The 71,940-nt window shown below is 44.9% G+C and overlaps 1 protein-coding gene across 1 annotated transcript; it reads right to left on the bottom strand.

Annotated features, from left to right (window-relative positions):
* Positions 1–24,721: 24,721 nt before the first annotated feature.
* TMEM154 (transmembrane protein 154) lies at positions 24,722–69,923 on the bottom strand. Its single transcript, XM_037496646.2, has 7 exons — positions 69,709–69,923; positions 47,810–48,067; positions 47,680–47,718; positions 43,043–43,070; positions 41,801–41,886; positions 39,386–39,443; positions 24,722–29,114 (listed from the first exon to the last, which is right to left on the bottom strand). The coding sequence occupies exons 1-7, from the start codon at positions 69,764–69,766 to the stop codon at positions 29,099–29,101; spliced, it is 543 nt and encodes a 180-aa protein (XP_037352543.1). The 5' UTR covers positions 69,767–69,923; the 3' UTR covers positions 24,722–29,098.
* Positions 69,924–71,940: the final 2,017 nt, after the last annotated feature.

Genomic DNA, 71,940 nt, shown 5'->3' with positions numbered 1-71,940 from the left:
CACAGAGGTGGCGAGGACATTTCTTGGGATTCCAGGAGCTTCTGGAAAACCTCTAGTTCTCAGAGAAGGCAGGGAAGCAGCTGCAGAGCAGCTCTGCTGACAGCCCCCAGCTCCCTGGCCCTGTCCCAGCGCTCCGCCTCTGCGTGTCGGTTAGCGCCTGCTACGCTGCGCTTAATGAGGACAAACAAATGTGCTCATCTCATTGAGTTCAAGTGTGAATGATGCGATCATTCTGTTACTGCTTAGCAGTCCTTTCTCTGCAAAGATCTAGGGCAGATGCTGCAGTGCTTAAGACATAGACTCCAGAGAGCAGAGGCGGGCTAGCAGGAAAGCCCTCAAGGTGGGAGCCACAGGCTCATTCTGTCCATGAATCAACGGTGATTAATTAACTTTCCTCTTCCAGGGCACTTCTTGTCCAGCCATTACTGTTATTTCATCCAGATATTGTTTGGAAGTCTGTCCGTCTAACCTATCCCTAATAAGATCAGGGACAGAAATCCTAAACCACCTGAGAAATTTTGAAGGGCTCATTCAAGTTGGTAATATCTCTTTTTCTGAGAGTATAAATCCCCAACTTCTTCTGCATGGATCACTTTGTATTTGCAGAGAGCCCACAAAGCGTCATTGTTTTTGAAAGCACTGCAGCTTGAAAATGAATCTGTGTCCTTTCCTTCACAGCCGGAGCTATCAAGACCTTTTCTGAGGGTTCCAAGCAGACAGATGGAATAATTGGACATGAAGTAATAGTAACATACAATTACACTCTGTGTGTTTAAGTTAATAAAGAAATGATTCTTTGGTTGCAACACTTTCCTTTGTGCTAACTGAACTTTTACTACCTGACATGGTGGCTCCCCAACATTTCCAGACTCCGGTCACACGTATAAAATGCACAGGTCATCTCGGCTCCCTTTCTGGCCTCGTCTGATAGCATTTTGATGACTTCAAGTATGACATATATATAGGCTATAAAAGGAAAAAAACTAAGTTTTTGCCCAATATTGATTTTAAAAACCTCCATTTCTCTCTATGTGAATAGTTACATTACATTTAGAGCCAAAAACAACCAGAGTATTATGTTCTGCATCTCCAGGCATCTTCAGAGACGCTTGCTTGCGTCTTTTGGACACTTGGCCAAGCTTTTTATGCACACACTTCATTTCTCTCTAGAAATAATGCCCTACTAATCATTAAGAAATCTGAATTCTCTCACTCTGGCTTGAGATCAGGGAGCTCTGTCAGAGTTTGGAAAATTGCAAGGAAAGCGAGCTGCTTGGTTATGAAAGACATTATTAATAGGAGAGGGTAATCCTTCTGCTTTCTGTTAAGGTGACTATCTTCTGGCTCTCACTGCAACCTTATGTCAGCAGGCTGGGGCAAGAAGAGGCAGCAGGTAACCATCTTCTTGGCTGAATGCAGCCAAGTGTAAAAACCTTCCTTCCGAAGATATTGTACTAACAATAACTGCTGTTAGAGTGGCTTCACTTCCAGTAGTGTTTCAAATGCAATTGCATTGATGTGGAGCATTTTTCAACACACAGATGTGCAGTCTCCTCCCAAGATCTACCAAACGGGAGTCTTTTAGGATGTGACCCAAGCAGTATGTTGCAAAGGTAGAATAGGTTTTCTGCTGGTGCCCACATTAACGTGTTAAGAATGACTTCTCTCAATGATTCTATCTGGTTATCTAGCTGCTTTTTTTTTTTTTAATTTAAAGCACTCTTGTAACTTTTTGTAATATTTCAATGATCATAAAATTAATTTCCCTTCTTAAAATATCCAAATTTCAGAAGATGATGTGGGGTGGAGCTGACAGGAAATGATACTTGCAGGAAGGAAGATGGGGTGAAAAATTGGGGTGTCACCAAATTTCAGTTTGAGGGAAGCTGTCTATGTGGGTTAAACACTCTTACCATTCGTTGGCTTGATGCAATGACTGGGTGTCAGGCAGTAGCAGACGGGTGCTTTGGTGCCACCATATACCAACCTGGCCCTCGACATGAATAAGCAGGCACAAATACATGCACCCACCTGGCATTGCTAATGAGCAGGGTGCTGCCCTTCAGTGCAGGGCACAAGGGCAAGCAGTGGTTAAACACGAGATAAAAGGCAGGAAAGATGGTACCAAAGTTCAAGATCATATATTTTGTAGTTTCTTGTGTCTATGAAGCCATTTTACACAAAGCACACTTTCTCTTGAGTAGAACGACACCATTTCAAAATGCAAAACATGAAAGAAGAACAAATCACGATAGGTTAGCTCTGGCCTGGGCTATGGCTTTCTATGTGCAGAAGCCTGTCGCTTGTAGCTTGTAAAATCAGCCACTGTGACGGTTCACGCAGAGGCTCTGCTGATTGTACAAATACATGGCAATGCAGCCGCCTCTCCAAGGGCAGGCTCCAGCCTGACATTTGCACAGCCAGCAGAAATAGTTTCTTGCTGGAGATAGAATTTCGTCATTTAGCAATATTCCATCAAAGGAAGCTGCACCCTCAGCCACACATAGTATCTATTTTAGGGCAAGTGGCTGCCCTACCTCTGGCTGCTTCCCTTCAAATTAACAGGTGGTCAGCAGGTAATCTATGCCTTTTATACATGATGGCAAGGAACATTCTATAGGCCTCTATATCAGAAAGAATTATCATGTGAGGCAAACATGATGTTTCAAAAAATAATGTGTTAGTTTTTTATTATCAGAGTAAATAATATTCAATACAGAAATGCTGAAAAATACAAAAGCTCGAAAAAGAAAAAAAATCATTCTCAATCCAATCATTCAGAAATAACCAGTCACATTTTGGTGTATTTTGCAGTCTCTTACATAGCTGACATTGGATCGTCTATTCCTTTTTGTAGTCTGCTCTCTCAATATTACACCTTGCATGCCAGTGAATTTGTTGCTCTTTTTTTGTGAAAATAAATAATGTTTCAGTGAATCTCCTTGTATGTATTTCAGTCTACATTTATGTTTCTTCTAGATTCCTGGAAGTGGAATTTCTAGACCAAAAGACATAAATGAACATCAAGGAATTTAAGCAAAGATTTTCTAGGCTAATTGGAAAACATTCTGCTGTGTTCATTGGTCGTGTTCAGCTCTTTCAGAGTGAGGAACACGTACCTGGTGTCAGCTTTTCTCACTCCAGCCTTCTCTAGACTTTGTCCTGTGATGGGTTTGACAGATGACTGTGTGACAGGACTCACACTGCCCAGCTTCCTTCCATTCCTACAGGTCTCCCTCTTCTTTTTGCACACTGTTTTGTGCCTGCACAACTGATCTCTATGAACTTCATGGTGCCCTTGTTCTGGGCATCCCAACTGGGCTCAAGCAATGAGAGACACTGGCCTAAGGTTGGAGCGTGGAAGGGCAAAACACCAGGGATCTGTCTCTCCCAGAATGTCCCCTGAAGAAATGTTGTGGGATGACTGTATTCTATTTTGGTTTTGTTTTCTTATCTGCATTTTTAAAAAATGATGGTACAGTATTCTTTTGCAATCATCCCAGGCTGGGTAGGTACACAGTTAGTTCAGGCAGCTTAAAAGAGAAGCTTGGAGTCCTTGGCATCATCCCCACAGGTTATTTAACAGCATGCAGGGGAAACAGTCAGTGGGGAGATAGCAACTTGAATCCCCTGCAAATCTCTACAAACTCTTTCCTCTGGGCTTCCTCTCACAGCTGTGGCTCCTCCTCTCAGCCATTCTCCGCCACACTATGCCACTCTTCACTGCACGCTGTCCTCTGTGTGACACTGCCCTTATGGTCTCAGTCTCTTGGCTCAGGTGTGCACTCCTACGCATGCCCACACCTTACTCCAGCTGTCCACTCGCAGGTACCTGAGCCCATGTTGCCAAGTGCTTTGTGCATTCCATGCGGCAGGTGATAGCCACAGAGGCCAGCAGCATAAAAGCCTGAGTATCCTCATTTACCCCACAAATATACATACCATTTACCCTTCAAACCACTTTGAGCTGTACAGCACAGTGGTGTCCCATACATATTCAACGTTGTGCAATTACCACTACTAACCCATTTCCAGAACTTTTTCATCATCCCCAACAGCAATTCCATGCCCATTAAACAATAACGCTTCATGACCCCTCTCCCGAGGCCCTGGTAACTTCTATTCTACTTTCTATGTCTACGAATTTGCCTGTTCAGGGTACAAATTATTAAAGAACATGTAATATCTGTCCTTTTGTGTCTGGCTTATTTCCCTTAGCAAAATATCTCAAGGTGCATCCGTGTTGTAGCATGTGTCTGAATTTTATTCCTTTTTGACATTTATGTACACCGCACACCCATTCAACTGTGGCTGGGCATTTGGTTTGCTTCCACCTTTTAGCTGTTGTGAATAATGAATATCGGTGTGTGATGCCTTTATCCTTTAGCAAAGCACAAATCCTGTCAGGTGGCCCTTCCCATGTACACCCCCTGTCGCAATAACTGTGCCCTCTCTTTGACCCTTTAGGCTTAAGGTGCTCATGGCTCCCAACTGCTGCTGGTCTTGGGGTACCACACCATCTCTTGTGGGTTTACCTACACTCTACCCATGCCTACATAATTCTCCTTTTTCAACTTTTTTTGAAATGATTCGGTTTGAGTGTGCCATCTACTTTCTGCCGGGAATCTAAATTTCACAGAACTACTTTGGGCTTGAAACAACTGAACAAATCGCAAAGAATACCTGGGTTTTTGGCTGATACATCCCACCAGTAGGTACTGACAATTTTATGGAAATTTAAGATAGTACAGATGCTCATTCCATGTCAGTTGGCTCAAAATATCTAGCGCTAAACCCTGGAAAATCTTTATTTTAAAGAAGTTTCCCAAACAGTCTTAGGCCCAAGGTCTAACCTGTGCCCTTGGCATTGGAACTCTTGTTTGCATTCCTGAGCCAAACCTTAGTTATCAGCCTGCTTTAAGAAACCAGGCCAGGGCCTCCCCGGTGGCGCAGTGGTTGAGCGCTGGGTTGCGAAGCCGCCCGCAGCCTCTGCAGCGCTGGTTCGATCCCCGGCTGCTCCCCGGCCACCGGAGGAGGGTCCCACATGGCGCGCAGACCTCTCCTGCCGCCCGCTGCTCCCCTCAGCAGTGTACTTCGGTCCTTCTGCCTGCTCTGCTCCCCGCTCTGGCTCTGGTGAATTCTCTCACCCTCCCGCGCTTCTGACTGTACCCAGTGCTTGTATAAATAATAAATAAGTAAATCTTAAAAAAAAAAAAAAAAGTTGGCCTGGTTTCTTTTTTTTTTTAAGATTTATTTTTATTTATTTATGTATTTATACAAGCACTGGGTACAGTCAGAAGCGCAGGAGGGTGAGAGAATTCACCAGAGCCAGAGCGGGGAGCAGAGCAGGCAGAAGGACCGAAGTACACTGCTGAGGGGAGCAGCGGGCGGCAGGAGAGGTCTGCGCGCCATGTGGGATCCTCCTCCGGTGGCCGGGGAGCAGCCGGGGATCGAACCGGCGCTTTAGAGGCTGCTGGCAGCTTCGCAACCCAGCGCTCAACCGCTGCGCCACCGGGGAGGCCCCAGGCCAACATTTTTTAAACTAAATTAGCCAAAGAATATTGAAATGAAGGTATTTGCAATATCAATCACATTTCATTCACATATATTTTCTAAATGAACTTTGTTTCATATTGAGTTGCCTTCCAAATGATCAAGGAAGAAAGGAGAGAAACCATTTTCCTACCCACCAATTGTCTTCTAAACAGCCAACATTTTGTTCATTTTTCTCCAGTCACTGTCTCATTGCACCCTTACCTTTTAGTTCCAGTTTCTGGAGTAGCAGTAAAAAGTTAAACTGAGAAGTTACCAGTACACAACCTTCATATTTCTGTAGTTGCTTAATTAACAATTCTTCTTGTAGTGTATTTCCTGAGGTCTACAAATCCAGTTGTCTCTAAGGGTGATGTCAAAACCACACTAGACACACCATGATTTCATTACCAGTCCCTCTTGGCAAAAAAATGGCTGCAAATTTAAATGCTGTACAGCGATAAATGGGGAGCTGAAAGCCAAGATAAGTAAACAGACTTTCTCTGCCTCAATATTTTGCCAAAGGCAGCAATGAATTCAGAGTATTAAATAAGTTATTCTTGCTTATTACCTCATTTTTATTCACAATCCTGTAGGTGGTAGTTTGGGGCAATTCATTTAACTTCCCTGATCTTCAATTTTTCCATCTGCGAAAGAGAGAGAGAAAATATTTTGCTATGCTCAAAGGCATCTAAGATCTCATCCAATTAAAAATTCTTTGGTTCATGAGTTCCATATTACACATGAGGAAATGAGGTGCAGAAGAGTTTAAGTGACAATTCTGAGTTCAAACCACTATCTAATAGTAGGATTAAACTTCAAGAAATCCAGGCCTCCTGGTTCTTAGTTCAGCAGAGAGGCCACACAAAGTCATTTAAAAGGGTAAAATAAGTTTAATTAGCAATAAAGCAAACAAAACAAAGAGAGAGAAAGCAAACAAACGAGAACCAATACTGCAAATACTAGACTTGCCTCTTCCCTGGTAAGATGAAGCAGAGTGTGGCTGGTGTGGTTAATGTAAAAAGTCAGCCCTGAGGTTTTAAAAAAAATTGCCACAAAAAAAAGTGAAATATCTCCAACCTTCAGTGAGCTGGATGGGACCTAAATGCAAAGGAGGTGTGAACAACAAAGAAGAGGACTTGGCCTGGTTCACTTGTGTGGCACTGGCCTCAGGTCACCCCCTAGAAATATAACCTGGGACTGCTCACAGCAGGGGTTACTTAGAGGCCAGGCAGGAACATGTTGCAGGGCCAAAAAGTCTCCCATCTGGGGTTTGATGAATTTTTCCAGACTTATCCACAAACCTCTTTTTCCCACTCATCTTTAAGAAAAGAAATTAAATTATGATGTTTCCTTCCTGGTCCTTAACTCAAAATCCAATAGGCTTCATTTTCTAAGAATCTTTCTAGATTCTGCTGGAGGTGGCCCTTTAGTGACTCTGTAAACCCTTGGTAAACTGAAATCTTAATGTTAATATTTCAACATAATATTTGGGGATATCTTGTTTTTCTTTTGAAGAAGTTGGCCCTAAATCCCTGTCATAATCACTATAGCAAGTGGATATTTTGAACTAGAGGTGGTTTAAAAGCATAACTTCATTTTCAATACTTGCATTAATTAAAAAAATCAGAAATAGGTTTCTACTGGGGGAAAAAAAACTTCTTTCTCAAAGGTTGTGGTTTAAGAAACTATACTGAAGGTAGTTCCCAACACAAAAACCATGCTTTCACTTCTGCAGTACAGGCAGCATTTGGCCAACCTGAAGTGTCACTAAGTTTGAAATGATTTTCTCACACATTAGCTCTGAGTACACTTACTAGTTATAGGCACAAGAAGAAATCAGAAGCCAGTGCCTGCAAAACCCTAACTTTTTTTGCAGTACGGAGCAGATAAAACACATGATGGAATATTACTTGGCAATCAAAAAGATAAACTCGTGCCATTTGTGGCAACATATATGGAGTTGAAAGGGATTATGCTAAGTGAAATAAGTCAGAAAGAGAAAGACAAATATACGGGGTCACCTATTGTGGAATGTAGAGAAACCATACAAAGGGTCAAATAAAGACAAGCTTAAAATGGACACTTGAAAACAAAATATAGAATTGAAGCATGAAGAAGAGGAGGCCGAGGGGGAGGGTGAGAACAAAGTGGGGAGGGCACACAGCAGACTGTGGAGGAGGGCTGGGTGATCTGGTGGTGGGTGCACTACAGTAAATACACCTGAAGAAGGGAACCTAGATTTCCAAAATACCAACAACAGGGAAGCCACTCAGCACAGCTTTCTGGAAGCCAGGTGTTCACTTCCAATCCAGTGTCATTGTCAGTTGTCATTGTCAATGCCATTGTCATTTCTTTTTCTAAGTGTTTTGGCCTTATTGGATAGCCCTGAGTCCACAGTGGCTGTATCACCTTCCCATCGCTGTGAATAAAAAACAGGTGTTCCTCACAGGCCTCAGTAAAGGCAGTTCCTTTGTTCTTATTCACTTTTTTTTTAACAGATGTCTTTTTGATGACAGCCAAGAGTAAATGGTTAATAGAGGCAAGAATGTAGGGCCTCCCTTAAGGTGCAAGAGGTTAAGCACCATACTATGAAGCAATCTGCAGCCTCTGCAGCATGAGTTCAATCCCTGGCCGGCCAGGGAGCTACCCACATGGCGCAGCAGACCTCTCCTGTCTCACCCGCTGCTCCCCTCAGCAGTGTATTTTGGTCAATCTGCCCATTCTGTTCCCCACTCTGTCTCTGGTGAATCCTCTCACCCCCCGCAACTCTGGCCTGTACCCCAGCTCTTGTATGCCTAAATAAATAAATCTTTAAAAAAAATAGAGGCAAGAATGCATCTGGTTGACAGATGGCATGAGTCCTCTCGTGGACACTGACCCTCTGTGTAGAGTTGATGGGAGGGATACTCCCTCCTTCTGCTCCTGGATCTGCAGGTCTCAGGGTTTAAAACTAGTTTATAATGTTGCATTAGGGTGTGTGGGGTTCCAGTCAGAGCATATCCCAGTGCGGGGACAGAGGAATTTTCAGCTTGGTGTGTGCACGTCCCAGGGACAGAATGGGAGTATCAGTACAATCGCGCCCAGCTCAGCAAGACGAGGTGGGCAGACAGAAGCCACCCTTCCTCTCAAGACCTCCCCCTGCCCAGGGCCAGGATTCAGACGTAAACTTTCAGCCTGAGGAAGGGAGTAATATGGCCTCTGCGTGGAGACAGCCTGGGAGCCTCTGATGTTGCGTTTTGTCTTGGCTTGCTTTCAGCGCGCCTGTGGTTGGGTGAGCAACCAGGGGGAGGGTTTCAAATCTTTGTCTGCATCTGTGAGTAGGAGCTTCAGTCTCCAGGGGGCAAGTCCCAAAGGGATGAGGAGCACCAGAAGCAGAAGATGGCTTCTGGGTGCCAGCCCTTGGGGTGCTTTTCGTCTGTTGCCAATTTTGGGGGCAATTTGGCTCTCTGGTGACATACAGGACTCTCACGCCAGACTTGGTGGGTTTATCACTCAGTCTGTCTCTCCCAGGCTGTTGACCCTGCGCAGGGACACATCTCTGGGGACTCAGCAAGGGGGATATTGTCTGGGAAACATTCACACCTGTGGAAGGGAGATAGCACTTTGGGGGTGAGGATAAAATGAGTTCATGTAGTGACATGTAAATGCTACGTAAGTGTTAGCTTTTGTTTTAAGATGAAGGTGGATTTCCTTGCGAGAGACTTTGGGTTGCTGGTGAAATGGGTGAGCAGCTGTGTGGAACCAGACCAAGGAGAAAAGGAAGGATGGAAAGAAGATCAGAGAAAAAGACAGTGTGGCTGTTGCTTGACAGTGGCTATGCGAAGGTCAAAATGGGCGTCCTGCACTGTCACCAGCAGGGCAAATTGTGGTGGTGCCCTTGATTCTGCCCAACGACGAAGTGGGCAGGGGTGAGGTTTTAGCTTGAACTGTAGCCTGCTTGAACTAAACAGAGAAGATAACTTTTCCCTTTGCTACAAAAAGGAACCCAGGAGAGGTCATATTTGAGGGAAGGAAACGTCTGTTCCCAGCACAGAAACAATTAGTGGGACATTTTGTCCAGTACATCTGAGGAAATATCTCTTTCCAGTAATGCCATATAAATCCTTTTAAGATCCTTGAGGCATCCCAGCAGAGGCTGCCCTGGAGAAAGAACATCCACACCGCCAGCAGGGTAGGTTGGACTGTGGCCTCGGAGCATGTCCACATCCTCACTAGGTCCCCTGGTACCGGGGAATGTGACCTTACTTGGAACAAGGGTCTTGCGGATGTAACTAAGTTAAGGCTCTCAAAGGGGATTATCTTGACTAACCACAGAGGCACTAACTCCAAAGTCAAGTGACCTTAGAAGAAAGGGAGAAGACACAGACCACAGAGAGAAGCCGTGTGAAGATGGAGGCAGAGATCAGAGGGATGCAGTCACAAGCCAAGGGAGGCCCCTGAAATTGCCAGCAGCCCCTGAAAGCTGGGAGAGAGGCCTGGGATGGGTTCTCCCTCACAGTCTCCAGGAGCTGGCCTTAATTTTGGACTTTCAGGCTCCAGAATCATGCCAGGGTAATTGTTTAGTTTTATGTCACTCAGTGAGTGGTAACGTGTCCCGGCAGCCCTAAGGGAGGAGCACAGTGGTGACCAGCAGACCTTTGGCGTCACAGGAAGACGCCAGACTAGGGCCTCAGAGACTCCCTGCAGGAGGATGGGTTCTCATGAGCTACTCTGTGACGGGCCTCTGTGTAGCGTCTGTGCTTATGGTAACTGTGTTGTAAAATATAGTGTTTTCGGTTTGTGGCAGGAGGATTGTTGGAATCCACTCCCTTTGTTACCATCACTCAGTCCTGAGTGTAAGAGCCCTGCAGATTTTGTGCATATGGCTGTCTGGCTGGGGAGGCCTATCTCACTCTCCCAGGCTGAGCAGGTTGGCCAGGTGTTCAGCCCCAGGAGGGGGTGTGCCCTAGACTGGGCCCCCTGCAGAGCCCCTACTCTTGGAAGGTTCTCTCCCACAGGATGGGCTCTTCTTGAGGAAGGAGCACCCTGTCCCTCCATGCTGTCATTTGGGTCATGATCTAAGCAACCCTCTCCCCGACCTGCCTCCCCTTCTCCAGCTCTCACCCATCCCTCAGGAATCTGACGGGCAGATTCCTTGCGTTAGAGGAGGCCCCTGGAGGGAACTGTTGTAACGTTGGTGGCAGGAGTCCTGCCTGTGCTCCCCTCTGTCTGTGGGGCTGGCAGGTGCCCAACAAACAGGCTCAGAAGTGGCTCAGTGAGCCCCTCAGAGCCTCCACGGGGGGGGGGGGGGTCTGTGACAGGAGCGGGTCCCTCTCTCAAGGCTAGGGTTCACACAATAGCAGTAAGGCTGATGCTGGAGGGAGGAGGCTGCATAAAAAAGTCTCCACGTCTGCCTGTGCTGCCTTGTCCACACCGAAGTGCTCAGCCTCTGTCGGAGAACTGCCTGGGCTTCCCAGGACACAGCTGGCCAGAGACCAGGGCCGGTCTTGGTCCTCTGCCCCTAGAAACGCCTACTTCTCTAGGGCTGGCCTGAGCTCCTGACAAGAAGGACGGCCTGTTGGTAGATGGAACCGAGGATGACATTCCAAGCCACTTTATTTTCAAATGGACAAGCAAATCAAGCCCTTCCTTCTCATCTGGCAGGGTGTCCTCACCCTGCAGCGGCACTTAGCAACGGCCCCATCCCTCCTGATTAGTGATGCCATTAGAGAACCCATCCCTCAGCAGGTGAGTCATCGGGAGCCTGACAACTGTAACCATTCCAGATGGTGAGAACATCACCCACCATAATGGCCCTTCCTGTCAGTGATTGCTGTGGATTGTTCTCGGAACTGCAGGGCACAGACACAAGCTTGTAGCCTGGAGAGATTTACAAGGTGGGGCTGTGCAGCTAGCAGCACTCTACAAGCCACGTGTGGGAAGCAAATGCTTCTCTTTACAGTCCTCTCTGACACCAGGGGCCAGAGCATAACAAGATCAACTGTGAGACAAGCCAAATGAGCCACCCAGCAAAACAACAAACCCAAGGAAGAAGCAGGCTCGCGCTGTCCCCGGGACCTGGCTGTCAGACCCGGACAGACGCACAGCCTCTGAGAAGGAAGACACAGGTACTCACTAGGCATTCCTTTCTGTGCGAAGAAAAAGAAGCCACCTGCAGTTGCTCAGGGAGAAGGCAAAAAGCCCAACCTCTTGGCATTTTGGATTTGCAGGGAAAGATAAGCTACATTTTTTTTTTTATAGCCCAATTTTAGAATTTGGGGAAATGACTGCATAAAGCTTGTTGAATCGCAGCAGCCCCCCACCCCCCATGCCCCACCTGAGTAGCTTTGGAGAGCTGTGGGAGTGTACTGAGCACGGCTGAATTTATCTTACCAATTTTCAAGCTTATGTTATAAAAAATAGTAACGGGCCGAGCCTCATCATCATCATGGCGAAGTGAAGTGTTCATTTCACAATGGGTTGTTTAAAGTTAATAGTAGATCAACTGAGCAACTACTAAAAAGATGATGCATTGACTTAATTCCGTGTTGTTACAGAGCCTGGCCGCTGAGTGAATATATACATGGGGAGTTGGCAGAGGCTCCTTTTGGTACTAATACTCATTTTTATGAATGGCTCATTTATTTTTTATATGTTCCTCTTTAGCCTCGCCCTCATTTTCCCCCTCTGCGTGAGTCTGGCTCCCGAGACTCTGAAGGTAGAGAGGAGGGCTAAGCGCTGCATTTTAACGGTCAGAAGGAGCGAGCTGCTGCTGAGGACAGCTCAGAGCCGTGAAAAATGGAGAGAAAAAAATTCAGAAAATGAATCAGTGCAGAAATGGGCTTCGGCAGTGGCATCAGCTGGTCCTTCACCGAGTGTGTCTACACCCCTGGTATCTGTGCAGATGTGTTTGTTTCAAATCCAGGCTGTGGCTCACCACTAGCTGCTCCTCTCCCATCCGCTCACCTTCTGCAGGAGGGAACTTTACATGCATAAGGTGTTTTGTTGTTTTCAGTTCTTCACCTGAAGAATAAACGCATACTTACATGGGCCCCCAAAATAATTAATTAAAATAAATAAGTAAACCTTCCAAAGAAAATGCACTAGCGCTTCCTCTGGAAGGTTACTGGGGTGGTGGGAAGAGGGGTTTGCTGTTGCTCCAGCTTTCCTTGCAAGTTGTAGGGGCCCCACAGGTCTGCCATCATGGCTGGGCACTTGTTGTGTTTTGTGTGTTCACCATTTCCCCCATTTTTGAATGTTTACAGTGAAGTAGGATATGGACATTGCACCCCCCTGTTGGCTTCCACTCTCCAGCCCCCTCACTGTGTCCCATCCCCTCACCACCTCCATCCCATCATCCCCAGACCAGTTATTTCTCTTTGCCTGGCTCTCCCTCTGCACAGCTTTCCGCAGAACAAAGATGCAAATGAGGACATTGGGAAGGAGAAGGTTAAGCAACCCCCTGGGACTGCAGCGCTGGCTGATGGAGAGTGGAGTCCTCACAGTCAGAGAGGCTGGCTGCCACCTGGCTAGAACGTGGCCAGCTGACTCTGCCCTGCCTGGCATCCTGGGCTCCTGCTTGCTTACTAGAGCTGGGACCCTCACCAAGTCTCAAATTCTTTGTGCCTCAGTCTCTGGAAAATGAACACAGTCACAATGTGTCTCAGAGGTTGGTTGGGAGGTTGAAATGAGTTAGGGAAGGTCAATGACTTAGAACACTGCCCTGCGCAAAGTTTTAGCTACAGTTGCTATTTTTTCCACTTCCTGTCCTGAATGACCCCTGATTTTAATCCCTCAAATATCCCCACTGCTACTGTCACCCTAAATGAGCAACAGGAAGTCCTTGTCAAGGGAAATCAAGCATCTCCACCTCTCCCTCTCGAGCCCATAATGCAGGGAGCTGGGCTTTGAATGAGACCACACCAGGGTGCTGAGAGACAGATGCTTGAACATGTAACTGATAAACCCTCTTTGGGGACTCAGAGTTGGTGCTGCCTCTCTTGTGTTGGTATCTCTCTAGCTTTGGGGCCTCATCGGGCTCTGTGCCCGGACTGCTCAAAATACCTAGGAACTTAGGGCAGACCCCACGGCAGGACTCACACATTGAAGGAGCTAAGGCATCCGCTCCTAGGGAGCAGTTAACATCTGTAGAAGGCTCTTCTGGTCCCGTTTTCCCAGCATGTGGGGTACAGTGCAGTAAAGTGGCAGGATACAACACGCAAAAGTCAGTAGCCTTCCTATACACAAACAATAAATCTGAAGAAGAAGAAATCAAAAAAACCACCCCTTTTATTATTGAAACAAAAAAAATCAAATATTTGGGAATAAATCTAACAAAAGAGGTAAAGGACCTATACAAAGAAAACTATAAAACACTGTTAAAAGAAATAGAAGAAGACACAAAGAAATGGAAAGACATCCCCTGCTCATGGATTGGAAGAATAAACATTATTAAAATGGCCATCCTACCAAAAGCAATATACAGATTCAATGCTATTCCAATCAAAATCTCAATGGCATTCTTCAAAGAAATAGAACAATTATTGATGAAATTCATATGGAATCACCAAAAACCCCGAATAGCCAAAGCTCTACTGAAAAAAAAAGAAGGAAATGGAGGCATCACACTCCCAGACTTCAAACTATACTACAAAGCCATAATCATCAAAACTGCATGGTATTGGAACAAGAACAGACATACAGACCAATGGAATCGAATAGAAAATCCAGAAATAAACCCACAGATTTATGGTCAACTAATCTTTGACAAAGGAGCAAAGACTATGCATTGGAGCAAAGAAAGTTTGTTCAATAAATGGTGCTGGGAAAACTGGGTCGCTACATGCAAAAGAATGAAGCTTGACCACTACCTCACACCATACACAAAAATCAACTCAAAATGGATTAAAGAACTAGACATAAGACCTGAAACCATAAAATACATAGAAGGAAATATAGGCGAAACACTACGGGATTTGCACATCAAAGACATCTTTACAGACACATCACCCAAAGCAGTGATAGTGAAGGCAAAGATAAACAGCTGGGACTACATCAAATTAAAGAGCTTCTGCACAGCAAAAGAGACAATAACAAAAACAAAGAGAAACCCACCAACTGGGAGAACATTTTTGCACCCAACACTAATGATAAAGGACTGATCACAAAAATCTGCAAAGAGCTGATGAGACTCAGCAACAACAAAGAAAATAATCCAGTCAAAAAATGGGCAGAAGAGCTAAAAAGAAACTTCTCTGAAGAGGAAATGCAAATGGCCAACAGACATATGAAAAAATGTTCAACATCACTTGCAATCAGGGAAATGCAAATCAAAACTACCATGAGATACCATCTCACACCAGTGAGAATGGCACATATTAAAAAAACTAGCAACAACAAATGTTGGCGAGGATGTGGAGAAAAAGGAACTCTTCTGCACTGTTGGTGGGAGTGCAAACTGGTCCAACCACTATGGAGAGCTGTGTGGAGATTTCTGGACCTACTAAACATAGAGCTTCCATATGATCCAGCAATTCCACTCCTAGGTATTTACCCAAAGGACACAGAAACATCAATTCCAAAGAACACCTGCACCCCTATGTTTATAGCAGCACTGTTTACAATAGCTAAGCTTTGGAAACAACCCAAATGCCCAAAAATAGATGACTGGATCAAGAAGATGTGGTACATATATACCATGGAATATTACTCAGCATTCAAAAAAGATAAACACATGCAATTTGCAGCAACATGGATGGCGCTGGAAGGGATCATGCTCAGCGAAATAAGCCAAAAAGAAAAAGAAAAATACCGGATGGTCTCACTCATAGCAGGAATCTAGAAAACTTAAATAAGGGACCAGGAAAATGAATATAAGAAAGTGAAAATCAAAATCAACAAAAAACTATGAACCAGAGACACTTTTTGGGGGTGGGGGGCGGGAGGGGAAGGATTGGGGTCAGAATGGGGCGTTTGCAATTGTATGGGGGAATATAAAAATAAAATTTAATATTTAAAAAAAAAAAAAAATAGCCTTGAGTGGAAGCAGACAAGAGACTATAAGAAACAATAAGACAAGGAACTGGCCTGGTGGGGGCGAGGTAGGGGGGATGTCTCCAGGGTTCCCCATCATCCAACTCCAGTGTCCATAGCACAGCAGGAAGCTTGAATTCCTGAGTTCACTGGAGGGGATTCTTCAGTGCCCCATGCCCCTCCTCTTATCTATCCCTGACCCCTTGCTGCTACCAGTTCTCTGATCACTTCGACAGGTGAAAAGACAACATTATGAAAGTGTATCGCTATTATAACCCCACAACAATTTAAAATGAGGAAACTGAAGAACAATACCACAAATGTTAGAGCCAAAAAAACAAACAAAAAAAACCCAGATGAGTTTCAATTCAGCAGAACTGCAGAAGATGAAGCAGTTCCAGGTAACAATGCTAACAACTCTCTCTCTCTCTCTCAAATGATTTGGTTTTATTCCAGTTAGTACAGAATTCGAAATAGAGCAAAAGTTGAAGAAGTGCATCCTCTGGAAGGATTCTGGATTGGGTTTATTCTGACCTCACAGCTAAGACAGAAATGACTGGGTGAGAAGAACTCAAGAGAAGATGAGCCAATGTGTGATTTTTTTTTAAACAAAAGTTTATTCTTAAATGTACAATCAGCTCCAAGACACTTGATTCTTACAATAAGCAGCAAAAGATGGCATGGCAGGGAATCCAAATGTTTAAACGGGAATGGAATTAAGGGTCACCATTGCCTCAGGAACAAAGAACAGCTTACTTTTGACCAGATTTCTTAATTCCACCTGAGGCAGGGGTGAGGGGGGCACTTTTCCCTGCAGCTTTTACTTTCAGCTCCTCTTTCTGTTTCTCCTTGAATGCATTGTCTTTCTCGCCCATTCCTGGGCCTGCTACTTGGGCTGCTGCAGGGGTTTCTTGCCACCTTCGTGGCCAGACATGGCATCTACCACCCCAACTAAGGCTTATGAAACTAGGAAAAGCAATGGAAGTTATAAAACAGCAACAGGATAAAGATGAAGAAAATATGAGGCAGCAACAATTAGAAATAATGGAACTAAGAAACATTATAACTGAATTTAAAAATACAATTATTACTTTTCGGATGACAAACAAACAGAAGCAATGAAGAGAATTAATGAGCTTGAAAATACAATGTTGGAGGACACAAATAGAACCGCGTAGGGAAAAAAAAGAATTTAAAAATGAAAATAGTGTAAGATCACTTTGGGATCATAATGCCATGAAGTTAGAAATCAACTCTAAGAAGAAAGCAGGAGGAGCTAAGATACATGAAGACTAGACAATATGCTGCTTATAGTTACTGCATTAAAGGGGAAATCCAGGCAAAAATTAAAAAAAATATCTTGACACAAATGAAGATGATGATATAAGGCATGAGGGTGGGGTGAAAAAAGAGAGAAGCAACTATAATGAGAAGTCTTATGATGCAGATATAGCTGAAAGAGACGGAGATATACAGACTAGACACAGGTGATGGGTAGACACAGAGATAGAGGGGGAAAAAAATCAAGTACTCATAATCAAAACACATCATTATGGCTCATGAGTTTGTCTCCACATTGAAAGTATCTCATATCTCAAGACCAGAATCTATGGCTGTTGTCTTCTTTATATTATCTTACAACACTTCTTATGTAAGCGCTCAAAATATGGTGCTTGTTGAATAGGGGAGGAGCTTGAGAGGAGGGCAGGGTCAGGTGTCAGGCAGGGGGGCGGCAGGTGGAGCTTGGAGAAGGGCGGGCAGAGCGTCTCCCTGGGTTGAGAGTGATCTGGAGCTCGCAGCCCGGCCTGAGCAGCCACAAGGATCTAGCAGCAAAGTCAGGGGCGGACTGTTGGGACTTTGAGTTTTGTTTTGAGATAAACGGGATTTAGATCAAGTCATTTAAAGAGGCTGAAGGTGAAAGGGAGAGCGGGCAGCGATCTGATCCTGGTTTTGGTGTCTTTCCTGTTTCTCTGGATTTCCTTCGCTGCTTCCTTTGCTCCCTATCACCTGCTTCTCTTCCTGAACTCACCCTGCACGAACCAAGGGTCATCCTTCCAAATCCCAGTGCCGATGACTTTACTCCCATTCTCAAAAGGCTCTGTTAAATGAAACCCAATTTCCCAGGCCAGAGGTCAAGCTCTCTGGCCTCCCTGCACAGCCTCATCAGCTGCCCTCCACCAGCCCTTCCAGAGCTGGGTGCCATCTGTCCAATGAGCATTTGCCAAAATGTTTTGTCCTTGGAACCCTACCCCTTGCTATCCTTCATCCATTTATTTAAACTGATTTACAGTAGAGCCCACTTGGTAGATCCTTTCTAATTTCCTGAACATTTTTCTGCTCTCCTGGGCCCAGTCATCCCTCCTCCTTTGTGTCCCCAGCCCTATATCTGCTCCCCAGGGAGAACTTGTCACTCTGCACTTGGGCCCAAGTCTTATCTCCGGAGACAGCTGGATGGGAGGATTCTGGCTTCTTTTCTGACCCAACAGGTCCTCCCTCCTGAGAGCTAGAGGCTTAGTAAATGTCGCTTAAGGAAAAATGACTACAAAAAAAAAGAAAAGAAAAAAAGAGGAATGGCAAGCGGTATCCAGGTTCAAGCACCACAATTTTTTTTTGTAGTCAATGAGAAACGCACCTCACAGGCTTATCTTAGACCACTAAGGTTCAATCCAGCTCTGCCACCTACTACCTGAGTGACCTTGTCTCTCTATGCTTCATGTTCTCATCTGTAAAATGGGGCTCAAATATACCTAACTGGGGAGTTGAGTGAATGAATTGGGACTTATTAGCATTGCCTAGAAGTAGCGCCTGTCACACAGCAAGTTTTCAGTGACCCTCATGGGTGTGTCTGCCCACTCAGCGACACTCACTAGTGAGGATGGCTTCTGCAGCCCGTGACCTGCACGATGGCACGGGCCAGATTCCTGGGCAGACACTTGCTGTGAGATGCTCAGCAGAGGCGCCTCCCCGCAACTCTGCATATTAACAAAACGAACCTGGTGTGTCCTTCCTCTTCACCCTCTTACTTCCATGGGTGCAGTTTGGGCCTCTGCACAGGGAGCCTGCAGGACAGAGACTGTAATGGCGGCAGCGTCACATACACCAGGCACTGTTAGGATGTTCACCAAAGCATGTGGCTTTCCCCAAAATCTCATGAGGCAGCTATTGCACCGGTTGGTTAGGAAACCTACAGGGGCCAGGTTAACCCAGGCGGTCTGTCTCCAGGGGTGACGGGCTTTTCCATGCTATGCCCCCCAACACCATATCTGTAATATGTGGCCCAAGTAAGCACTCAGTACATGTTTGCTGAATGAATGGGTCCAGTGGCATCTTCAGGGAAGCCTTCTTGTGTTTTCTCTGTCCAGGATTTTTTCTCCCACTGACACTTTAAATCCTCTGGCAGCATCTCCTAAGAGCTCTTCTCAGGTGTTCCCCTGGGCAGCTGGAGGAAGCGGCCCTGCGTGACCCCATTCCAGGGTCCACTTCCAGGCCTCTGCCCACTTTCTCTTTCTTAGAAAGAGATGGGTGGAGACTCCAAACCATCCCTAAAAATGGAAATTGCTTTGCTAGACTGGTAAGATTAAGAACAATTTGGGGGGGGAGGGGAGATGATTTTAATTGGACTTTATTTTTGATAATCTTTTTTATGCCATGAAAGAATGTTTGTGTTAATTTTAGAAACTGGCAATTATAGGAGTGCATCAGGAAGATAATCTTAAGTGGAGGATAATTTTATGCTTTAGTCAAAATTTCTTTAATGTTAAATGATCCTTAGATAAAAAAAAAAAAGAGAACCCAAGTGATTACACTTTATGCACTTTGAGGAAAGAGAATCTTTCAAAGGTGCCTGTTTTCCACCTTAGCTTCCCAGGACCCGAAAACTGCCTGATCCTGACAACACCTTCCATTACTGTCCTGTGTGGTAAATTGAGTCCAAGGTAAATACAGAGTTCTAGAAATTTCCCTGATTCTCCCATAACCCCCAAAGGTAAATAAAGTCCAGCCTGTGGGGTACAGAAATACATGTGGAAAATCCAAGATATTCCTCTCAGAGGAGCAGGTTTTATAGGATTTCTTGCATTTCCTTTTAGAGCCCTATCTCCTCCCCACAAAAAAAAAAGACCTTGGTTAATGCAGTCAAATATATTTATTCTGTTTTGCAACTAAGTTTCAAAAGACATTTATTCTAGGAGAATATTGGATTTAAATTAGGATTTTTCTGTTTGGGTTCTCAGTATTTCTGCCTTGGTGAATGAAAATTTACCCACTCTATTTTTTTAAACATCTTTCAAAGGTTATACATATTTACTGCAGAACAAAAACGCACATGAAGGAATTGAAGAACATCAGTGATGGTCTATAGTCCTGAGAACCCGGCTCGCTCTGGAGTCCTGACTCTCTGGATATGGAAGAGTGAATGGAATGGGGAAAAGGATACAATGTCACAGGTGATGGTGGATGTTTGTGAACTCAGCTATCCAGAATGCCCCACCTCCGCCATGGTTTCCTTTATAACTGTTGCCCTGCACCCTCATTCACACAACCACCCACTCACCCAACACACCACCCAGTGAATGTAACACACACACACACTTCAACCTCTGGCCTGTGGAGGTAAAACATCAACCCAGTCAGTCCCAAGACCCATTTTCATAGGATCCTGCACAAAACCCACACAGTCTATTCAAATTCCTCCTGATTTGATGCAGGGAAAGAGAGTGGAAAGGCAGAAAGCTCAGCTCCCTGGAGCAACCGGCTGCAACAGCCGGTTATAGAGCCGTGGAGAGAGTTGTCTCAGAGAATGAGGAAAGACAAAAACTGAAGAATTCTCATTGGGGTAGAGTCCCAGGTCTGGCTGTCCCTCCTTGTAGCCATACTGGTTCTGCCCTGGCTCAGTTTGGTTACCTGAGTCCATCAGTTTACTTTTTGGCCGGGACTAGTCTAAGTAGGACACTTTCTCTTTGGAACCAGGAGTCTTATTTTAACAAATACACTAATGTTATACTGACGATGACAAAATTAAGAGAAGTGTGTTTATTTAGGATAATTTTAAAAATTTATTCAAAGGCAGGTGATGGACCTTGCCCTGTCCATGCCTCACGCCACCTGCTCTGGCCAGAGATGTGGCCTGCCGCCTCCCACAGGTGACCCGGTTGGCTCCCCTCACCCCCACAGCTCTGAGGGAGTCAGGTTAGATAGCCCCAATGCTATGGGTGCAGAAGCCCAGCCTGGGGTCTGCTGTTCCCACTGTCTCTCTGGACCTGGGTTTCCCAACTTACCAAGGAGGCTGAGCAACTCTGACCAAGAGCAGGTGTTGGTTATTGAGTGGCCTTTCTATCCTTGCATCAATAGGCCAAGGTGGCCACTGCTCCAGACGTCTCCATCCAGTGGCCAAGAAAAGCCACCCTTGGGTGGCTCAGCTCCATGTAGAAATCACCCAAGCCCTCCTCACCCCAAAACTTTCTGGTTTCCTCCTGTCTAACTCCTGCCTCTAACTTGAGTCCGTCCCAAATCCTGATGCTTCTCTTGCCCTTCTGGTCTTCACAGCTATACTTGATTTCTCCTGTGTAACCAGAGAACTCCTAAGAACTTGTTCTCACATTTTCCCCAGGCCCAACCCACCATGTTTTTCTTGCATGCGTGCCACAACACAATCTTGACCTGAATTCATTTGACTGATTTCCCCCAGATGTATCTACCCAGATCCTGAAGGCAGAGGTCTGGACAGTATGAGCAAGGAGGTAGGATGGCTCCTTCAGGAATATAACTGGGGTGGTTTGTAAACATAAAGGCACAGTCAAGCGTGGTGAAAAGTAATCGGTTGTCACTGGCAACAAGAAGGAGGAATTTCTGTGCAGATTACTGGGGGTGAGAAATAAGTGGGTCTCCTGTTTAACTAAATTTCCTCATCAACTGGCTTGAGTCACCCACATTCAGCTCTGGGGAACATCTCAAATGGAATTCACACCACCTCTTATTTTGTTAATCTGTCTTCCTTCCCAGAGCAGAAATGATCCAAATCTTAGATTTGTATTATTACCTAGGATAGATTATTTCTTCTTTTTATTAGTAAAACTTGTGTTTCTTTTCTCCATGCACCCTCCAGAGGGTGAAGTAGAGAAGCCAGAGTGGAGGCAGAAAGAACTGCCGAGAGGATTTGAAGGATCTCTTGGGCTCCTACCCTGGTAATTGGAGCCAGTTTAGCTCCTCCACCTCCATTTGCTTGTTAGTTCAGTTATGGTTGTTTTCTGCCTCCGTCCAGGTTGGACTTGAGGTATTTCAAAAGAAAACATACATATCATAAAATAATTTAAAATGAAAATTAACAGGGGCCTCCCTGGTGGCGCAGCGGGTTGAGCGCAGTGCTGTGAAGCTGCCCGCAGCCTCTGCAACGTAGGTTCGATTCCCAGCCAGCAAGGGAGATTCCCACATGGTGCAGCAGACCTCTCCTGCCTTGCCCACAACTACCCTCAGCAGTGTCTTTGGCCCGTCTGCCTATTTTGCTCCCCACTCTGTCTCTGGTGAATCCTCTCACCCTCACACACCTCTGGCCTGTACCCCAGCTACTATATAAATAAAAAATAAATCTTTAAAAAAAATAAAAATTAATGTTGATATCAGGACCCTGTAAATGAAAGGTAATGAAAACACCATCGAACCAGCAAGCTTGAGGAGAAAATAGTGAAGAAAAATGAACAATTATATATTTAGGTCCTGCTCTCACTGGTGATAAAACTTATTAATGACCCAAACAAGCATGATCCAGGGACTCTTATTTCAGTAGGTCATTGGTTTTTCCACAATTATTGAGCATCTACTAGAGTCGAGCAGGATAAAGAGATGCCAAAGACGTAATTCCTATCCTCAAGGTGTTCACAATCTAATCTGTCTCATTTTAACCTTGTGTGCTGAGAGAAGTTAAAATTTCTGTGTCTAATCTACCCACAACCTGTTCTGTGTCATGGTTCATGCCTCATGTAGTGGGTGAAACCGGTTCTGCCACCTACCAAAACCTATTGGACCAGGGATCTAAGTCCAAGCCAAGAATAGCCACACAGGCCCTGGGGTCAAGGGAGGTCAGTATTCCTGAGGACATTTCATGAAGTGGTCTCCTCCCTATTGCATGGGGCCACACCAGTTTTGACACCGTATTTTCCAAGATTGTCTGTAATGAATCTCCTATCCTACTTGCTCTTCTCACAATGTGACCTTGATATTCATGGACAGACCCATGGAACGGTAATTTATGTCCTCTCCCCCTTGAACTTTGTGACTCGAACAACAGAGTGTGACAGAATGATGGCCTGTGACTTCTGAGTCTAATTTATAAAAAATACCATGCAATTCCACTTTGTTCTCCTGGGACACTTATTCTTGGCACCCAGCTACTGAGTTCTGGGAGGAAGAAGTCTATGGAGAGGCCCAGGTAGTCAGAACCAAGGCCTCCAGACCTGGCTGGGCTCTGACCCAACTTGCTAGGCAGCCACGTGAGCGAGCATTCTGGAAGTGGATGCCCAGCTCCAACTGAGCTGCCTATCTGATGGGATAGAGACGAGTCATTCCCACTGAGCCCTACCCACACTGCAGATTCATGAGCAAAATACATGATTATTGCTCTCTTATCCTACCCAATTTCAAGGTGGTTATTAGGCAGCAGTAGGGAGCCTCAATACCAACCCAGTTGGATTTTCTCTCTTGGGAAGCATGAATGCTAGAGGCATGCAGAAGTGGGGCTCTTGAGCTTGAGTGAATCCCAAACAATGCTGCTTTTCCTGTTCCACACACGTCCTATCTACACGCTGGGCTTGGCTACTCTGAAAGCCAGAATGATGATGTATGGCTGTGGGAGAGCTGTTCTTTCAGGCTGCTTTAAATTCTTTCAACTTCTAGCACTAAACACCAGTTGTTGAGAGCCTCTGGGCAGGCCTCTCCATAGCTGTCTTCAGGAGTGCAACTGCTGATCCATCGACTTCAGCTTCAGCAAGAAGGAACTTGGTATTTTTCACCCAGTGGCCAAACCCTTGATCCATAATCTAGGTTTCCCCCCTTATCACCTCAATTCTAAGCCTCAACATGATATGCCATTTTCGCTCACCCCAGGGCCCTGCTTTCACTGCCCTTCTGCAGCTTCTGTTACTGAGCATTTCAGGCTTTGCCCACTGCAGGCCTCTGACATTGACAATGACTTTGCACAGCTTCCTGCTCCTCATTACTGGGGAGGCAGTGTCGTGCAGTGGTTTAAAGCATGTGCTTCAGGGTTGGGGAGACATGGGACAAGCTTATCAGTACTCTAAACCTAACTCAAGGGTATACTGTGAGGCTTAAAATGATTAAAATTAGATGACACATGCTAAGTGTTTAGCATCTTACAGCCAGGATAGCTACCTCATTCGAAATCCAGTTCAAAATCCATTCTTCTGCCACTTTGTGAAGAAGAATCCTGGCTGCTAGGTGTGATGGTCTACAGAGACCTAAGATTCTCTGCAATCTTGCAAATAGTTTGGCCGATGAGATGCAGGCAGGGTTGTTTCATTGGGTTGACAGGAAGGCTCTTTTAGATGGTGGACCTACAGGGAGACTCACCCCGTGCTGGTTTCCTCTGTCTCCTTGTGAATATCATTCTGAAACTAGGGCAGCCATCTTGGGTCAAGGGCAACCTTGAGGATGGAGGTGGGGGAGCTTCCAGATGACCATTGTGTGTCTCTAGTATTAGAGGTAGAACTTAATCTCTGACTGATACATATATTAAATGCTGGGCAAGATTGTTATTGTTCCCCCTTAGTATCATTTTCCTGACTCTGTGGGACTGTTCTTTGTGACTGTTCTGTTCTTTGGGTCCAAGCCATCTGCAGGCTGATGTGTCACATCATTTCAGTCATTTAGTCATTCTGGTTAAAATAGAAGGAAACTCACTGCAACAGACTCTAGGGATGGTGATGCTGTCATCAACCAGCCTTTACTTTGGTTGGAATCTTGAAGAGGAATTTTTCTGCTTGTGGTTTGTTGCTGGCTGATGAGTTTCTGTGACCTGCAAAAATGCATCCTTTTTCATTTCACCTACCTGTTATGAGTCTGCCCTCCAGCTTTGTTCTCACTTTTATGTCAAGGTGTGGAACATGACATTAGCATTAAAGAAGAAATGTGAGTAGTCAGCAAAAAGATAAACATTTACCTTAAGACTTTTCCATTTTTATTCAAAATGTTTTAAAATTACACTCCATAGACATTTAACATTTCATTCCATTTAAAAATAATGTATGGAAAGAAGGTTGAAAAAAATAAAAATATTTTGTAGAGAAGGAAAATGATAAGAATGTGTAATAACCTCCGTTAGAGGGAAAATCCAATTAATTTTTAGTCTGGATAATTTCATGTAATACAGGTTTAAGGCTAAAAAACTTGTCAATTGATGATTTTACAGAGGTATGTAGTCAAAAGAGTACACCTATGAAGATAGCAATTCTTTTTCATAGTCACAGAAGTTCAAAGAATGTTCCTTTAGAAAGATGCATTCATCACCCCTTTAACTTAATTAACACATTTTAGTAAACAAATTTTGACGTACATTAATTACATAGAAACAAATGCAGAAGGTATTCTTTCCTCCTATTTTATAGTGATTTATGTTTCAGTGAAGTCTTAACATCTATTTCAGTCTAGTGGTGCTGAATAAGCAATTGAGCAGGCCATTTCTCGCACGAGGCTTACAGGTGGAACGTGTATGTTGCTGGGACTAAAGCCAAGTGGCAAATATCACATGGATGATCTCACTGGCCTCCTTGGAAGTCCTTTTCATTGCTTATAGAATGAGAGAGCTGAAGATAGTATTTCTTTTACATTATTTTTACTTAAGCTAAAATCAAGATGTCCGTATGTGAAATGACTACTTATCTACTGGATTATTTTCAACTTGCTGAGTAACTACAACCCATGTGCTTTCTGAAAGCTGGCATTTATTAAACATGCAGGGTTTTCACCTATTCCTGAAGTTATATATCATTTCAGGGTTTTTTCCAAAGTCAGAGTAATACAGTGATCCCTCTCAATGGGTCTTTACACTGGAAATATGTTTACTTTTGCAATGTTCACATTTCATTCCTGTAGTCTTCTCCATGCAGAACAAAGAAGGGAAAGATGCAAAGAATGTGCTTTTTGTAAAAAAGCCAGTTACTTATTTATAAAGTACCAAAGGTCAATGATGACAATATGATGTGAAGTGAGGTATACGAGTGACAGAGTCGCTGAACCTGGACTCTAATCATAAAAAAAAAAAATTTGCCATACACCTTCGGTTGGTAAACAGGACCACTCTATGTTTCCAGTCTTTTCCAGCACTGAAATGAAAATCTTCATGGCTTAGGAATTTTACATCTTAAAATATCACTTCAAAAATTGCTTAGAGCAACTTCAGAATTGATTTTAAAAAGTTTATTTTATGAACTGTGTGGATTGCTAGCTCATGAGCATGACACACTATTTAGAAATCATTATTTCAAAAAAACAAAACTATGCAATCCCACCAGGCATCTACAAATAACAACCCCCAAGAGGACTAAAAAGAAAATGAAATTTTGGTGCCAGACAAAACAGCACGAAGCAATGTCAACAAGCTGTTCAGTGACACCCACCCGAAACCTGCGTAACGTGTTGCAATGTCACTTCAATTAAAAAAAAAAAAAATTACAAGCTGCTCAAAAAAAAAAAAAAATTCAGCCCATTGGTTGTTTAGGAAATATAATTATTAATAACCAATCTGACTAATTTCACTCCATACTAACATATAGCCACTCTCCTAGCTGTTGCAACAATGAAGAGATGTGGTCTGTCCACGAGCTACTCTTGTGGCCTGCTAGAGATATTAAGTGGAGACCCCAAGGTTCATTCTGAGTAAAAAGTGAGATGAGGAAAAGTGGTCTGTCAATTTTATTTAGTCTGAAATGTCACTGTTTTCCCATGATGAGAATTCAGCAATGTCTTCCCAGGAGGAAACCATGTCTTATCACTCCAATGTCTCCAGATGTGTACCGGTCTGACAAAAGTTAAAACTAAAGTCTACATTTTATGTTTACTCCACATAAGGGTCTTATATCAGGGGTGGCACAAATCAGTGGTTTAAACAACCAAAATAAGAGATGAAAGCATTTTTTAAAGCACCCACTTACATCCCTAGTACCACAGGAGGCCTCAGCGGGAGGACCTGTCACCTGGTGGTTTTCAAAGTTGATCCACTTCTGGATAATAATGACCTTCACAGACAGAGGAGTCATGTCATTGAGTTAAGAATAAGAAATTGATACTTTTACACATTTATAAAAGTAAGTTTTCTGAGATGTTTGAAGAGGCAATGTTGTTAACTTTGTTTGCTTAAAAGTTATAAAAGTGCAATAAAAATAACTATCTTTAAAATCTTCAAAAGTCAGATACTGCTCTTGATTACCCAATTAGAGAAAATTAATGAGAGTTTTACTAACAATAATCTGGAACAAAATTAAGTTTGGATTAAAAAACAATTTTTAAAATCATTCTAAGTATATGATGCCAATTGGTTGGATAGTAATAAAGAAAAATACAGGGTGGGAGAACCAACCCTTGACTGTTTCAACCCATTTTGTGCTGGGAGACTCCATGTGGTTATAGAGGCAAGCTGTGGATGGCAGTTGCTTCTCCTGGCATTTGAAGTTATTTAAATCCTGTATATTTTCTCATATCACAAAATATTGCTTCAGCAAGGTGAGATTCCATGATGCCTTATACTTCCTGAACTTTAAAAGTTCATTATTTGACAGGGTTGGCTAAAGTTCCCAGCCCTAAGCATTCAACAAAAACCTTTAGATACCTACAGAGACAGCAGCAGGCCCAGAGTTTTCTGAGACTCAAAATGTTGAGGACAAACAAGTAGCCAAATAGGCAGAAATGATGATTCAGAAAGTGGCAGTTTGGGTATAAATTTCTGAGAGTCACTGTGGACCACAAGTTGACTTTGAGTATTTAAAACAGCGGTGGAAAAAAAAAGTCTTATCAGGAGGTGCTAATGAGAATTTGCCAGATCAATCTGTTGCGGTCATACACCATGAAGAATGTCTTTTGCCCAAGCCCCATGCCGTTCCCAGACAGCCAACAGCAGTGGTTACGCATGAGTAACAGTTCTACCTGCCTCTGGAAAGGGCTCCTGGCTTGGATCCTGGCCTTTAAAATTATCAGCATATTTCAGAAGTCAAGTGCTAGTTAAAGAGATTTGGCAGGGGAGGGGCGGAATATTTGTTACGAATTCAGACAGCCTTTCAGACACAAGACCCCAAATTCAGCAGCAAATATTTGGTGAACCTCATCTCCCCTCAGTTTAAATGTGGGGAGTAAAATAAATAAAGTTTTTGTTCTTTGTTTCTTTCCTGGAATAAAATACCAGGTGTCAGAGAAGAGCTGAGGACGCCCAATTTGCTAGATGGCTTTAAAGGTCAGAGAACATTAGGAATTAAATGGAGATTGATTTTACGTGAGCGGGAGTGATAAACAGGCCTCCTGCATTCTTACTGCTGCTTCTGCCAAGAGGACGTCGTGTAGGAGGGTCTCGCTAAGGGACTGACAGGCAGCTCCAGGGCTGCGTTGAGGGGAACATGAGACTTGTCCCAGCTTGGCAGGAAAGAATGAGCATGACCGTGATATCTGCCACGGGCACAGATGTGTCCTGTTCTTGTCTGCACACTTCAAATGTCCTTAAAGATCTGAGAGACTCAGAAAGGGGGCAGGCAACCCCCTCCACACATAGGCCCTATCCATGTATGGTGCTGAAGGGGGAGTGGAGAACACAACCTAGCTTTGGGGAATGTGGGCGTTTGCAGCTGAGGAGGAACACTGTGGCTCTTTCACTGAAGATGCTGTTCCTGCAAGTGCTTCCCAAGAGTGACAGAATCTCACCAGCTCCAGTTCCGGGTCTAATGTCATCCAAAAACACTTTCTCAGGACCTCAGCTTGTTCACTGTGTCTTCCCTGCCAGTCTCAGTGAGCTTACCACCCCCTGGAGGGCGTGCACCAGAAGCTTTGTCTGCCGACTTTTCCATGCCACAGCTGTCTCTGAGAAAAGTTCCTACTGACTGTAACACACCTATCACCGGGCTTGAATAATCAGAGGTCATTATCCAAAGCTAGTTAGGTAATAAGGTGACCCAGAAGGTAACGATCAATAAGCTTTCTGATTTAAGCCGGAAGGAATGAAGCCGAAAGGTAATGAGGACCTAGCATGGCCAGCACATGCAGGCAGCAAGAGGTTGGCTGGGAGGAGGGAGCATCATCGATCAGAGGTGCCGGCTCCCCCTCCCTCCAGGGCAGGAGTGGATGTGGGCCAGGCCTTTCCCCGGCACTTCTCAATCACGCATTCTTCCAGGTACAGGTGACGCCATCGTTAGGAAGAGTGGGCGTTGGAAGAAACAGCAAAAGGTTCTTGTGTCTATGTTGATTTGAAATTAATTAAATTTGTATCCTCTTCATCCTCTGTTGGCAGACCCAGCAGCCTCCCTCCAGGGCTGCTTCTCTTGGAAAACATTAGCACCATTCAATTTTAGGATTCATTGTCACTGCAAAAAACAGAACATTAGCATTTTTCTAAGAAGCCATAGAGAGCTGGTCGACCTCTAGAGAGCACAGAGTCACCTCCAGAGAGCACAGTGAGGTAGCCAACAGCGTCCAGATTATAATTTCCAAAACAAAGGCTGGTTTGGATTTGAGATGTGATCCCTAAGGAGGAAATCCATGCATGCCAAGAAATAATCCCAACTCTTGCTCTGCGATTCCTCCCCAGTGCCGCTGTTGTGGAAAGAACCAGATGGAGTTGGGGGTTCCCTCCCCTTTAATTAAATCTAATCCCATTTTCTACACATAGATGCCAAATTGCCTTTTTTTCTTTTAAGAAATTTCCATGTGTTGTTTTCCCTCAAGAATTTGTGGCCCTGGCGTGTTTTCAAAAGCCCATTTTGTTCATATCCACAGAGGATGTGGAGATGCCTTCTCGGTGTCACTTAGAATTCAATCACCAGGCATCGTGGGGAGTGAGTAGACATAAATTATGCACGTGCTATTTCGCCATGACCCTGCTGTTGGCTAATTGGCGCTTTTATTTCTAACTTGGCTTCTTTGCCAAATATCTGCCTCTGCGGCTTTTCCCCAGAGAACCCCTAGCTCCACCCAAGTCTCCTGGAAAGCAGGCTGCTCTGCCTTTTCTCCTGCTTCTCTATTTAGTTCTGTGCCCTTTCACACGAATTCTAGCATGTCTCTACTTGGAGGGACCTGTCTCCAAGGAAGAATCTGCATGATAATGCTCAACCTTCCCTGGCTCTCCTGAGGTACAGGCATTTCCATTCTGCCCTCCACTATTCTTCTGGCTCCCACTTCAGTGCTCTTTTGCTCAGTGAAAGGTGAAGGGCTTCCAAGGGGACCCTGAGGCAACATTAGATGGATGGATGGATGGATGGATGGATGGATGGATGGATGGATGGACCGACAGACAGGCGGATGGACAGGTGGGTGGGTGGGTGGGTGGATGAATGCGCGGATGGACCAACAGATCTGTGCAAGGGGAGGGGACATTGTGTGCACGCTTGTGCTGTGAAGACAGGGAACGAGCAGGTAGGAGGATCCATCAAGGGGAGAGGAGGCAGAAGCAGACAAAAGGACAACCTCGTAGCAAAACTTATTATAATTAAGAATTTAGAATTTGTTTATCTGAAGAGTCCATGTATTAACCCACTAGACTTACGTCACCCTGAACAAGTCTTAAACTGGGCAAGGAGGTTTCATTTCTTGGAAATTGGGTGGTAGCAAGATCCTGTTTCTAAGATCCAAGAGTCCATCTCTATAGAACAGAAGTTTCTGAATCACATGCTTTCCTTTTGTGGCCTTATCTTGAAATTTCAGCTCCTCGAAGCAGAGGAGGTTACAAAGCTGAGTGGCACTGGGCACCAGCCTTATTTGTCTACAACACTGACAGAGTGATTTTTTAAATGAATCATTATAAAACCAATTCATATTCATTGCTTATAAAATAGAAGATACAAAGAAGTAAAACAAACTACTAACACTCTTACTACAGTTAGTGTTTTGGTATTTGTTCCTCCAAACCTTTCTGTGTGGTAATGATATGTATAGAAAGAGGAATCTCTATATATAGATATATAGATATATAGATTTATATTGTATATAGTATAAAAAGGTGATCATATTATACATACTATGTTGTAATCTACTTTTCATTACAGTATCTGTTTAGTGACTACAGATCACTAAAAGTTTAGAACACCTTCAATTGTAGTTTTCATTTATTATTGTGTTAGATCTTTACACACTTCCAATTGATAACTTTGCATAACTATCTAGAAGAGGAATGCTAGTTTAAAATGTATGCAGCTTAAAAATGGATTAAAATCCATTGTCAGTTACTCCTCTTATCTAGAAACTCTGTATAATTTACCTTCTCCCAGTAGGTTCATTTAGGGAAAATTCTTTTCCTCACATCTTCAATACTGGGGATTATTGTTTTCATTTCCTCTCACCCACCCCAAACACCTCTAGCCTACACCCCAGTTCTTCTACCAAAAAATAAGAAAAGAAAATCAAAAAAAGTGAAAATAGCACCATAGTTACCTTTGCTTTTTTTTTGATTACAAGGAAGAATAAACATTTTTCTCAATGCTCTATTGGTAATTTTAATATCTTCTTTTGCTGGATTGTTTATAGATAATATCCTTTGTTAATATTTAAAATAAGATAGTTATGGTTTTGTGCATTAAGAATAATAATTTTGTTCTTCATATATATTGCAAATACATGTCCCCCGTTTGTCATTTTCCTTCTAATTTATCTAGCATGCTTTTAAGAACAGAAATTTTGAGTTCTTAATGTCATTAAATCTATGCTTTCCAGATATGGTTTCTGACTTATGTCATGCTTTCAAGATAATTCTCATCTTGAAGTCATATGGTATTTACCATATTTTTTCTGGATTTTTTTTCTTTCTATTTAATGCTTACACTATTTTAATATTTTCATCTAAAGTATGAGGTAGAGTTCTAAAGTCCCCCCCATGTTAGCCCATGTTAGGTATTCCAACACTATTTAGTGAAGAACTTACCTGCTATGAAATGCTTCTTTTTTCAGTATATCAAATGTTTAATTATACTTGAAGCTGTTTCTGAATCTTCTGTTTACCAATTTTCATTTGTTTCAGGATGTGCACAGTTTTAGTTGGAGCTGGTTCCCTGCAAATCTCCGCCCTCCCCCCATTTCACAATTGGTCTGTTCCCTTTATAATAAGTGTCCTATTTGTATGGTTATGTTTCCAGAAGAAATGTTCATCAGGATCTTTAAGAGACTGGATTGAATTTATAATACTTTTTACATGGTCAAGCATTTCATTCAGAAACACAGTATAACTCTTCTCTTGTTTAAGTCTCTTATATTCCTCAGTAAAAAACTGAACGATTTATTTTTATATGACTCCATGCATATTTTGGCTAGGTTTACACCAAGGCAGTTCACATTTTGTCCTGTGTTTGTGGTGACACTAATGTCGGCAGGTGCTGGCAGTGGCTTTTCTAGCAGAGCAGATAAGAACCGTGGTTAGATGGCCAGAGCTTAAATCTCTCTCCACTTACTTGCTGGAGGACGTTGGGCAAGTGAACCTTTCTTAATCTAAGTTTTCTGCTCTCCTCTTGTTTGCAAAACATACACAATAACACCACATACCTTGCAGGGATGAGGTAAATGAGGAAATGTAGGTAAGACATTGTGCTAAGGCCTGACGGCCAGACCCCAGTGGACATTTCTCTTATGTGCAGATTCACCACTAGCAAGTGTTTTTGTTTCATCTCCAGAACAAACTTTATATTTTTATGGAGAATGTACTTGGGATTAGTTTAGAACATCATAGAGGCATTCTGAAGGCTTGATGTGTGACACTGTCCTCCAAACGGAACTCCTTTGCTTAAAGCACCAAAGAGCAGGAAGCTCACACAGAGCCCTACAGGTAGAGCTCTGAGAACCATGAACAACCCCAGAAATCAGTCCCAGTGTGGGGACAAGCATGGGGCTAGGTCATTCTGGGGCAGCTCCCACATGTGTGGGGAGTGGGGGCCTGTTAGTAAGTCAGCAACCTGGGATTTGGGGCACCAGATCTGGGGTAAGCCAGCTCCCAGTCATTCCTTCATTTGGTTAGTCTAGTTCCCTGCTGTCTTCACAGCTATTTATCATCTCTGTGAAATGATTAAAAAAAAAAAAAAAACCCAGATTTTTTTTTTTTTTAAATTCTGGCAAATCCTAGAATTCCCCGTTAAAAATATCTTGGCCAACTGCCACAGAATTGTAACAAATAAAAAGTAAGTGATCCTGCTTCAAGCCGCCATTGCTTGTCTCAATGCTAATGCGGTTTTAGCAACTTTTCTATGGCAGCGGCACTCATGAGTCATTTTTCTGAGTGTTATATAGATGTGTTAAGCATGTGGGACGCCTTTCCCAAAAGCCTGCATAGTAACAGGTCTGCAAATGTAAAACAAATTGATTTGGTTAAAAGCACCAGCTTATGATTTTTAAGAAAGCACGCCATGGGAATGTTACCAGTGGAGTCAGGACAGAGGACACGCCAACACCTGTCTCATAACTGCTCCTTTGTTGCAGTTTCCATCAAATAAGCCACCTTTGTTCTCCTGACCAGTTTATCTTGTAACAATCCCTCCTTATGACCACAGCGAGTGTTCCCTGCTCCTAAAGATGGCAATAAACCTACGAGAAACCTGTCTGGGTTTATGGTGCTCTCTAACTTGGTTTTGGGGGAGTGCAGAGTTCAGTAACACAAAGTCACATAACAATTAGATCACGCTGCCTTTCTCCTCATCACTGTATTAATGTCCTTTCTCCTTCCTGAAAGAGGCCTGGCCCCGTGAAATTAAAGAGGTCACACATCTGGCTGACATCAGAACTGGGCCGAGAATTAGTCCCGGACACATAGATCATGCCCACAGTGTAGACATAATCTGGGCCACTATTCAAGCAATGCGGTGGCTGATTAATTTAGCTTGGGGAAGACCCTCATCACACACACACACACACACACACACACAAACACACAACCCCACCCCACCCCCCGCATTTCAACAATGTTATAGGAGGTTATCATCCTGCAGGGTAATAAGCTGTTACTCTGTATCCCTCCCTAGTAACTTGACTGATATGTGATCAAAACCAGTTGGTACTGAAGACACTTAATACTCAATAGTCACTGACTTTTAAAGGACATGTGAGGGACTAAGGGGGAAAAGAGGAGAGAAACTTGTAAATAAAGGAAATAATTGCAAGTGGCCACAGATATTCACTTGAGAAGAGAGACCAAAACAGCTCAGGTAAAACTGCTGCTTTCTTGAGATTACTGGTTCCACCGCCTTAATGAGTGCCCTGCTTCTGCCAATAGCTTTCGCCGATCAACCTCCTGCTAGCCATCCTTCTTGCTGCTCAGTGTTGCTTTTTAAAAAAAAAACAAAAAACTAATTTGGCTTTTAATGAATGAATAGCTCTTTTATTTTAATTAATTATTTTAAAAGGGAGTTTTAAGATAAATTCTTCTCTAGATTCAGAACAAACTGGCTACGTGAACTTGGACAAGTTGCTTAACCTCTCCAAGTTCCAGAATAATTAAATTTTTAACTGATTGTCTTGTTTTATGTGCCAAACATATATTAGATACTTAAGATATCTTTTAATTTTTCACATCAATCATGTGCTTTCTTGGGCTTCCCTGGTGGCGCAAGGGGTTAAGACACAACGTATGAAGCTGTCCACAGCCTCTGCAGCACGAGTTGGATCCCCCGGCCAGCGAGGGAGCAACCCACATGGTGCACCAGACCTCTCCTGACTCACCCGCTGTTCCCCTAAGTGGTGTACTTCAGTCAATCTGCCTGTTCTGTTCCTCGCTCTGTCTCTGGTGAATCCTCTCACCCCCCACACCTCTGGCCTGTGCCCAGCTCTTGTAATGCATAAAATAAAATAAATCTTTTAAAAAAAAAATCATGTGCTTTCTCAAAAAACAAACAAAAAAAAAGTGAAGGAAAGAAACAGGAAGAAATCCATAAAATTCTCTGTTAAACTAGCCTGGATTTTTCTGAGAATCATTGAAATGATTCATTTTTATATGCTATTGAGCTCAGAAAAATGAATCATAGAATAAACAAAAGCATTATTATAATACCAGAATAGATCTACTGCTACTCACCCTCTCTGACTTAGACTTAATTTCTTAGGTAACAGAGCCTGGGCATCTGGGACTTAGAAAACGCTGTGCCAGTGTTTCCTTATTGTTGTTACTATTGCTGTACTTCGAAAATTTTAAATCTACTTGGATGGAACCAGACCTAATTCTTTCTGTATCTTTCCCAGTGTTGTTACTGCATGTAAAATCATCACTGTGGCCATCACAAGCTTAAAGGGAGAATACACTGGGTTAATATTTGCAATTCCTTTTCTGCGGTTTTTCACCTAAGCTTGCAGAGACAGAAAATCAGCGCTTTTGGGAAATCATCTAATGATGCAGGCCTCAGGGAGAAGGAAGAGGCTGGCTGGACGAGACTCACTGCCTTCCTTGTTTTTACCACTGTCTGGTAGCATTTGGGGGATGGGGGGAGGTGTTCTGAGGGTGGAGGTAGACCGTGAGAGTGTGCATTCTTTATAGAGAATTTAAACAAAGTCAACTAAATGGAGCTGGGTGTGGTGGTGGTGGTCATTACCACATGCTGATGATGCTTAACATCATTATGGAAATTCTCTACAAGTTGAGAGGAGACCTCTCCCACCACCCTGTTGTAGCCCCTGGACACTACACCATGGATGCTATACCCAGCACCTCCCACAATGCCTGGCAGAGGCAGTTGTGATTATAGGGTGAAAGGCAGAGGTGGGAAATGACGATCTCGAGCCCCCTCCCCTGCTATTCCCTTGCTAGTTTTTTTTTTTTTTTTCCCTATTGATTATTTTTAAAGCATGACAGACAACCATAGCATACACTTCCCATTGTACTTGGTACATCTCTGGCCCTTACTAAAATCCTGTGCTGAATTTTAGATTCCACATCTCAAAGGAAATGTCCATTCAGTGAGGACTTAGCAAAGTAATGAACAACAGCTGGCCGATGGGATAAAGTGGGAGAAGCTTGGAAAGGCCTGAGTAGATGGATGAGGGAAGGTAGAAGGGGAAGGATGGTGAGCATATGGGCTCGGTGCTACAGAAGCAGGAGAACTCCGGATAACTGGAGTTGTTCGCCAGGGTGCCTTTCTGGCGCCATAGAAGGCTAACTCATCAATGGATCCAGAAGTTTCATCTTAGCTGGAGGATGGGGAAGTGTGTTTTGCACTAGGTTTAATCTTCAGTGACTATTTACACTTTTTGAAGCCCTGGAGTCACTGTACACCACTCCCAGGGTAGGGGAAGGGTGACTGACAGAGCTGTAAAAGCCAGTGGGGAGCAGGAGAGAAAGATGTCAAAGCAGGTTCATTGATTGTATGTGGCAAATGTATCACTCTGCTGGGGGCTGCCAATCATTGGAGGAGGTGATGCAGGGAAGGGAACATATGAGAACTCTATGTATTGTCTGCTCACTTTTGCAGAGAACCTAAAACTGGCCCCCAAAAAGTCTTTTTTAAAAAAAGGTAATGGGTAAGCACTGGGAAGAACTATTGCCAGAGCATAAAAATATTAAAAATCAGTTTTGCTGGCAAGATGCTTTCAAATTTACAGGGTGTTTTTTTTTCTTGTAATCTTACACAACTAGAAGGACAAGTGTCATTATTTTCATTTCTCAAGATGAGGAAACTGAAACCCAGAGATGAGAGTGCTTGTCTTAGAATAAAGCACAAGTGAGCCTCCAAGCCAGGTCCCAAAACCCATTCTGATTGAGACGATAACCAATGGGTGTCTCCCCTGTGTCCTCTAGCTATTCACAAGCTTCAAAGAAAAGAAATTTTATTCTTTCCTGGATTGGTCAGAGTCAAAGTTGGACCAATTATCAATGTAATTAAGACATAAGACAAAGAAATGGAAATGAAATCATAATAAAAAAAGAAAGATTATCCCAACTATAAGATTATCCAGACCACATACTCTTTCAAACTTCAGACTCCTAAGAGGACTATTCTGAAATCACCAACGTTAATGGACTTAAAATGGAGAGGAAATAAAAGTCTCCAGATCATTTCTAAGACAAAAATTCCTGATGTTTTAGGATTGACAAGGTCCACAAAGAGTCACGGGGGAAATCAGGAGCAAAAATGAGGTGTCAACCCACAACGCAGATGCACCCAGGCCTTAGGACACAGTCTAATTTCCCAAAAGTCAGTGAATTGTCTATCAATTTTAACTTATTACTAATTACAATAACAAGAACAAGTACTTATGGAGAGCTTATTTTGTCCCAGGCTTTATTCTGAGGTTTTAATGAATAACAACGAAATTTGTTTTGTAATATCAAAATACCCTTTGAGGTCATCAGAAAGTGCCAAAGACTTGGGACTTGCCACTTTTGGGTGCAAATTGCCAGTGCTGGCGCCACCCGGAAGGAAGGAGGTGGAGGTGTAACAGCTGACTACGAATTAAAAGCAGATTTTGCCAAACAACAAAGAAATGGGGACATTCCCTCTAAAAACAATGCATGAAGCAGCTCTCTGAATAGGTTTAGGTCTTTTCTGTTATAGGCAGAAATCAACTAAAGCTTATTTCAAAGAACAACCTCTTCATATTACAAAAATATGATTTTAAAGAAGCTTTCACCACCATACAACACTCAAAGAACAAAAGGCAGATATATAAAAACCACGGGACATTTTATATCACTTGAGGGTGCCTATCAGAGGGAAAGGAATCAAACATTCATAGAGTTTTTAGTGATTGAGGCTGATGCTGGCCATCCTGAGTGGCTCATTTTAGGTAAGGAGAAAATGTGGGGAAAAGATTTCTTTTGGGGCCTCCCTGGTGGTGCAAGAGGTTAAGACACAGCACTATGAAGCTGTCCGCAGCCACCACAGTATGAGTTCGATCCCCAGCCAGGGAGCTACCCACATGGCACAGCAGACCTCTACTGTCTCACCCAGTGCTCCCCTCAGCAGTGTATTTCAGTCAGTCTGCCTATTCTGCTCCCCACTGTGTCTCTGGGAATCCTATCACCCACTGCATCTCTGGCCTGTACCCCAGCTCTTCTATGCATAAATAAATAAATCTTAAAAAAAAAAAGATTTCTTTTGGAAAGTTCTTTTTTTTTTTTAAGATTTATTTATTTATACACGCAAGAAGTGGGGTAAAGGCCTGAGTTTTGGGGGGTGAGAGGATTCACCAGAGACAGAGTGGGGAACAGATCAGGCAGATTGACTGAAACACACTGCTGAGGGGAGCAGTGGGTGAGTCAGGAGAGGTCTGCTGCACCATGTGGGCCACCTCCCTGGCCGGAGATTGAACTTGTGCTGCAGTGGCTGCGGTGAGCCTCCTAGTTTGCGTCTTAATCCCTTGTGCCACCAGGGAAGCCCCTCTTTTGGATTGTTCTTTTGAATATTTCTCCTAGCATTTTTTTCTTTCATATTCTTGTTAATTTCTGAATCTCGTGTAAGTAGGACAGAATCTTTCCTAGACCAGCAATGACTCTTAGCACACAGATACTGGAGAGGTAATATGGACTGAGATCTTCAATCAGGTGTAAACTTCCACATCAGGACTGGAGTTTGTCTCTGTAAGACTGTGGTAGGGAGATGTGGGGAGATATGCAGGATGACAACATATAAGGTAAGTTTAGGGAGGATGCAGAAGAAAGATCTGGAAGACAACCTCTGACCACCCCAACCACTGACTAGTAATTATTCTTTCTCTGCAGAGCTCTGACCTGGGACTACTCAGTCATGCGTGTCTGCACGCTGGCAGCATTTAAGATGCTTGACACAGGACCCCTGGTCAACGCAGAGGGAGAGGAGGTAGTGGGATTCATCCTGCTGAGAAGGTTTATTCTATTTATCTTGACACAAGTGCCACATCTCAATCACAGGTTCGGATTCTCTACTGCTGGTTTCTGTGCTGCGCCTGCCAACAGCTCAGTGTCCGCAAATCACAATGGTGCTCTTCAGAGCAATTCCCTGAATGACTTGCTGAATCATGGAAACTATTCTCTGAAAGCACGCCCCACGTCCTGACCAAACAATCCTTTCATCAAAAACATCCCGACATGATCATTTCTATGTTCACAAAAGACATAATAACATAAAGGAGATTGTGGAGTGTTACACTACACCCAAGCCCCATGCACTAAAATTTTCTAGCAAGCAGAGCCACCTAGTGGTGGAATGGAATAAGGGTTTTTAAATTATCTAATTTCTCTAATAATCCGGTGGGGGGGTGGTATATGTGGGTGTGGGGGTGTGTGTTTGTGTGTATGTGTGTTAATATGTTCATTGTACTTGCTCTTATTTACAGTTATTCCCTTTGAAACTGTCACCTCCATCTGTTTTCCTTACCAAACACCCATTCATCCAAGGTCAATAAGCCCACAGGTTGTCGTAATCAGAAAGTTTGATCTTAACACAGACGCGGACTCAACTGTGTCTCTTTGAAGGGCAAGAAAATGTCAACGTTAATTTATTTCTAAAGATGAAGAGCCACTATGGTATTTATGTTGCAGTGTCCTGTTTTCCATAACTCAAACTTCTTTTTCTCCACACACCCATGCTAAGTGTCATATAAACTTCACAGATACGGAGGAGGTAGCCCAGAGCATCCTGCTAGGCTCCCCAACCTCCTCCCCCATACACGCATGATCTATGGTAGGAAATGGGGGTACCTTGGGCTGTGGATGGATTCCTTTTCTTCCTTTAAAGGCGGTAAACACCCACAGTCATCTAGGACAGAATCAAAGCAAAGTCACTGTTAGTCACTGAAATTCTACCTTCTAGTCGCAAGACTATGTAGCTGAGCATCACTTTTCGCTGGGCTGTGCGGTCACTTGTGCAGAAATGGCCCCACTGGGGGCTGCAGAGGTTCAAGGATTAATGGCTGCAAGGCTCTTGACAGAACCAAGCACCCAAACACAGACAAGCCTTCAGCCTGAGGCCCTGCCGGAAAGGGCGCGATTCCTCAGCTCCATCACTCAGTCCCTCAAGATGCCATGTGGCTGCTCCAGGAGCCAGAATCTACATGTTTCAGGACAGACGCGGGAGCAGAATGGCCTCCTCTGAGGTGCTGGTGTGCATGGAAGGACCACAGTTAGACTGCGTGAGGGGAAGCAGCAGGCCAGCTGGGGACAACTCACCTTCCTAGGTTATTAGCACTCTCTCCTGTTCCCACTCTCTCCTGTTCCCACTCTCTCCTGTTCCCACTGTTATTTCTAAGGGGGAAAAAAATCCATGGGATTTACCACCTATGTGCCCAGATAACGAACTCTCTGCTTTGGTTGTTAAATACAAACGCCTGTTTCTATCTTCCAGCTTGAGCGAGTAGAATAGAAGCTGTGCATTGCATTATAAATTATCTTGAAAGCAAATGTCAAAATAATAAGATGCTGTCTATGGGTAATTAATTTTTTTTTCGCATTTTCCAAATTCTGTTGTGTATGCTTAGTAATTTTTTTGTAACTAAAAACAACAAATGAAACAATGTTAAGGCTCATCTTAGTAGCCCACTCCATCCTTCAATGCTTTACAGGGTCATTCTTTACTCACTATTGGACTCTGAAATGCCGTTAGAAATGGTACAAGTTAAGCAAATAGTCCCTATCTTTTATAAAGCTCACTTTGACAAGACTGTAGTGCAATAATTTTAATAAATATTTGGATTTGAGGACTGTGTTGTAGGTTGTTGAGTACGACAGAGCCAATGTATTAAGAGAGATCTTAGGGGCCTCCCTGGTGGTGCAAGGGGTTAAGCACCGCACTATGAAACTATCCACAGCCTCTGCGGCACGAGTTCGATCCCTGGCTAGCCAGGGAGCAACCCACATGGCGAAGGCAGAGCAGACCTCTCCTGACTCACCCACTGCTCCCCTCAGCAGTGTATTTCAGTCAGTCTGCCTGTTCTGTTCCCCACTCTGTCTCTGGTGAATCCTCTCAGCCCCCACATCTCTGGCCTGTACCCTACCTCTTATATGCATAAATAAATAAATCTTTAAAAAAAGAGAGAGATGTTAAAAATGCCAATGCTATAATAATATAGTGGATTTGGTTAATTTAATCCAAGCATTCAAAATGATTTATTGATTTTTAAAGGAACAAAAAAGAAAAACAGTTATCTTCATTTTTTTTTTTTTTTAAGATTTATGTATTTATTTTTTATTTATTTCTACAAGCACTGGGTACAGTCAGAAGTGCGGGAGGGTGAGAGAATTCACCAGAGCCAGAGCGGGGAGCAGAGCAGGCAGAAGGACCGAGGTACACTGCTGGGGGGAGCAGCGGGCGGCAGGAGAGGTCTGCGCGCCATGTGGGACCCTCCTCCGGTGGCCGGGGAGCAGCCGGGGATCGAACCGGTGCTGCAGAGGCTGCAGGCAGCTTCGCAACCCAGAGCTCAACCGCTGCGCCACTGGGGAGGCCCAGTTATCTTCATTTTAAGTCCAAATATCCATTTAATGAAAAGGAGGGAATATATATTACTATTAGTGCCAGTTATTAATTGAAATTTAAGTTTAAGAGAATACTTATATTTTCATCTATTTTAACACTATCCAGTCAACTTTCTACAGTGATGGAAATGTTCTATAGTCTCTGCACCCAGTGTACCTGCTGGTGACAAGTGGCTACCAAGCTCTCAAAATGTGGTTAGAATAACTGAGGAACTTAATTTTTTACTTTAATTTTTAAAATTTAGAAATAGCCACATAAGTAGTGTCTATTGTCCTGCATAGCTCAGATCCAAGCTGCCACATTTGACATAGTTTTATAGGCATATACAATTAAAGTTACAGATTTCCAAGTTCTATACATAAGGTAATTAATGCCAGCTACTAACTTTTTCTGGATAAGTTGACCTGGATGTCCTTGCTTGAAAATATGAGCATTTTCTGCTTCAAAAAGACTATTAAAAAACTTATAAAAAAAATAATTAAGTGGCCACGAATGATGCAATAATTAGAGAGAGTATTTAAGGAAGGTCGGACCCAAGTTTATCTCACACTATCACACTTTAGGATTTATGGGGCATTTATCAAACTGGTGCAGACTTCTCTTACAGGAGAGGTCAGAAAAAACAAAGTTAGGTCACCACATACCATTTTTGTTCATGCTGTTCATCCACTTATCAAGCTCTTCCATTTCTATTTCCATAACAGAGGGTGTGTCTTCCTCAAAAATAGGACTAGAGAAAGAGAGCAGAGCAGAGCAGAAAGCTTAATAAAAATAAATGGGCGGAGTGCTGAATTTCCTTTGGGGAAGAGTCTAGAATGTTGACTCTGAGGAAGAAGAACTCGATTCAGGGTCTTACTTCCAGGGTAAGGGTGGTCTGGGATTTGCACTCTTCAAAGGTACCAACTCTAATGGGAAGAAAGTCTAAATGTAAAGCAAGACTTCATGTAGCCCCATCCGAGAATGGAGGCAGAGTCTAGCATGTGGGTGAAAGGAAACCAGGAGTTGGCTGCTCCCCAGAAGGACCAAGGCCCAGCTTTGAGGCTGCTGTGGGGATTGCCACATTTGCAGAGCAGCCTTGCTCCACCTCACTTCCCTTTCCTGGGTGTTTTGACCAGAGCTACAGATCAAGAAGCCACAGGTTACTTTCCTCACCTCTTCCTCTACCCGCAGCTCAACCCTCTGGAAGAAAGAGGGTGTTGCTTCAGAGATCCACTGCGCTCACTTACCAGGGCTCAGACAGCAGAGCTGGGGGGGAGGGAGCATTAAAGTAGATGGTGTTGGGGGCGGTGGGAGCCCTGAAGCTGAGTAGGTGTATACCACAGACAGGAAGCCTTAATGACTTAGACGGGAGGTAGAGGGGGGATATCACCCCAGAACTCTCTTCTGGGTAGAATTTCTCTCTGTCTCTCTCCTTCCCTCCCCACTTTCCTCTTCTCCGCTTCCTCATGCCCCCAGCCCCTGTGATTCTGGACCTTCCAAACATTATGCTTCTAACAGGGCTCTCCTCTCTTAACACCCATGGAAGTAGCATCCCTGGTGATGATATTTTCAACCAGAATAAATGAACCAATGTCCTTGAAATACACCCAGGGTCAGAATATGTAACTGTTGTGCATTTGGAATTGGTGGCCGTCAGGAAAGGATTGTTTTCTGAACAGATATCCCTCCCTCCTCCCCAAATCCCCTGTTGCACTGAGGTGTTGGGGGGGGGGGCGGTGAGGGGTAGGCACTTCCCACTATGGGCCACCTCGTGGGGCCCCAGAAGCAGGAGATCCCTCCCTTCCTTCCAGGGGTATCAGAACCATAATTCCTGGCCCTCTAATGCACTCCTTTCCCTAAGATCCTTGTCCACACTGAACTGGGGGTCACAGCTGAGCGGTACTTACACTTTCAAGTTTTCACTTCCCAGTCCATCTAAAGGAGGATAAATAAAAAGATTATGTTAGCTTTGTCGTCCTAACAACCGTTTATTTCAAATCACTTGAAATCTCCTTCACAAGGCGAACCGAATAACTCTAAGTAGATTTTTATTTTATTTATTTATTTTTTTTGTGGGACCTTCTCTCGGTGGCCGGGGATCGAACCGGGGCTGCAGAGGCTGGATCGAACCGGGCTGCAGAGGCTGCGGGCAGCCTCGCAACCCTGCGCTCAACCGCTGCGCCACCAGGGGAGGCCCCTAAGTAGATTTTTAAAGGATCCTAATAAGCCTTGAAGTCAAACAAGTGCAGATCAGATCTATCTAAGTATAAAAACAATTTCTTTTCGATATGAAGGTCTCCTGAAAGAGCCCACTCTTTGTGTTCATCCCTCTTTATTTTTGTTTTTCATACCAAGAGGAAAGCAGTGGTAAAGAGAAGAAAAAGAAGGGTCAAACAAGGGGGTTTTTTACTTGGCCCCCTGCCTCCAAATGTCCTGTTCCTTCCCCTGTGGCGCCACCGGCCACCACTATGACTGTCCCTTTGTCCTAGAGTCAGGTGGGGGGGTCCATACCGGCTTCCCTGAAACTCTCCCTTCCCTCTGCTCCGTGTGTGGTCTCAGCTTGAACACTCAGGTTCCCCGGGGCCCCAGCCCTCCTTCCTAAGTCCCAGCTCAGCTTCTGGCCTGCTCCTTCATAACAGTTGCCACTTTGTCATCGATCAATCCTCTCTTCAGTTCTTTCTGCCTCTCCCACTAGGACCAGCCCCCAAAAGGGCAGGGATGGGGTCTGGCTTCTTCAATGGGGGGGGGGGTCCTCCCTTTCTGGCACCCTGCTAGCATAATACCTGGCAAACATCCTGTAAACATTTGTTGAATAAAAGAATAGGCCTTCCCCTGGATGGTCCAGCCCTGGTGTTAAATTCATGCCCAAGGGTTGGGGTTTAGCATTATCATAAGAATGAAACTTTCAACAAGCCCAAAGTTGAGCTGCTGTTGGTGGTGAGGGGACTCTGGATGTTGCTGCAGGGCAGATGCTAAATGAACCTGGGGGAGAGACTTAGAGCTTCGAGGCCCAACACAAACTGTTGTTTGGTGGGGGAGCCAGCACCCCCAGAAAAATGGGTGATGATGATGACAAGTGAGTGGATAGCCTGCCCACCATTTAGGATGGGAGAGCCACTAGGCAGCAAACCTCTTCCCCGAGGTGCGCACACAGCAGGTGCCCCTGATCCATAGCAACTGGGCCATCAGAGGCTTCCTGTCTTCTGGCAGGAAGAAATACAGGTCCCCACGAGGGTTCACAACCAGCAGGCAACTGGAACTGAGCTCCTGGCAGCTGGGAGCCGCTGTTATTTCTTGTGGGTTGGCAAGCAGGATGGCATTGCTGAGCCAGGAAAGCTGGGCACAGATGTAAGTTTCATGCCATCACTGCCTACCTTTAGAGGGCTCTGGGCCCCTTGTCAGAATCTCAGGCTTGCTGCGGATGTCTGACTCCTCAGAAGGTTTAATGGGAAAAGGAGAGTATGTTCATCTTACATTCTTACAGTTACACATTTTCCATTTAAAATTTGCAGTCTGTTTTTTACATAAAATCCCTTTGCAGCTGGACCTCCCGTACAGGTGACCCATGAAGATCCCCCTGCTTTGGCACTGTCCCCTCCCTCTCTCATTTCTCTGCTTAATAACCCCCTACTAATTTCTCAGAGAGCAAATGGCCCCACAGCCCTGTTGTCAAGGGCATGGATTTATCTTGATAATCTGGGTGCCCGCAGGCTTCGAGGTGAGCAAAAGCTAACCCTGCGTGCAGATGATGGAAAAGTTTAAAAACCCATTACGAAAATGCTCCAGATGCACCAAATGTGACGCTCCTGTAATCAGTATTCAAACAGAGCAAAAAGCCTTCTGTGGCCTCGGCTCCCCTGAACCACGGCCATTACCCCTGCCCCAGCAGCCATGGCAACAGAAAAACATCTGGGAGAGCTCAGCAGAGCAGAGCATTAAACCAGGAGGGAGACCAATTACTGGTCCTCAGCAATCAGGGCTGCCCGCTCCACTCCACCTGGCCTGTATCTCTATATTAACAGCCACCTACTCCCTTCCCTGCACAATCGGGAGGCAAATGCAGCTCTCACAGTGCCCCTCCCCACCCTCACTTGATTCCATTTTCCCTCCTGCCATCCGTCCATTTCATATCCTCCTACTTTGCCCGCCCTCTTCGGCACCTACATTATACCCACTTAGCCTGCCTCGGGCCCCTCTCCTAGCTCGGCTCCACTGTGCACTTGATGGTGGGCCAGCTGGGGGGAGGGGACAGAGCCCAGCAGGAGGCTGCGTCCTTGTTTCCGTGCTGACCCGGGAGCAGAGTCTCTTTCTGGGGATTTAATGGGCAGTGCAGGTGTCAAGCAGTCAGTCTGTTTAAAGAGATGGTTTACTGCCAGCTTCTCTCCCTGCAGTTCTTTCACAGACACATAGTACAACAAGGCACTTCATAAATGTTAAATAATAACAACTGTAAATTTAATGCCCCGAGGCCTTGGATGATGAGAGCAGAACATCAAGTCAGTACTGGGTTCCCTTTCCTGGACAGGAAACGGACAGTCCTAAAGAAAAAAAAGCTAATTTCCAGCCAGACAAAATGTTCTTTTGAAAATTGTTGGTGAGTCCTCTCCAGTTGTCAAATTTAAAGACTTACTTCCTGGTGTGGAAGAACATACCTGGCCCTTATGAGGAAAAAACACTATGTCTATTTGAACTTTCTGGGTAGATATCCTCAGTACCCCCCAAAAAATGCTCCTTTGGGAACTTTCCAAGCCAAATACTGCCTTTTTCTAAGTTCTTTACATAGATGAACCCATTTCATTCTCACCAATGTGTCCATTTTACAGGCAAGAAAACTGAATGAGAGAGACTGGAGAGCTAGAAAGTGCAAAAGAACACTCTGTGGTTCAATCTGTATTCTCAGCCTCAGGACCACACTGTTAACCAGCAATAAATGAGACAGGTTCTTGGTTTCTCGGGCCTTAAAGAGAACATAACCCAGTAGGCAAGAGAGATTCCAAAAAAGGCAAGTCACTGACTTCTGACAATGTAAATATTGTGCGTAAGTGTGAACATGGCTTTGAGAGCACAGAAGGGGTCCTGATGAGTTTTGCCTGGGGAGTGATTGCTCAAAGCCCCATAAAAACTTTAGAACTGGGCATTGAAGAAGAATGGGGTGGCAGCTTGCCAAGCAGACAAGAAGGAAATTCCAGACAAAAGAAGTGGCATCAACCAAGCAGGGAGGCAGCAGGCAAGTGCAAGTCAAGCTTTAGGAACAGCAAACCCTTCGAGTTCAGTCACAGGGTAGGCACATGCATACAACAGAGCAGGGGCCGTTCTCGCTTCTGACTGGCTTTGAACTATGAGATTCTCCCAGTAAAGCTCAACAACCGCTTTCCAGATTTAGAGCCTAAGAGCATAAGCCTTTGGACACCCCCCCCACCCCACCCCACGCTCCTTCCAACACTGAGATTCCATTAGGTAAGACCTGTGGTGCATGATAGTATGGACAGGAAATTCTTTTGGGGTGGTTAAAAAATGGAGGTCCATTTTTAACAAGTTTGGGTTTTTTTAAAGGTTACAAAGGCGCTCCCACATGGGGACGGTTATTAGACCACCTGAAATTTCAAGTAGCAGAAAGCTGTATATTTCCTTTCTTGCTATCTGCCCTATCAGTCCCTGACAGGAGAGTAAAGCGCTAAGTGCTCCTTCCCCAGCTCACATTTGCCCCACCTGCTGGCATAATGGAAAACAGTAGAAAGTGACCATTTACATCTCCTGCCCATACTTAAAGGCTCCTCTTAGCAGGGACAGCACGGTCAGAGAGGACCAGGTCAAGGACATGATCTCAGCCAGAGATGCCTTGTGAGTGGGTGTGAGAGGCATAGAATGAGGTTTGTATGCACATAAACATCTGTATTTTATTAGAGAAGTTTTCACTTTTTAAATGATTTTTGGAATGATTTTAAAGGCCTTAGTTTAAATCTAATTGGAATCGTTTTTACCAGCGCAAGCCCAAAGTACCCTGGTCTGCTTTGGACCTGGAACCACCTGAAAACTTAGCATCTGATGCTTCCAGAAGTGAAAATGGATGCCCTCAATATGTATCTCTGACCTAGGGAATTTTCTCTCAGGTTGGTTTCAGACTGAAGACAGCAATCTTCAGCCAATGAGGAATTTCACTATGAAAGTTATCATACTTGTAATGGGAAGAAGAACAGGCTTTTCAAGATCAAATCGGGATGTGGTCTGGGTGGGGGAGGAAGACAATATGTGAGAGAAATACAGATGGAAGAAGCCTCCTCTTGTGAAGGTGACCCCAAAGTCTTCAGTCTGGAGTAGGTAACGAGGTGGCATCTGTGCATTTTAAATTCCAAGGTAGGCTAAAACTGCATTCTTTTTTAAAAGGAAAGAAAAATGACATTTTTAAACTCTCGGAAACCTTAAATTATGTCCCTTATAGCTCCCTATTTATGTGGCTTAACTTTAAAACCTCTCCTCCTACCCCCTCCCCAGCTCTAAGCAGGTATTAGGATAATTATTAGGATAATATTAGGATAATACTCACATGTCTGAAAAGCATTCTGAGACTCTTGACTAGAAGGCTCTGTGTAAAAAACAAAAAGTAGTTTATTGTAATGATTGTTCATTAACATATGAAGCAATTGCCTAGAAATGGGAATATACAAAACATTTACCTTGTTTAGATCTTTTTCTTTTATAGTATATTAAAAGCAGTATCGTGCCTAGAAGTAAGGCCAATAAGACCACAGGGATCAATACCATTAATATAAACTGCAGCTGAATTTCCTCCCCATCGATGAAGGTCACATTCGTGCTTGCAAAGAATGTGTCTGTGGTCTCTGCTGCCAGTCCGCTTTGAGTAATGGTCTCTCCGCGTGTGTCTTCCTCTTCCTGGGGCATATATCCTGACTGTTCTGAGTCTTCAAAATAACCTGTGAGAACACACAAAAATCAAGATTGCCAGCGAGACAAAGCGAGTATGTTATATATATATATATTTTTTCTAAATTTATCCTACATGCATCCAGTGATAAACTTGATCCACTATATTTGGTCTCCCAGTTCAATGTGTCACGGAGTATTGATTTTTCATAAATGGAACGCAAGCTGGGAGTATATTGAACATGGAAGCAGAGCCCAGAGATAAACCTCCTACAGATGAAGCAATTTAGCCTTGACCGCACACCTTAGACACACTTCCGCAAAGGGCGTGAGAAGCTGTGCCGTGTCCAGCTGATACTCCAGGACATTTCCTCTAAGGGTATTGTGATATTTAAGAGCACTTCTCAGCAATTCAAAATTCCCATTTACAAGAAGAGAAGTACTTGCCTCCTAACACTTTTAGGTTTAAAGGAATACGCTGTGTCCTAATTTTAAATAAAAGGTTGCTGCTGAATGGAAAAGAATTATTTGAAATCAGGGTGACTGCTTTGATATTGGTGTCAGTTCTCACATTCTTCAGCAAACTGAGTCTGCTTCTGAGATTATCTGACAGACGCCCTCCTGGGTTCTGAATAAAAGCACAACATATATTTCATTTGTGTAGTGAAATACTCAAGGGGAAATTCCCTCCTCAGGCACTAAGGAAACTGCACTGGTATTTAAATCTGTGTAGTAAAATGCACCTTTAGAATGCACCCTGTTAATAAGCTACAAGCCAGTTTTATTCTGTTTGAACTTGACAGTGTGTCAAAAAGTCATCTTGTGGCTCATCACAGCACAAGGAAAGTGCTGTTAGCTTGATGATTATTTGAAAAACCTGCCCTACCTGGCTAGGTAGTGATGTTGGTAAGTTGAAGATTTTCATCTTATGTGGCTTATTTAAGTAGGACCCACTGAGGAAAATATGTGGGTTTAGACTATAGAAAATGTATCAAAGGGGATAATTTATGTGAAAGCTCTTTCTACAGTGTTAGGTGCTATGCCGAGACCTTGACTGCGTTAAGCCATGCCTGATTACTCCAGGTAAGAGCACCATGCCACAGAGTGACCTCACAGCCACTGCAGAGCCAACTCTGTCCCTTGTCTTCCTGCCTGACTGCATGACAAGGTGTAACAGCAGGATGGGCCAGAGCAGGATATCTATGTATGACCCGAGCAGACGAGCGAAGGAGGAGAGTCCTGGAGCCCTCGGTGGCTTTTCAGGCTTTTATTGGGATTTACCAGGTACATGGCAGGCAGGGGGTGCTGGGGGGCCTGAAGGCTGGCAGGCCTCCCAGCCCCCAGCATGTCCTCACTCTATCTGGGCTCTCCGCATTCTCTGGTGGTCTCTGCTTCTCTGCTCTCGTTCTCTCTGCTTCTCTCGTGGTTCTGTTCTGCTGGTGTCCCCGTGACACCACCCTTATAAGCGCAGCCTTAGCCCAGGTGAATCCCATCTACCTATGCCCACACCCTACTCCAGGTGCCCGCCATCAGGCATGCATTCGGGACAGCAGGGTTCCGTCATCTATCCTAATGGCGGGAGGGCAGAAAAGCCTGATACTTTTTACCTTACCCTACATAAGGGAATAAAACTATTCCTCTGCATGGGGGCCTGTGGTGATGGTTCATGGGTGAATTAGTGAAGGAAATTCTATGGGGACTACACCTGAAGGGGGGGAAGCAAACATTGTTTAAAAATGAACAATGATGTAAAATACATATAAATAAAAATAAGTAAATAAATAAATAAAAGTATTCCTCTGATCACTGACTAGTTCTTTTTTTGTTATGTAAACAAACATTTCCATTTCCTCCCAAGATGAGGAAATCCACTTGTAATCACTTTGGTAAACACCACCACAACCAACCAAAGGGATCCTCCACAGACTGCAGAGTGTAACTACCTGGCGTTAGGCACACGGAGATGCCACAAGCAGGATTTAAGAAAGACTTAAGCATTCATTGGCCCCAGCCTTCTGGATGAAATGGCTTGGTCCTATCATCATGTCTTTGAAATAAGGCGAATCGATAGACTCACACATGTGAACAACTTCGATAGATCATGTATTGCCCTGGATTTGTCCATCGCTGCCTTGAAGCCATCCGTGTGCAGGGCTGCGGTCCTCACCCACATCAGCCCAGGACTGGATGTATATGGGAGGGGTGGGGGCCACATGCATAAATGCAGCCGGTGTTAGTGCCCCTATTCCATGAGGTCTGTGCCGTGGCCTTCCTGGAATACTCCAACCTGCTTTTCCTTTGGCTCTCTCCTATTCCCTGTAGCTGTTCATGCTACTTCACACCAATCTTTTTTTATTTTTTAAAGATTTATTTATTTTTATACAAGAATTGGGGTACAGGCCAGAGATGTGCGGGTGAGAGGATTCACCAGAGACAGAGCCGGGAACAGAACAGGCAGATGACCATAATACACTGCTGAGGGGAGCAGAGGGCAAGACAGGAGAAGTCTGCTGTGCCATGTGGGTTGCTTCCTGGCTGGCTGGGAATCAAACTCGTGCTGCAGTGGCTGCGGATTGCTTCATAGGTTGCGTCTTAACCCCTGTGCTACCAGGGAGGCCCTTCACACCAATCTTTTTTTTTTTTTTTTTTTTTTATAGAGGCATGCTTATTTATTTATTTATTTGTTTGTTTTTTGTTTATACATGCACTGGGTACAGTCAGAAGCACGGGAGGGTGGGAGAAGTCACCAGAGCCAGAGCGGGGAGCAGAGCAGGCAGAAGGACCGAAGGACACTGCTGAGGGGAGCAGCGGGCGGCAGGAGAGGTCTACGCGCCATGTGGGACCCTCCTCCGGTGGCCGGGGAGCAGCCGGGGATCGAACCGGTGCTTCAGAGGCCACGGGCAGCTTCGCAACCCAGCGCTCAACCGCTGCGCCACCGGGGAGGCCCCCTTCACACCAATCTTTACAGACAATTTACTGAACCAAATCCTGTGCTCTGTCTTTTACCTGGATTACTTATTTTTTAGAAAGAAACTGGAGCAAAGAGGTGATGCAATTTGTCCCAAGTCACAGACAAGGGAGGATTTGAGCCCAGGCAGGCGCATCACTTGACCTGGGCTTTCTGCTCACATTGCACTCTCTGGTCAGACAGGAATGGCTGTGCGAGTCATGAAGAGGGGAACCTGATGTTCTTGCCCTCAGCCCTCAGCCCTCAGAGGAGGTAGTTTTCCAGTACAAAGGGGAAGGGAAGAGAATGGTTCCCACAAACCTCAGCTTGCCTAAAACTTTTGCTGAGAAGCTCAGCCCAGATGCAGGAGAGCAAAACTGCCCAGAACCGCAGCGTCTTTTTAGCTTCTCTCCAAAGAACCAAGTTCCCAGTAGAACACTCAGTGCTCTGAGTCACCACTTGACCCATGATGGCAGAAGAAGAGAGGAGAGGAAAGGAAATAAGCTAATAGGAATAATGAGGGCATTTGGACATCCAGGAATGCGAGACTAAAAGAAGAGCACCAGATGGTCCTGGGCTGGGAACATTCATTTCTCAGCATTAGAGACAGCACTGTTCACTGGGCTCTTGGCGCCATTTTGGAATGAAAGAAGCCAAGGTTCTCCACACAGTATTCCTCTCCCACACGTCCTAACATATTTGCCATGTTAAACAACATTTACTCTCAGCTTCCTAACAGCTATTTAAATAAATGAGAATCAAGGTTCTCTCTCTGTTTTATTTTTCTTTACCCTACAGCCCTTCACCCCCCCCAAACACTCCTACCACCACCTTCTCACTGCCCTCCTGCCCCAATCAATGTCTAAGGGCCTCAAAATAATAACAGTAATTGGCATTTATCAAACACTTAGGATGGGCAAGGTCCTGAGCTACGTCAAGAACTTTATTGTTCACATTTTACAGATAAAGAAACAGTCTCCCTGTCCCTGTCATTTATTTTTTTTTTTTAAAGATTTATTTATTTATTTATTTATACAAGCACTGGGTACAGTCAGAAGCGCAGGAGGGTGAGAGGATTCACCAGAGCCAGAGTGGGGAACAGAACAGGCAGACTGACGAAGTACACTGCTGAGGGGAGCAGCAGGTGTGGTAGGAGAGGTCTGCGCGCCATGTGGGACACTCGCCCAGTGGCCGGGGATCGAACCGGGCAACCCAGCACTCAACCGCTGCACCACTGGGGAGGCCTCACCTGTCCCTGTCATTTATGTTATAAGTTCTACCAGTGAGTAAGGTTTGAAGCTGCATTTTCTCAAGCACAGGTGTCAAATAGCAGGGGAGGTTCTAGTCTTAGCTAGGTCTTAGTCATTGTGGGAATTTGGACAAATATTATTGTTTACCCCCTGAGTGATTTTAAGTTCCAATCTGTACAACTATGGAGTGACCGCCCTAGGCCCGTATATCTATGCACACATTTCTATGTTGATGCTAAAGCGTTCATCTTGTCCTTTACCAGAATTTTCAAATCGGTACTGTACACTTGTCTCTAAGGTCAGAAAGGAAATTTAACCACCACCCCTCACTCAGTTTCACTCCCTAGAGACAACGGCTGTTTCCGCTGCCTTCCAGAGAAACTCTATGCAGATGCCAGCCTAGGTATTGCTTCCTCTTTTCATTATTTAACACAAAGGGTCACAACATTTACATACACTCATGCATGTACTGCCCCTTGCTTTTTCTGCTTAGAATTAGATCTGGAAGATTATTCTGGACCTGAATGCACAGAACAATCTTTCCCCACTATTATTTGGATGTCTCATGGTCATTCCTATCGATGGAGATTTAGGCTGTTTCTTTTGTATTTCCAACCAGCACTCACCCCTACACTTGCTTCAGTCTGCAATGCACATGTGTGTTCCTGGTGTAGCTCAGGATTGGCGAGAGCAGGGCAGAGGGTGTTGGGAGCAGGGGAGTAGGGGTGGCCCCAGACCCCTCTGGGTGGTCTGCCCTCAGGACTGCTCCACCTCTAGCCCAGCCCTCAGGCAATGAGAACTGGTAGAAACTAAGGCTGGGTGTGCAGTGAGCATGTGCTGAGAAAGGGGAGCACACTGGGGATCAATCCCCAGGCTTGTGCCAGGAGCTTCAAATGCCAGTCAAAGGGGAGCTGGAGAACCCATAAGCTGGAGAACCAAATCCATAGCCAGGAGGAGGTCACCTAGGGGACAGAGGTGAGAAAAACAAAACCAGAGGCTGCTGACTACTTCGGGCTGTGAGTGCTGCTCCCCAGGGCAGAGGTGCCTTCCCAGTGCCCCTCAAGGTTATCTCAGGTGGCCAAATGCAAACTGCGCTAGGAACCTCCCGTTCACCATTCTCTCTGCTCCAATGATGGAATGTTACACCAGATCACGAGGGTTGTACAAATGACGAAACTTGCCCGCAATGCTTCACTCTTACTCCCCAGCCTAGAACCGCTCCTCGGCGCAGAGCGAACAGGCTCCCTTATTGCTGTTCTGGGCGTCATCACCAAGTGGAAATGACTCAGCTTCTCAGCAAAGTGAACTAAGTAACTTCTCTTTTTTCGAAAGCGGAACAAATGTGCAATCAGGCACTAGTTCTCAAAGTTAAAAAAACTATTCTCTAGCAACTGAAATATGGCCACGCTGATCTGACAATGGAAGTAAAACAATGAGGGCTGTTGCGTAGTCACCTGTGGCCTTGATGGTGTTAATGCAGAAGGCGTGGGGGTGTGGGGCACACATGCCTGATTGTGGACACTGAAGCATGAGTGTGTGCGCATGTGCAAGTGTGCACACTTGTGCCTAGGAGGGAGGAGATAAAAGAGCAGCATCATCCTTGGAAGTGGGCTCCTGTTGCTGTCTCCCTGCTGGCTTTTTTCTTTCCCCTGCTCACCATCAAAATCTGTGAAGATGAGGTTAAGAGCTCCAACATTCTCTTTTAAGCTGTTAGAACCCACCGTGAACCTGCACAGCCTGGGATGGTTGCAAAACAGAGCACATAAGTAAACACAGGAGAGTGAAGCATGCAGGTGTCAATCAGATGCCCATACTCCCCTGTATTTTGTGGGTTCCAATCACATATTATTTAAAGGATTCTGTAATTCAGAGACTGAATGCAAAATGCCCGCCAGTCCAGGCATTAGAACTCTGTCCTGCCCTGTGGAGTAAGTAGGGTATATAAAATTGAGGAAGCTTAAGAAGCCTGCCCACTTTACATGCCCCCCATTACCCCCACCCCCAGAAATCTTCACATACAGCAAAGAGCTGTCAACTGAGGAAATCATGTGAGGATAAAATAAAACAAGAACGTTCATGTGGAGTCTTAGGTTTGCACATCGGAGAGAACAAACTCATGTATTAGCTCAAATACTGCTCTGCTGAGGTCTTTGCTTAAGGGGGCTTTAAAGGAAAAAGATGCGGGGCAGGGGGAGGATGGAATTGATCAAAATTGGGAGTAGTTATAGATTACATTCCTTAGAGTTCATTAATACTTAGTGAAGTTGGTCTCATTTACTATGGAGAGATAAAAGGCAAGAAGAAGTTATCCTGGTGCAGTTCTTGAACATCTTGTCTAACTGGAAACTAGTTCTTGCCAGTCAGTAAATAGGGTGTCTGGGTTTTTTTTAGGTTAAAAATTCAGTAAGGTGACATGTCAGGTTTAAGATAAAGCAACTTCATTCAACCTAAGCATCACCCCTGTCCATGGGTAGGAAGAGATAAAGCCAACCAGGAAGTTCTCTAGCAGTTCTTGAGTTTGGCTGCATGTGAGAATCTCCTGGGGTTCTTTTAACTTTCCTGATGCCCAGACCACACCCCCAAATATTACATCAGGATATCTTGGGGTGACCCAGGTCTCAGACTGTTTTACCGCTCTCCAGGTGTCTTCAGTGTGCAGTCAGAGTGGAAAACCACGGCTCTAGATCTACCTGCTCTGGCCCTGCCCTTAGCCACCCCAAATCACTCTCCCTCTTGTGTTCTGTGTTCAGATTGGGGAATTTGAGAAAAATCAGAGGTTAGGGAGTTGGATGCCAAAGGCTTATCTCGTAGCTGCTATCTCCATCAGTAGGAGGCAATAGCTAAAAAACCATCATCGAGACATTGGGCACCAGAGGGACCCTACCGGGATGTATTGAGGAAGAACTGTGACATCACACCCTCCCAAATAAGTATGAACAAGAGGGGAGCACCTTGGACTGTGAAACCCACATCTCCAGGAGAGGTTGTTGCTAGAACAGTCTAGAGGTTTAAACCACTCATCTGCCATCCCAGGTGTGTGTCAAAATCATCTGGAGGGCATTTTAAACAGTTTGCTAGGCACTGTGTCCTGAGTTTCTGGTTTACTGGGTTCTAACACTTCTAACAAAACGCTGATGCTTCTCCTCTGGGGATCTTTGGACTAAGTGGCCCAAACAATCTCACTTAGCTGTGTTTAGGGTTAACCACACCTGTTGTTCTCAGTATTGACTGAGAACATCAACCTGGTGGTGTGTAAGCTCCACCCAAATCAGTTGTTTTAGGAAATCTAGGTAACACTATGTTATAAAAGCTCCCCCAAATGATTCCAGTAAGTATGCTGAGTTGAGAATTACTGAGTGAAATCGTAATTCGCTTCAATTTAATTTGCTGTTATTCATGAAGACAGTCCTTATTAGCTTAAAAGTGTTTGGAGAACCCTACACAGAACAATTTGGAGAGCAAAATTTGCAGGCATATGCTTGCATCAAATAGTCTCTTTAATGCTATCTTTAAAAAAATTAGATATTCAGCATCTGTGGGATCTGACTGTAATGTGACCAACAGAAAAACAGGAACAGAACAGGGGAACAGATAACTTATTGGACTCTTCAGGCCCAGCCTGGCTATGGGAAGATGACTGAGGGTCAAGCAGGGTCAAGCAGGGCTCATGCCCCAAGGGAACATGACCTCCTTGCTGCTGGGCCTCTGGGACCCAGGGCACTCAGGAGTGTCCTCCCTTTCTCTAGCTGGTTCAAAACAGCAACAACTTACTGTTGGGGATGTGAAAACATTTCATTCAAGTACTTTTTTTTTGTGGCTCCACCCATTTCGTATTATATCCCTAACCCTGTCTGCCATGTACTGGCTGCCATTGGCGTTGCTTGGGAAACATAAGCTAGGCTAGGTTAGTCTGAGGACATTGGCATCTTTCAGAGCACTGGACTCCTGCTCTGGCCTGGACGGCCTGTACGTGTGCACCTGGGAAGGTCTGCGTGCATTCTCACTGGGCAGAGACAAAGGTCCACACTGTCAAGAGTCTAGGCTCCTCTTCGCTCTACCCACCCCTTCCAGGAATACACACTGTGTACGCTTAGTCGCAAGGAGAAAGAGGAATGGTTTTCAAGGTGGTTTTCTCTGAAAAGGCTATCTGAATTTTATTTTATTTTTTTAAAAAAGATTTATTTACTTATTTATACAAGCACTGAGTACAGCCAGAAGCGCGGGAGGGTGAGAGAATTCACTAGAGCCAGAGCGGGGAACAGAACAGGCAAACCTACGAAATACACTGCTGAGGGGAGCAGCGGGCGAGACAGGAAAGGTCTGTCGCGCCATGTGGGACCCTCACCAGCTGGGGATCAAACCGGCGCTGCAGAGGCCGCGGGCAGCTTCGCAGCCCAGCGCTCAATCACTGCGCCACCAGGGGAGGCCCAACTATCTGAATTTTAAAGTAAATACAGAGGACTGAGAGGAATTATATAATGCAAAGTTGTGAATCCCTAATGATGAAATTTTATGTTTCTAGTTTTTTGTTTCATTTTTTTGGGATGAGTCAGGGTGCTTCCCAGGGCTTCCCCCCTTAAAGTCCTGGTGACTTCATTCTCTCCAGAGCAGGACTCGGGGAATGGAAGGTTTGCTGCCTTCATTGGAAGCGCTATTGTACCATGTATTTGACCTTTTTCATTGACAACACTCACTTGCTGTGTTTCCCTTACCCATTTACTTGAAGAAGATACGGTCAGGATACGTGTCTGCACGACAGATGTGAGGCAAAAGCAGCAGAGATTAATGGCAGATTTTAAGTATCAACAGAGAATTTTTTAGGTAAAGAACTGCTTGGGTTTGTCTGCCCTTTATCCTCAGTTGTCAAACTTTTTTTTTTTTTAAAGATTTATTTATTTAGGCATACAAGAGCTGGGGTACAGGCCAGAGGTGGAGGGGGGGTTGAGAGGATTCACTACAGACAGAGTGGGGAACAGAACAGGAAGATTGACTGAAATACACTGCTGAGGGGAGCAGCAGGTGAGTCAGAAGAGGTCTACTGCGCCATGTGGGTAGCTCCCTGGCCAGGGATCGAACTCCTGCTGCAGTGGCTGCCTGCAGACAGCTTCATAGTGCTTGACTTAATCCCTTGCACCACCAGGGAGGCCCCCTCAGCTGTCAAATTCTAACAGGGTGGTCCCTAGGAAAAGGGGAAGTTCCAGGTTCCCTGCCCCACCCATGGAAGGGGGAGCTGAGCAGGGAGGAGGAGAAGCTGGGGAGGAGACTGAAAAAAGAAGCCGGGTGGGAGCCAGAAGGAGGCCTGGAGGAGGCACATGGAGCAGAGACAAATGAGGAAGCTGCACTTGTTTCTTGGTCCTGAACTGGTTGAAATATGTGGGTGAGAGACCATGGGGAGGCTAACAATGGCAGCTTTTACCTTGATTTTGATTTCGCTCCTTCTGTTCCAGATATGCTGGCCCCCTTCTGCCTCTTTCCTACAGGTCCCCATCAGGAGATGCCTTTTTTTTTTTTTTTTTTTTAAAGATTTATTTATTTATTTATTTATTTATTTATTTATTTATTTATTTATTTATTTATTTATTTATTTATACAAGCACTGGGTACAGTCAGAAGTGCCAGAGGGTGAGAGAATTCACCAGAGCCAGAGAGGGGAGCAGAACAGACAGATCAAAGAAATTCACTGCTGAGGGGAGCAGGGGGCGAGTCAGGAGAGGTCTGTCGCACCATGTGGTGGGACCCTCGCTGCGGCTGGGAATCTAACCGGTGCTACAGAGGCTGAGAGCAGCTTCACAGCCCAGTGCTCAACTGCTGCGCCACCAGGGGAGGTCCAGGAGGTGCCTTTGTGGCAGGCTTTCGGGCCTCAGCGGCCCTGCTTTGGGCCAACCCTATTTGTGTGGGCATTTACCCACAAGGGGATGGGTAACTTTGGATGCTTGATTTGGAAACTTTTTTCTTCCCCTTTTTTGCATTGCACACTAATTGTATTAAAGTTTTCCATTAAACATCTTATACAATGTTTTGTCTTGATGCTGCAGATGGCAGAACTTATTTAGAGAAGGCAGGATTGGGGGTTCTGGGGTTCTCCTTACTCTTCCCTATAAAAATTGACAAAAGCTGTCGATGCCTGACGTGAAAGTGCATCGTGAAATGTCGCTTTGGCTTGCTCGGAGGAGGGCCGCCTGGCAGATGCTGTCCTCCCGGCTTTGCTTTGGGAAGTTACTTGCAAAGCTGGGTTGTATTTTTACCCCATTGCCTTGTGATTTCAATTTACTCTCAGATAAAACATGCCCCACTGTGGGGACCCATGTGCTCTGATGTCTTTCTCCTTTTCAGCTTTTTGTTTTGATGTCTGCTGCAGAGAAAGCTTGCTCCTAGGCAGTCAGACTTGCCCGGCCCTACGGCTCTCTGCTTTGAAATCAGTTCCCTGAGGAAGCTGCGTGTTTGACCTTCGACTGCCTTTGACTACGTGGGAATCTTCGTCTGCTGGACTACCTGTACATCCATGCAGTTAAAGGTATGTGTGTATTTTCATGAGTCAGAATGAATACCCACTTTTAACATTAACAAATTCTTCCTGCCATGAGAGGGCTAATATACACAAAAGTACTTTAAATGAGAAAAAGTTCATTAAATGATAGTTATTACAATGTGAACCTGAGTGCTTTTTTATTTTTATTTTATTTTTTTCTTTTGATTAGCCAATATAAAAATAACCATTTAAAAGAGTAACTGAGGGGGCCTCCCTGGTGGTGCAAGGGGTTAAGACGCAACTTATGAAGCTATCCGCAGCCGCTGCAGCACGAGTTTGATCCCCGGCCAGAGTGCTAACCCACATGGCTCAGCAGACACATGGCTCTCCTGACTCGCCTGCTGCTCCCCTCAGCAGTGAATTTCAGTTGATCTGCCTGTTCTGCTCCCCACTCTGTCTCCGGTGAATCCTCTCACGCCTCTCACCTCTTGTTCGTACCCCTGTTCTTGTATGCACAAATAAATAAATCTTTCAAAAAAAAATAAAAATGCAAAAAAAAAGTAAATAAAAGAGTAACTGAAAAGGACATTCCAGCCATGCCCTTGCCCTCTGATAGTGACCTTGCGAGCCTCCCCTCCCCCTAGCAGAGAAGAGCTGCCCCAGCTCAGTGGATACACGGGGGGGTGGAATACATTGGGTGGGGTGCCCCTCCCTGCAGGTCACCTGGCCCCTCCATCCTGGCCTTGCACTCCCATCCAGATCAGCACAAGCTCAAAGTTGCAAAAGCAGCTGCAGCATAGAGACAAACCTAAAATAGGTGGTAAATGTGGGTTTGTGGTCAGAGCGTAAGAGAGCAGGGGGAGAGGCAGGCAACATCTCAGAAACCAGGAGCAGCTGGAGAAACAGAACCAACAGATCCCCTAACCCAGTTCATGTGGAGCGGAGAGCAAGAGTTTGTTTAACTTCTTTTTTTTTTTAAGCTAGAGTCTCAGGAAGGAAGCACATTCCTGAGGTCTTCAGAGTAGTGTTTGAGGGGAGTAAAATAGTCAGTTGGATTTTCTAAGGTGGGCCAAGGCCCCTCACAGGTTTCTAAGGCTGTCTTGCTTCTAATTCTCCTCTGCCTTGAAAGAGAATCAGTCTGTGCCTCCCCGGCAGAGTAACAGGCTCAAACACTTGGAAGTTTAGTAGCTTGAGATGATGGAGGACAAGAATAGAAAAAACAAACTGAAAAGGAGGTTCCACCAGAAACCTGGCTCACATAAGGAGGTGGGGGTAGAAGAGATTAACAGAGCCATTAATACAGCTGTGGAAACTAAAATCCTTAGGCAGAGAGGACCCAGTTGCGGAAACTAGTATCCTTAGGCACAGACTATGATCCTTAGGCACAGACCATGACCCTTGGGCACGGAAACCAGGATCACAAAGCATAACATCCAAGCAGGTATCCAGGGTGCATCCAAAGGTAAAGATATGGAGATTGAGCCCATTGCAGACTCTCCGGTCCCTTTCAATTCTACATAGTTATCCAAAATCAGCAACTAACCCCAAAGGCTCACAAGGAGTGACCCCTCCCAAACAGAAGAAGACTGTATCCGTGCAGTCTCTGCACAGGCTGGGCCAGCACTCCCACTGCCCACCTGTGACCATGCAGGTGCCTTTTTTCACCCACTCTTCTCTCAGGGCAGCAGCCTCCTGCCTGCCCGTGACCTGTCAAGGACACTGCCTACAACCACGCAGGTCTCTCTCAGCAAACCTGTCCCTTCTGGGGCAGTTCTTCCTGCCCACTGGCGTCTATGCAAGTATCCTTTACTCTTTTGTCCCTTTCCCTAATAAACCGGTTCTTTAAATATAACTAATATTTCTGTCTCGTGGAGAAACTCGCCTGGGAAACTCGCCCCATGTTGCAGAAACGGGAGCTCTGGTGAAACCTTTTCCAGAGTGACCCCAAGGACCCCAAGCTCCAAACCCACAGACTCTAAAAAACGACACCAGAGGTACTGATGTGCTATTTTCTCTCTCTCTCTCTCTCTCTCTCTTTTTTTTTTTTTTTGGTCAGCCTCTTTTCTGCATTTATTAACATGATTGTATACTTCTAATTTAGCTTTTAATATGACAGATCACTTTAATGCTCTAGAGTTGATCCACCTTTGGATTCCTGGTTTTATGCTACTTAATCATTGGTCGGTTTTTTGTTTTTTTGTTTTTTTTTCAGTAATGGTTTCTCTACATGGTATTTGAATGGCTGGCCTACGACTCAGTCAAAATATTGTTCTAATATTTGCTAGCTGGCTACACTGCCAATATATCTGTGATCTTAGTGATGAACTCATCTAGGGATGGTCTTTGCTTAATAAAAGATAATTGTAATCAAATCATAAATACATTCACCAAAATGAAACACAGGATGCCCAGTTAAATTTGGGTACAAGATAAGCAATGGAAGGGCCTCCCTGGTGGTTCAAGGGGTTAAGACATAACCTATCCACAGCCACTGCAGCACCAGTTCTATTCCATGTCAGGAAGCTACCCAGACAGTGCAGCAGACCTCTCCTGACTCACCCACTGCTCCCCTCAGCAGTGTATTTCAGTCAGTCTCTCTATTCTGTTCCCCACTCTATCTCTGGTGAATCCTCTCACCCCCACCCACACCTCTGGCCTGTACCCTAGTTCTTGTACCCATAAGTAAATAAATCTTAAAAAAAAAAAGATAAGTAGTGGATACTTTTTTGAATGAAATATGTCAATGCAACATTTGTGTTTCCTGTACTTATATTAACTTGCCTGGGATGTACATATACTAAAAATTTTTGTTTATTTGAATTTTACATTTAATTGGTGCCTTGTATTTTTATGTGCCAAATCTGGCACTTGGCCATAAATAAGTATAATTTTAAGAAAAAATAAGTGAATTTTTAACTTAGTGAACAGTGTTGTCAGGTGGGAAAAATGAGTCAGCAAACCCTGAGCTCCTGTTTTTGAAAACTACAGCAGGGAGGAGTAGGAGGAGCAACAAGGTAGGTTTTAATTCACATAAGACAAAGAAACATAGCAGAGTCTTCAAAGGCAAACTAGGTCAATGGGTTTTATTTTAAGGAAAAGAAACCAAAACTCCATGACCCACCAGATCCTGCTCTAGTTCATAAATCTCTTTTCAAACCATCTCCTCGTACCGTTCAGGTGATATTTCTGTGCTGTCCTCACCATCCAAGGCAGGTTTTGCCATTAGCTTAATGTTACACAAATTTTATTCTTGTTTGGGTTTTCAGATCAGCTCTTCATGGCTTGAATTTCTTTTGTTTTCTTTTCAAAAAAAAAAAAACCCCAAATGCTTGTAATTACCTGACCTTTCTCTGAATTATGCTGCTCATCCTATTTTTTTCTGCATCAGAACTTCCATCCACACTTTGAAAGAAGATGGATGAGGTATATAGTACATGATGTTCTCTACAGGAGAGAGAGCAATCCTCCTGGCTTGTTTTGGTTTGGGGAGAGAGTGAATTATTATAAAAAGGTTTGCAATAGTCAGATAACATTTTGGAAATACAGTAAAGTGGGGTTAGTTAGAAATCACATGTATCCGTAGTTTCATTATTTAAATGCTTATAATATTGTCATGAAATCAAGTCAGTGAAGCTGACTTGCACAGGAGTCAGTTGCAACACTCCTGTCTGGCAGAACCAGGCACTGTTACTGGCCCTGGGACTTAGGCTGAGGAGGCCCAGCCCCTGGCCCCAGGGAAGTGACTGCTAAGTGGGGACAGTAGCACACAGATCAATAAACACAATACATTTTAACAGAAGCCAGAACGTGCTTGTGTGCAGAGCACCGGTGGACATGAGAGAGGAAGGCTTTCATCCATGGGGTCCCGGGGGAAGTGATTCAGGAAATCCTCACAGAGGCAGTGATCATGGAGCTGAATCTCAGAGTTCACCAAGCAAAGAGTGCAGGGAACGGCATGGCAGAGGCAGCACAGTAGAGGGAAGGGCCCAGGGCCTCCGAGGAGCTTGCCACAATTCAAGCAGTTGTACCACAGGCCTGTGTTGGGAAGTGTCAAAGGTGCCGTGGAAAAGGAACTCAGGACCATGTACAGGGGCCTTGTAATGAAGCCAAGTGGTTTTGCATTTCCTTGACAGGAACTCCAAGCCACTCAGGGCAAAAGCACAAGAGGAAGAGTGATGCTGTCTTTATAATGCCGTGATCACTCTGGAGGTGATTGCAAATGGGTTGGAATTGACCCCAAAGGCAAGGAAACTAATTAAATTAATGAAGTTGCCTAGGTGAGCGCTAAGGAGGACCTCAAGTAGCAGGGGGCAGAGAGTGAGTTCTGTTTGGGACAGGGGGAACCCCCAGGACTTATCGAGAAGTGGTGATGGAAATGCAGGTCTAGAGCTGGGCAGGCAGGGCTGGCTGGAGGTACTTATTTGGGGATCATCAGCCTGAGAGTGAGAAAGCCAGGCGTGCACCCGGGAGTGATGTGAGAGGTGACATCAGATAAACATTAATGTGAGAGAGGCTGGTACAAGAGAGTCGTGAAAAACTAGAAATGGGTAAGTAGAGTCACAGGAGGAGAATGAGAAGAAAATGGCTTTGGAGACCCAGGGAAGAGGAGAGATTCAACAGCTGAGTAGGTTAAGTGAGAAAAACACCCAGCGAGGGCAGAGGTGGGTGCTTTGGGTTTGACGATGAGGAGGCACAGGTGACCCAGAGGGAAAAACTCAAGTGCTGAGTCTCACACCCTGGCCAGGTTGCAGGGGGTTCAGAAAGGCTGGCGTGCTGCTGATCCTATTTATGGAAAGGGAAATGAAGGACAGTGAGAAAAGGAAATAAGCTGACTCTCTTTCAAAAAGATTGGGAGTTACGGAAAGGAAAGCTGGAGGACTCCATGTGTATCTAGTTCATTAATTTTACCTGGTCTAATAGATCTCATTCTATAATTAAACCAAGTTCCTTGTATCTTTCTTCTATTAATGGACATTTAGATTGTTTCTATTTTTTCCCCATTTTTACAAACCACATTACAATCAACATTCTTGGCTGTGACTCTCTGTTGCCATAATGAGTGATCTGGGCTAAATACCCAGGAGCAAATCATTGGGGCGATACAGTATGAACAGCTTCGACTGACTAAATATTTCCAAATTGTGCTGCAGAATAGTTTTATAGAAAAATCTCCTTTTCCAGTCACTGGTATACTTAGTAACCTGAAAAATTATCCCACTGTGCAACACCTAGAAATAGAAGAGCAATTTTTTTAAAGATTTATTTATTTATACAAGAATTGGGGTACAGGTCAGAGGCACGGGAGGGTGAGAGAATTCACCAGAGAGAGGGGGGAACAGAACAGGCAGAGGGACCAAAGACACTGCTGAGGGGAGCAGCAGGCAAGGCAAGAGAGGTCTACCATGCCATGTGGGTTTCTCCCTGGCTGGCAGGGAATCGAACCCGCGCTTCAGAGGCTGCGGACAGCTTTATAGTACAGCGCTCAACCTGCTGCGCCACCCAGGAGGCCTCAGAAGAGCAATTTTTTAAATGTAATAAAGAAATCTCAAGAATGCAGGGAACCCCCAGAATCTGAAAAATGTTTACAAAAAAAAGATTCTAGAGGGAATTTATTTAATTTACTTTTTTAAAGATTTATTTTTTATTTATAAAAGAGCCAGGGTACAGGCCAGACATGTGGGAGGGTGAGAGAATTCACCAGAGACAGAGTGGGGAACAGAACAGGCAGACTGATGAAGTTCACTGCTGAGGGGAGCAGCGGGCGAGAGAGGAGAGGTCTGCTGTGCTATGTGGGTTGCTCCGAGGCCAGCCGGGATTGAACCAGCACTGCGTTCAACCTCCTGCGCCACCAGGGAGGCCCTCTAGAGGGAATTTAAATTCAGAGCCATAACTACATATGGAGGTTTCCTAAAACAAAAGTTTTGGCCTGCAGGGATGCAAGGGGTTATATATGCTTCTAGGGGGCTCCTAGCCATTGAATCAAGAATTAAAGCTAAACACAAGTCATGGGGGAAAAAAATATTCTGGGAAAAAAAAAAAAGAAAAGAAATAAGAGCAGCTGCAAATGTCTTTGGCAAAGTTCAAGTTCAGTAGCAGATGCACTACCCCAGGCTGATAGCACCATCATTCTGACACTGTGGCTTCTTGCACCTCCACCAATTTTGACTTTGGTTTTCTCTATCTCTTCCTCTTGGTCCCCTTGGCTACCTGCTTCTGGTTACTGACTTGACTTTGCTGCTGACCCTGCTCTGCTGGCTTGTACTTTAAAGGGATCTGGGTAACTCCTGGTGCCAAAACTCTTGCAGGCTCCCCTCCCATCTCCCAGGACTGTCCACTCCCCATCCCAAGGCTAGAGTTTAAGCTTGAGATCCAAGCACCATTCTCCTCAAGCTCAGCACCAGCACCCCCCCCCATCTGTTTCTCTCACACCCTATTAGTGGTGATCAGACTGGGGTTGTTTTAGGAAAGTATTTCCAGTAGTTCAGTGATGGAATCAGAAAATGTGGGGTTCTATTAAAATAAGGTGAGCCATCCTCTGTGTGCCAGGTTCTGCTCCCCGCCAATCTACATCAGAAATGTGGGAGTCAAGAGGTACAATAAGCAACAAGATGAGGTCTACACACATGTCCAATAAAAGATTCCAAATAGATAATATGTTTAAAATAAAGACAGAAGGATGAATAAATAACTCAAGGGGGGAAATCCAAGACACTATGTATATATTCAAAAAAAGAATTTTTGGGAAGTGAAAAAAAGATTTTATAGAAATGAAAAATGTGCTAACTGAAATGAAAAGCCAGATAGTTGGGGTCAGCAGCTGAGGGGACTGCCAGTAGCACTGACCCATCTCCTGCCTCAGGGGGCAGAGTTCCTGTTTCTCCACAGCTTGGTCAGCGTCTGAGGGTGGGGCAGACTCTCAGGTAGGCAAATTGCAGGTTGCATTGTTTCTCCACGGAACTGGGCTCATTCCAGCCAAGGTCCTGCCTCTTATGGCTTCCTAGGATTCAAACTCAAACACAAAAGGACTTCAAGCCTCATAAACCCCACGCTGCCTCCGTTTTTTAGGCCCCGATGGGTGTTTGCTCCTTCGGGCCCGCTCTCAGCAGGGGTGTTCCACAGAGACCCTGCCTGTCAGAACCTAGTTCTCACACCCAGATGCCTCTTACCCAGTAAGAGTCCTTCCTGCTTCCGCCCTTAATTCTGCTAATCCCCAGTTTCTCTGTTGCTCACAATAGCACTTTCTCCCTCCTGCTCTGCTGGCCAAGGGCATTTACCCCACTTACTATTCCTTTTCTTGTCAGCCAGTCTCTTCCACCAAACAGATACCGCTTCTCTGTTAACATACAGGAACCTTAAATCTAGCTAAGAGTTTATGGGAAAGAAGCAAAGATATATTTTTCCAAACCTTAAGCTAACAATAGCCTGGCAGAGCCCAGAAACCTGGAGATAAAGGAGTATATTGACTTCTGAGACTGAATCTTACTTACAAATCTGCTACTTAGCTGTGTGACCTTTGGCAAGTCACTTAACCAGTCTGTGTCTCAATTTTCTCATGTAAGACAGAGATCATAGTACTCTGCTTATAAGGTTGTTATAAGAATGACTTGAGTTGGTATAAGTAACATGACTAGAGCAGCACTGTATGTGTTAGCTGTCGTCATTATTACTTGAAGCTGGGAAGGCTGGAGGAAACAGTAGGTGGCAATCACAAGATCAGGTCAGAAAGTGCCATGTCATTTAAACTAGTATTTTCTTCTATTCTTTCTCTTGGACTCAAGGCGCATCCAATAATTATAGGGCTCTTAGTCTTCCAAGACAGCCCAGAAAACCTCCCAGTCCTGTCAACTCCCATGTCAGCCCCCATGTGTGAGTCAGACACCGAACACTTATTGCTTCTGTCTCTTGCTCTTTAGCTCTTCCTTCTACAAAGCATTCTGCTCGTAGTAGCTAAGAAAACCCATGCTTTTGATATCTGGGAAGCAGCTGCAGGATAGTGCTGAACAGTGACAGGGCACAGGGTAAGGCTGGTGGGGGAAGCATCTCCCTTCACCCACGGCAGAATGCCTGTGTCTGACCTTGGCATCCTACACTAACCAAGATGCTCAGGCCCCAGGCTTTGCTTTAACTAAGCTCATCTGTTTGGTCAAAATCTCTGAAAAACTTTTTTCACTTCTCTCCAGTCGACTTCTAAATGGATTGTTTCACTTGGGGTAGCAATCACTTGTGCATGCAGCTCTCTATCTAATCAAGAGAAGAGATGCTGTCTCAGAGATAAAGATGCAGGTTCCGAGTAGCTTAGGGATCAAGATAGTGTTGCCTGTTTGCAGTTAATAAAATTTGAGATATGTCCCAGAATATGCTTGCTAGGGAGGGAGTCAGACTGTTCAGCAGACTGAATTCTGCTATCAAACATCTCCAAGATAGCTTTTGAAGAATTCAAGGGAACACAAATGTGATCCTATAAACCAACTAACGTCCTGAAGTCTCAGATGCTGTTAGCTCAAAAGGCTATACATGCTTTAATTTAAAAAAATATATACAGGGCCTCCCTGGTGGCACAGGGGTTAAAGACAGTGCCATCAGGCTATCGCCAGGCACTGGCATGGGTGTGATCCCTGACCAGGGAGGTGACCCATGTGGCGCAGCGCACCTCTTGTCTTGCCCGCTGCTCCCCGCAGCAGTGGATTTCAGTCAGTCTGCCTGTTCTGCTCCCTACTCTGTCTCTGGTGAATCCTCTTAGCTCCCACCCCTCTGGCCTGTACCCCAGTTCTTGTATGCATAAATAAATAAATCTTTTTTAAAAAGTATATATATTTATAGCCTCCAATTTAGAATGGCCTGTCCCTTGACGAACCTCAAAGTGATAAGCTTTTATCATGTAGCTTTGTTGCAAGTGGGCATTTGCACACCTTTTAGGAACTGGGGATCCAGAGAGGGGCCAAGGTGTGTGTTGGGTTATCGACATAATCCTTGCTCTACTTGAACTGCAGCTTTTCATCCTTGACTTCTGCTAACATTCTACCACTCACTGCCCATTCTCAGGAGCTCATTCATGTTTTGTGACCAGCCTCTATCCATTCCAGGATGACTTTAGTGTTTATCAGCAACGACTGAGTTCCTAATGAATGCTGTGTTGGGAAGTCAAAGATACACGAAAGGGGATTTTCCCCAGAGGTGTTCCCAGGCTGGCGGAGATATGGGCATATATATTCTTATGATTCAAAGTGACCAGCTGTGTTAACACAACTTCAGATGGGCCAAGGGGGAACAGAACCAAGAGAACAGACAGCCAGGGGAGGACAGCGAGAGGCGGCATCAAGGAAGAGGAACATTCAGCCTGGGCCTGCTAAGTTTATAAGCGAATTCACCAAGTAGAGAAATGAGAACTTGTCAGTCACTTTCCGCCAGGGTCCCCGAGGCCTGGCGCATGTGCTCTGACCAGGACCAGAGCAGGCAGCATCTACCGAGCGGGAGATGCACCGGAGGGAGCTGGGCTTGAGAGGAAGGAAGTGGCATGCATGAGGAATAACTGGAGGGCACTGGGTTGAAGGGTCACAGGCTCGGGCGTGGGAGTCAGAAGCTCTCACTGAGTCCCTTTAGATTATCCTTGTTCAGCTCGTGAATTGCAGAGACTTCGACTGGATCATTTTTCAGAAGCTCAGGAGAATACTCAGACAAAGTTAAGTTTTACCCTCAGAGAAGCGTGTGCGGCACATGAGGTGGCCTGAGCGAGGTAAAGAGAGTCTGAGGGGTGCAGTCCTGCGGGAAAAGAGCCTGGTCTTGGCAGGAGGCGGGAGAGCACCCCCAAATTCACCCACCACAAAATTGCTGAGCAGCAGTGGGACTCGCACACCTCGCCTCCCTTTGCCTCAGTTTCTTCACCTGCACCCAGGTTTGACTGAGCTGTGCCACCTTTCACTGCCCTCCCAGCTCCAATACTGTGCACAAACAACACGTTGTCCCCCAACTCGCTAACCTCGATTTCAGCCCAACATCTTTGCAATCATGGCAAAGGTTGCTTTTCAGTTTTGAACTTTCCCCTGATGGTGGGAAGAGACCACGCACGTGGAGCACACCCTGGAAGGAGAAATCGGTGGGTGGGGGCGGTGGGGCTGATGCCTGATGCAGGAGGTGCTGCTCACAGGCTCCTAAGTCAGTGGTGCCCCGTTCCTACGCAAAGAGCTGCAGCCTGAGGACTTTCCTTCAGCTAAATTTAGTGCCCTACCCTAGCAGCAGGCAGAACCCATTGACAGAAACCATGGCACTGAGTTTATCCCAGGGCAAGTCAACAGAACTGTCAGAGGCAATTGAGGGTGATTGTGCGTGTTGTAGCAACTGTCAAGAGCATAAATCAATTGCTGCTGTTAGTTCAAAATAATGAGGCTTAATATTTTGTCTTTTCCAATACCTATGATTTGCTACAATTACCTTACTTTCTCAAACAAAGCTTCCACACAGCATAAATATCCCCTTGGAGTAAGAAAATCAAAGGAAAGCAGATGAAAGACCTTTTTTGATAAGTCAGAGTGATGCCTGGTAACTCCTCTGATGGTTTCCTGTTTGCTCGTTTTTTTTTTAAACTTAAAAGTTTTTCTTTAGTATTCTTTTCAGTAGTAAATTTCCACACCCCAGCTTTTTTTCTCGAGTTTTTGGAACTAGCAAGCTCCTCAGCCCACGATTTAAAGCAAATTCTTTCACATAAATTGCCAAGGAATTTATGGTTTTCTTAATATGCCCATTAAAGTTGGTAAATTACAGGGACCCACACATCTTAGAAAACAAAGATTGCAAGCTTACATTGAGTGAGTGAGCCGCCAGGAAGGGGATTAGCCGGCTGCAGGAAAAGCCTCCCCTAGCCTCCCCCCACACCCCTGTTCGGCCCCCCTTAAAACAAGAAGACAGTTCTCATCCTTCTTTCACAGAAAGGATTAGATTTTCTGAGTGTTACCCTCCCTCAGTTCTGTAGCCTCAGGCGCCAAACAAGCCTTCAGTATCCCAGGACTGGAAAGCCTGGAGGTAGCTTACCCTGAGCACCTCCGGTGGAAAGTAGCTGGGTGACCAGGGCCGCTCTGGGAGTCTTCATGTCAGCTCCCCTCGGTGCAGACCTGATGCTATGCGCTGGGCTTCAGCCTCCCTGAAACGTGAACATTTCCTGTTTCCTGCTTGTTTGGGTTGGTGCAAACTTGAAGGAGAGGTGTTTGCCTGTTTTTTAGGAAGTGATGTAATTCTGCAGGAGCCTGTCAGACCAGCAAGGATTGCAAAAGAGAAGTTGCTCTTCATGCACTGATTCAGTTAGCACGCCCTTCCAGCACGCCCTGGCAGTCCTGGCCACAGGCCTCCATCTTTTGAAATTCTCCACATGCCAACGGTGTCCGTTGTTCAGATATCTTTTGGGATCTGGCACTGGTGGGCCCTGGACTGCATGCACTCTTGGTTTGTGGTTTTACTCAAGCCCAGGTGAGTTGCTGAAGCTGCCTAGAGTCTAGAACTATCCAGGAGACGTTTTAGGAAAATGTTGCACATTTGCTCTTCCAAAATGTGTCACCAGCCACCAGGGCTTGTGAGCAAGGAGGATAGTAGGAACTAAGTTTTTCATTTTCATGTTTTTAAATTTAAATGTAAATAACTCCATTTCTAGCTCTCGGCCAGCTCTCAGGGTGCCATTGGGTTTCCAGGTCGGCAGATCGGGTAGGACGCATTTAAGATTTTATTTCCCTATTTTCTCCCTGAGTTGTACATTTCCTCATTTCCCCTTCCCTTGTAAATAAACCTTTTATTAACCTTTTGTGTGTGTCTTCAGTGAAGTATTAATAAGTCCCTTTTAAGCGTGCGGGTGAGGACCCACGGCCGGGCAACCCGTTTTATATCGGGGCTGCCCTGTAACAATACCTTTAGGAATCTGCCTGGACACTTCAACAGGCCCAGCTTCCTCCCTGGACACTGTGTACCTCCCTTCTTCCCCCAGGGTTCAGGGGAGGTAGAGGACAGTGCCACACCCTGTCTGAAGCGTGTGTTCTGCTTCCCCAGAGAGGTCTTTTGTAATGTTTGTTTGTTGTTTAGCTGTTCATTTTTTTTTTTAATATTTCTTTTTTTCTTTTTAATATTTATTTATTTATTTATACAAGCACTGGGTTCGGTCAGAAGCGCGGGGGGGGGGCGGTGAGAGAATTCACCAGAGCCAGAGCGGGGAGCAGAGCAGGCAGAAGAACCGAAGTACACTGCTTGAGGGGAGCAGCGGGCGGCAGGAGAGGTCTGCGTGCCATGTGGGACCCTCCTCCGGTGGCCGGGGAGCAGCCGGGGATCGAACTGGCGCTGCAGAGGCTGCGGGCAGCTTCGCAACCCAGCGCTCAACTGTTGCACCACCGGGGAGGCCTTGGCTGTTCATTTTAAAGACTTTATTTTTCTTAGTTTTGCATTCACAGTAAAATTAAGAGGAAGATACAGAGATTTTACCATACACTCCCTGGCCCCATTCATGACAACCTCCCTGATGATCAACACCCCCCCCACCACACACACACACACACAGAGCAGGTATAGGGTAAATGGAAGTTATCAGGGTTTTTCCGCCATTAGCATCTGTGATCAGTGCCTGTGGGCTTATACACATACCGGATGGTGGGCACCTGGAGTACAGTATGGGTATGCATAAGTGGGTGCACCAGAGCTGAGAGACTAAGCATATAAGGGGGCTGTCACAAAGGCGTGCGGCAGCAGGAGAGGACAGAGGTGGCTGAGGCCCATGTGGTGGGATGCAGTGGAGGCCAGTGGAGCGAACACAAGAGGACTCCGGACTGCCCAGAAAGAGTAAAGATTCGCCAGGGGTTTGGGAGGCCTCCCTGCCTGCCCTGCACCTGACTGCCTCACTACAAATGGTGTAGAAAGATCATTAAACGCTGGAAAATGCCACTGAGGGCTCCAGGACTCCTCCTTCACCCGTCTGCCCAGAACGATAGAGAACCTACTCTGTGCCTTCCTGGCATTACACAGGGCATCTGTTATGATCCATCAGCCCACAGTGACACATCATAACCAAGTCTGTAGTCTGCCTTAGGGCCTCTCTTAGTACCAAATGTCCTGGATCTGAACCCTTGAATTGTAGTGAAGTGTGTCTGTCATTAGAGTATCACACAGGGTATGTCGGACCCATGAACAGTACACATTTGAAATGCAAGAATCCTCTTATACATGGGTTTTTTTCTATCCATCGTATCCCCATTCATAGATTAAACCAACCTTGGGAATCATGGATATGTA

Source organism: Talpa occidentalis, unplaced genomic scaffold, assembly GCF_014898055.3.
Source record: "Talpa occidentalis isolate TD23 unplaced genomic scaffold, MPIMG_talOcc4v2.1 talOcc4.8, whole genome shotgun sequence".
Lineage (NCBI taxonomy): Eukaryota > Metazoa > Chordata > Mammalia > Eulipotyphla > Talpidae > Talpa > Talpa occidentalis.
This window is presented reverse-complemented; position numbering and strand designations above follow the sequence as displayed.

Bases quoted from the DNA above. Each gene is read 5' to 3' on its own strand.
- TMEM154 (XM_037496646.2), bottom strand. From the start codon at position 69,766: ATGAAGACTCCCAGAGCGGCCCTGGTCACCCAGCTACTTTCCACCGGA. The intron at 47,719-47,809 runs GTAAATGTTTTG...TTTTTTACACAG, and splicing joins AAGAAAAAGATCTAAACAAG to AGCCTTCTAGTCAAGAGTCT. The intron at 43,071-47,679 runs GTGAGTATTATC...ATCCTCCTTTAG, and splicing joins TCAGAATGCTTTTCAGACAT to ATGGACTGGGAAGTGAAAAC.